General features: G+C 58.6%; 3 protein-coding genes across 21 annotated transcripts in view; all 3 read left to right on the top strand.

Moving 5' to 3' along the window:
• Window positions 1-7,787: 7,787 nt before the first annotated feature.
• Window positions 7,788-8,439, top strand: LOC103007437 (39S ribosomal protein L42, mitochondrial-like). Its single transcript, XM_057547128.1, has one exon. The coding sequence runs from the start codon at window positions 7,887-7,889 to the stop codon at window positions 8,313-8,315; it is 429 nt and encodes a 142-aa protein (XP_057403111.1). The 5' UTR covers window positions 7,788-7,886; the 3' UTR covers window positions 8,316-8,439.
• Window positions 8,440-16,624: 8,185 nt separating this feature from the next.
• On the top strand, window positions 16,625-55,994 carry SH3BP2 (SH3 domain binding protein 2). Of its 6 annotated transcripts, none has more exons than XM_057547372.1 (13): window positions 16,625-16,756; window positions 41,557-41,696; window positions 42,872-42,974; window positions 44,467-44,584; window positions 44,940-45,010; window positions 45,878-45,966; window positions 46,226-46,294; window positions 48,059-48,710; window positions 50,069-50,192; window positions 50,355-50,410; window positions 50,818-50,899; window positions 51,570-51,629; window positions 51,985-55,992. In XM_057547372.1, exons 2-13 carry the CDS (start codon window positions 41,561-41,563, stop codon window positions 52,120-52,122), a joined length of 1,698 nt encoding a protein of 565 aa, XP_057403355.1. In that variant the 5' UTR covers window positions 16,625-16,756; window positions 41,557-41,560; the 3' UTR covers window positions 52,123-55,992. The 6 variants fall into 6 exon arrangements, with proteins under 6 accessions (XP_057403355.1, XP_057403357.1, XP_007172349.2 ...); XM_057547374.1 differs by lacking the exon at window positions 16,625-16,756 and adding an exon at window positions 18,989-19,075 and having other exon boundaries at window positions 51,985-55,993; XM_007172287.3 differs by lacking the exon at window positions 16,625-16,756 and adding an exon at window positions 34,920-35,212 and having other exon boundaries at window positions 51,985-55,994.
• An 8,041-nt stretch (window positions 55,995-64,035) lies between these two features.
• ADD1 (adducin 1) overlaps window positions 64,036-68,343 on the top strand; it is a 76,986-nt gene continuing 72,678 nt past the window's right edge. For 12 of the 14 annotated variants that reach the window (XM_057546362.1, XM_057546360.1, XM_057546359.1 and 9 more), the window contains exon 1: window positions 64,036-64,166. The gene's annotated coding sequence lies outside the window, so the exon portion shown is untranslated. Of the gene's footprint in view, window positions 64,167-64,276; window positions 64,626-64,815; window positions 64,842-68,343 lie in introns of those variants that run through there. The other 2 variants (XM_057546355.1, XM_057546356.1) reach the window with 2 other exon arrangements.

The raw sequence follows: 68,343 nt of genomic DNA, 5'->3' as shown, positions 1-68,343 counted from the left end.
TTCGCGCATCGGAAAGTGGCGGCAGACCGTGGGGTGGGCGCGTGGCTCACGCTGGGATCGGGGGCGCAGAAGGAGGGGTGGCGCGCCCAGGGGGTGGGCCTCACAGAACTGACTGTGCTGGGTCAGCTCCCAGAAGAGAGGCCCTCCCAGGCCCAGCGTCCCCGCCCCCATCCACCCGCTCACCATCCCCACAGCACCCCAGGGCTCCCCAGGTCCCGCTCAGCAGGGAGACTGCACTAGAGGCAGGCGGGGTCCCCGCCGCACCCACCCTTTCACGTCCCTCCCCCCTCCTCTGACCCCCGCCAGGACTCCCAGGTCTACCCCTACCAGTCTTCCCGGCTTTTGTCCAGAGAGGTCGGGACAGGCAGGTGACCTGTCACTGGACACCAAAAGGGAGGAGGGAGCCGCACAGGATCTGGGGAAGGAAACTTCTAGGCAAGGGGACGGCCAGGGCAAGGCCTTGGCGGCCAGTGCTGGGCCTGATCAAGGGCCGGCCGGCGGGGAGCAAGCGGGAGGGGCGTGGGAGGGACCAGACAGGGCGGGCATTAGGCCTGGGTCTTCCCCAAAGCCCTCCACAAGCTGTGTGCACACAGGGGTCCGTCGTCTCACTCCCGCTCTCCCGCCCCCGGCTCCAGAGGGAAGCTTCTTCTCCTTGTCCTGCTGACGGAACCAGGACAGCAGGGGAAGGACACGGAGGTCGCCCCAGTGCTGTGTCTGAGCAGCTTGCAGTGACCGTCTCATTTGCCCCTGAGAGGCCAGCAAGAGAGAGGAAATGCCGGCCGCTTAAGAGTCTAGGCCCCTGAAGCTGAGCTGGGTGAGGCACCATCAGTGGCGTGAGCCAGAGGCGGCCTCTTGCTTCTGTCCCCTCAGCCCCCTCTGTGCACGTGACCTCTCTGACCTCACCCCCTCTCCCCGTCAGTGGGTATGGGCGGTGGGCGGTGGAGACTCAGCAGGGAGAGCCGGAGCCCTGAGAGCACAGGACCCTCATGGTGGGTACAGGCCCTGGGAGGGCCCTCCGGCCACCTGACCTCTGGCCACACTGCCCAGGGGCCCGCCAACGGCCCACCTGGAGGAACGACCCCTGACCAGGTGCCCACAGTCGTTTCTTGACTGAATGATCAGAATGCAAATTCTGAGGGATTCCTATTCGGTTCCGGTGGGCGCAGGTGCCTCAGGGCAGCCGGGCTCCTGGGCAGAGCTCAGGGGCATCTGACACCAAGGAAGGGGCCGGGCGCAGCGGAGGAGACCCGGGGCCGCGCTCCTCTGGGCCGCCTCCTTCCTGAGACCACGCTCCAGGGCCCCAGGATGCCTGGGGCGGCACCCTCAGCCCCGGGGGCGGGAAGGGGCCCTCCCGCGAGTGTCCACAAGGGGGTGATGTGGCCCAGCACTTCCAGGGACCGGCGGACTGGGGCCCCGAGCCTTAGACAGAACCAGAGTGCGTGTGAACACCCCTCCCCAACGCCTGAGCACTGGGGCCCGCACCCCAACTCCTGGCTGCGGCTGGGCACTCGGAATCCGCCCCTGCTGGCCCCGAACCTCTCCTCATGCCACTCAACAATCTTGTTCATCTCCAAGCTCACCTCAGAGGTAGAGACACCAACCTGCTCTCCCTGGTGGGCCCAGGTACACTAGGGGGAGAATTTGACCTCGGTCCTGTTGCTCTAAAGTGTGGTTCAGAACTTACGGTTACCGGGGAGAGGGCGGGGGAGGGCTGTTTAGGAAGTTTTGGATTGACATGTACACACAGCTTTATTTATTTATTTTTAAACTTTTTATTTTATATTGGGGTATAGTCGATTACCAATGTTGTGATAGTTTCAGGTGCACAGAAAAGCGACTCAGCCTTACATATACACATATCCATTCTCCCCCAAACTCCCCTCCCATCCGGGCTGCCACGTAACATTGAGCGGAGTTCCCTGTGCTATCCAATAGGTCCTTGTTGGTTATCCATCTTAAATATAGCACACACTACCAACAAGGACCTACTGGATAGCGCAGGGAACTCTGTTCAATATTATGTAACAACCTAAATGGGAAAAGAATTTGAAAGAGGATAGATACATGTATATGTATAACTGAACCACTTTGCTGTACACCTGAAACTAACACAACATTGTTAGTCAACTACGCTCCAATATAAAATAAAAAGGTTAAAAGATATATATTAAAAAAATAAAGTGTGGTTCAATCCAGAAGCTTCCATGGCTCTAAAGCGGTGTCCAGACCTTATTAAGAAACATGCCCTGGGGGCTTCCCTGGTGGCGCAGTGGTTAAGAATCTGCCTGCTAGGACTTCCCTGGTGGTACAGTGGTTAAGAATCCGCCTGCCAATGCAGGAGACATGGGTTCGATCCCTGGTCCGGGAAGATCCCACATGAAACTAAGCCCGTGCACCACAACTACTGAGCCTGCGCTCTACAGTCTGCGAGCCACAACTACTGAAGCCTGTGCGCCACAACTACTGAAGCCTGTGCGCCTAGAGCCCGTGCTCCGCAATAAGAGAAGCCACCACAATGAGAAGCCCGCGCACCGCAACAAAGAGTAGCCCCCACTCTCAGCAACTAGAGAAAGCCAGCGCACAGCAACGAAGACCCAACACAGCCAAAAATTAAGTAAATGAATAAATTAATTAATTAAAATTTTTAAAAAAGAAAGAAACAGGCCCTGGCACACCGCCCCCCTCCCCTGCTCCTCCCTCCAGGATGGTGTCTAGGAGGATTGGGAGGGGAACCCACGGGTCCCAAGGCCTTGGGGAAGGCGGCCCCTGCCGTGGCGCAGACCCTGGGTGAGCTGGTTGGTGTTGACTGCTCTCCATGGTGATGACACTTGTCCTCCCGATTGCAGGCTTCCTCTGCCCATGCCCTCCCTCTATGGGAGGGGTCCATATGGTCATTCAGAGCCTGCGCTTCACTACTAGACCACCCTCTGGGGGCCGGGACGTGGAATTCCCTGGGCAAATGGCCCTGGGCAGGCCTCTTCCCCAGCTCTGTCACACTGACGGTGGATTACCGCTGGTTGTATGGCCCTGGTGAGCTGTAGACAGAGCTCAGCAGGGAGCTGGGGTGGACACTTTGGGGGTGTAGAGCGGGGAGCCTGAAGGTCGCAGAACAGGGCCCACTCTCCTGCTCTGTTGGAGGTTCATGCAAAGAACTCACGGAGCCCAAGACTGTGAACCCAGACCTGGCCTTCCAGGGTGCTGCAAGCTGGATTTGCCGTTGAGCAAGGAGACAGTATGTCTAGTTCATGGTTTAGAGCTTGACGTGTAGCTCTGAAATATTTAAACACGTGGACTGTGGATCTCCCCGGGCAGCCTGGCGGGACACGCCTCTGACACTTCCCTCCCCTCAGCTGTCCTCTCTCCTCCCACAATCCGTGGCCTTTTGCTTTCCTGACGCTCTGCTACTGAGAGCATCCCGGCCACACCACGGGAGAAGTCTTCGTTCTGGCCTGGCTCAGCTGTGGCTGCACTAAAGGGGGCGAGAAAGGAGCGTGAACAGTTACTCCCCAGGCCTTGGCAGGCCCGGGGCTGCTGTCTCGCGGCACGCCCTGGGTTTGCAGCACTTGCTCCCTCCTCAGCAGGCTAAGAGGGATGGTGGTGCTGGAACAGAGGTTGGCGGTAACGTGAAGTAGGACCTTTGAGCAAGGACTTGCAGGACGCGAAGGAGCGAGGAATGCAGCTTCTGGGGGAAGAGCGTTCCAGGCAGAGGGAACAGCTGTGGAGAAGCCGGGGACTCAGCCTGCTGTTGCTGGCCTTCCGGATGCAGGAAGAGCCGAAGGATGTGGCAATCCTTAGGAGCTGGGAAAGGCAAGAGCCTCCGGAAGGAATGCAGCCCTGCAGACACCTTGATTTCAACCCGTGCCAGACTTCTGCCTTCCAGAACTGTAAGATAATAAATTTGTGTTGTTTTAAGCCACTGAGTCTGACGTAATTATTACAGCAGCCAGAGGAAACATATAAAGACCAGGGCGGGGTGAGAGGGAAATTGGAGGAGGACCTGGGGTCATGGGCCTGAGCAAGGAGGAGGGTAGCGCTGCCCTCGCCTGGGGCGGGGGAGTGGGGCGGGGGCAGGGGGGGTGCGTAGCCACCTTGCCAGCTCTCACTTGCAAAATGAATGAATGTTTAGGCGCTCAGTAAATATGTATGCCATGCATGGTTGAATAATGATTTGATGAGGCTGACCTGGGACCCCCAGTCTCAAGGGGTAGCTGGGAGAGGGGGGACGGGAGAGGATCTTGCCAGCCTCTGGAGCTCAAGCAAGTTCTAGTGGCCCCTGCAGGATTGGGGCTCCCTCCGTTTTTGTCCTGTCTAGCCAGCATGATAGGCATCCCTGGGCTGGGTCCCAGGGTAACCCCAGCTCTGCGGGAGCAGCCCAGTGAAGGTGTGGCCTGCCCCCTCCTGCTGCCTTCCCCCGCAGCCAGCCTCTAGCCCGGTCCTGCAGGCCCCGCCCTGCCCAGCACATGCACTATATCCCTGAGAGCCCTCCTGGGATCATCACTTTTCTCTATCTTGCTCCATTTTCCAGACACGTTTAGTGCTGGGACATCTTCCCGGACCCTCTAGCCCTGGAGAGAGGATTCAGGAAGGTTCTAAGCCTTCCTATGGGAGCAGAGGGGCCTGCACAGCCCCACCTTGGGCCAAGAAGCCAACTCTTGGGACCCTCAGTCTGCCCTTCCAGCCCTGGGCAGTAGGAGTCTTCTAAGGGGGTCAGCAAGGCAGGGCTCTCCCAGTCAGGGTCCCCAGGGCCAGGAGAAGAAGTGAGGACCCCAGCGGGGGCACTTGCAGGCTGGGCACCTTTGGCAGCCTCCAGCGGTGGGTGGGTACGGGACGTGGCAACTGAGGATGGGCAGGGCAGGAAACCAGCGCAGCCCTGGAGCGGGGAGCCTTGACAAATCTCTCCCCTCTCTGGCCTCATCGTTTGCATCTGTTCAATGGAGAGAAGCTGTGTGCAGCCTGCTTTTATGATTTATTAAACACACTTGTATCGAGGGCCTACAATGTGGCTAGTGGCCCCTGCTCCCAAAAGAGGCCATCCCATCCGGATGAGAGTAATGTGCCTATAAACTGGAGGTGACCTCACCTGCGAGGGTGATGGCTGCCAGAGCTCCCAGCGCCATGGTCCCTGGGCTACATGGTGATGGTGGCTCTTAGGGTTGTTTTTTTTTTTTTTTAACAAAGCTTCTTTTATTTCTTTTAATTAATTTATTTAATTTGTTTATTTTTGGCTGCGTTGGGTCTTTGTTGCTGCGCACTGGCTTTTTCTAGTTGCAGCGAGCGGGGACTACTCTTGGTTGCGGTGCGTGGGCTTCTCATTGCGGTGGCTTCTCTTGTTGCGGAGCACGGGCTTTAGGTGTGCGGGCTTCAGTAGTTGTGGCACGTGGACTCAATAGTTGTGGCTCGCGGGCTCTAGAGCGCAGGCTCAGTAGTTGTGGCACACGGGCTTAGTTGCTCCACAGCACGTGGGATCTTCCCGGACCAGGGCTCGAACCTGTGTCCCCTGCATTGACAGGCGGATTCTTAACCACTGCGCCACCAGGGAAGCCCGGCTCTTAGGTCTTTGTTGCCTCTGTTCCTTGTTGGAGCCATTTTCCTCCTCCCAGGAGCCACCCACCCACACAGGGGAATGTCTGTATTTCATTCCCAGACAGAGCCTCTTTCTTGGCTATCAGCAAGGGTATTGGCTGATATTTGAGGTGTCAACTGATAACCAAGCTGTTACCTGTCAACTCTGGGGTTGAGTGACAGCAAAGTGTTACCTTTGAGTTAAGATGTTTGACGTTAAAGCTTAATGCTGATTGGAGTTATCGATAACAAAGAGATTTTTGAAGACAGAGTCTGACGAGGGCAGGCAAACCCAGGGAGGGAAGCTCTTAGGCTGGCGAGTCAGGTCACAGCAGGTTGGGCTCCCTCGTGCTTGCTGAGGCTCCCAGGGAAGCTCCTCCCTGGGTGTAAAGTTCCTTCTGGCGGGAACAGCCCAGGAAAATACCGTCCTGATGAGCACATGGCGAGCTGGGGCTCAGAGGGAGAGCCTAACTCTAGCCTTGGTGACCCCAGGGTAGAGGCAGGGCTCCCCATGTCCCCGTGACCCCAGCGCCTCACACTCCCCTGGAAAAGGCTCAGAATTGATGGCCCTGGGAGCCTCTATAAGTGTGAGTGAAACGGACCCAAAATGAGCAGGGCTGGTTGGAAACAGGGCAGAGAGCCAGATCCTCCCACAGCCCTCATCCACAGCCAGGCCTCTGGACCTCCCCCACCCCCAGGCCACGCACTGAAGGCTTCTTCCCTGGGTGGGCCAACAGAGGGTCTCTGGACTGACGGACATCAGTGCACATTTACATAACGCTGAGACACCAGCTGTGTCCCAGCCACCCACCCTCAGTGTCCAGAACCCTGGAAACCAGGTCTCGCCTCGAGACAGGATGTCAGAGGGGTTTTCTTGGGGGAACCTGATCATCCAGGAGATCCTACCAGGTCACCGCTTGATAAAGCTCACAGTCAACGGACCCAACCCTCCAGCCTGAGCAGCCAGCCAGTTTGAGCAGACGTCTGAGGGACCCCTGTAACATGGAAGATTGGGATAAAACAAACAAGGAAAACGGGAACTGGGAGGAAACAGAGACGGCTGGGAGAAGACGACTTAGAAAAACTGTCGTTAATATCCCCAGGAAGAAAAGAGAAAATGTTGTACTCATGAAACAAAAACCGGGTGCTATAAAGAAGGAACGTTACAGAATATAAAGAGCTCTTGGAAATTAAAAATGCAATCATGGAGGGCTTCCCTGGTGGCACAGTGGTTAAGAATCTGCCTGCCAGTGCAGGGGACATAGATTTGAGCCCTGGTCCAGGAAGGTCCCACATGCCGCAGAGCAACTAAGCCCGTGCGCCACAACTACTGAGCCTGTGCTCTAGAGCCTGCGAGCCACAACTACTGAGCCCACGCACCACAACTACTGAAGCCCACGTGCCTAGGGCCCGTGCTCCGCAACAAGAAAAGCCACTGTAATGAGAAGCCCGTGCACCGCAACGAAGAGTAGGCCCCGCTCATCGCAACTAGAGAAAAGCCCATGCGCAGCAAGGAAGACCCATCACGGCCAAAAAAAAAAATACAATCATGGAAATTGAAAACTCAGCAGAAGCATTGGAAGATGAGGTTAAGGAAGTCTTGCAGAAAATAGAGCAAAAAGCTGGGGGAAAAAAGTTGAAAATAAGAGAAAAACAGGAGAGGGAAGTATTAGAGAACTGGTCTAGGAGATCTGACGTCTATACAATAGGAGTTCTAGAAAGAGAACTGGAGGGAAGAAAACAATCAAAGAAACAGTGGAAAAGATTTCACAGAAATTTGGGACTCCACTGGCAGTCCAGTGGTCAGACTCCATGCTTTCACCACCGAGGGCCTGGAATTGATCCCTGGTCGGGGAACTAAGATCCCACAAGCCATGTGGCCAAAAAAAAAAAAAAAAAAAGATTTCACAGAAATTAAACCTGAGTTTCCAGATTGAAAGGAGCCACTGAATGCTCAGATCCAAACATGAAAATAGATGCACAGTAAAGGCACAGCAAAGGGGAATTTCAGAACACTGGACACAAAGAGAAAAGAAAAGACCGTACAAGCGTCCAGAGAGAAATGACAGGTGACATACAAATGACTAAGATCAGAATGGCTTCAGACTTCTCACAGCTGGAAGGCGATGGATAAACCCTCTCAATCCTGAAGCTAAATGCTTTCTAAGCTAGAATGCTATACTCAGCCAAACTATTCATTAAGAGTGAGGGTAGGTTGAGGTAAGATGGCGGGCTCGCGGTGAGTCGCAGTCAAGAAGCAGATTTTAAAAGCAGTTTCTCTTCAAATCATCTTTCATACCACCTGATAAGCATCTTGATTCACCATGGCATTGGCAGCAGTAAAATGGGCGATACCAAGCAGAACTATCTTGAAATATTTATTTCCAATTCAAAATGGAGCCTTATATTGTGTTTGTCATAAAACTACGTATTCTTCTCTTCCAGATGACTATAATTGCAAAGTAGAGCTTGCTTTGACATCTGATGGCAGGACAGTAGTATGCTATCACCCTTCTGTGGACATTCCATATGAACACACAAAACCTATCCCTCGGCCAGATCCTGTGCAGAATAATGAAGAAACACATGATCTAGTGCAGAAAACCAGATTAGAAGAAAAAGGTGAACACTTAGAGCAAGGACCCATGATAGAACAACTTAGTAAAATGTTCTTTACTACTAAGCACCGTTGGTATCCTCGTGGACAGTATCATAGACGTCGTAGGAAACTGAATCCTCCAAAAGACAGATGATATTGAGGTCTTCAGGAATCAAAGAGAAATGTTATCCTGCGTCTCATTTGCCATTTGAGAAAATACAATTGGGTATATTCACTAATATGTTATATAGTAAAATAATAAAATGTCTTCTCATAAAAAAAAAAAAAAAAGAAAAGAGTGAGGGTAGAAGAAAGATATTTTCAGAACGATAAGGTCTCAAAAAGTTTACGTCCCTGCACCCTTTCTCAGGAAGCCACTTGGCGTGTTCCACCAAACAGGGGGAGGAAAGCAAGAAAGAGGAAGTCGTGGGAAGCAGGAAGCAGGGGATCCTGCCGCAGAGCGAAGGATGAAGGGGACTTCAGGGTTCTGGTGAGGTGGTCCCAGACTGCAGGCTGTGCCCCAGCTGAGAAAGCAGAGTCTATTTCCAGGTGACAGAATACCTGATACACCAGGATGCCCCTGGGGAGATTTGAACTTTTGGCAGAATTTGGAGTTGAATTAGTATTGAGAATTAAGCAAAATAAAAAAGATGACATTAACTCCAGGGAAACGAGAAGTTGAGCAAGAAAGGAACAGTTATCATGATACATTATGTGGCTCAGACATGAACAGTGTTTATGTAGTATCATGAAGATGTCAACCATGGCCGTTGATCTGAACAAAATGAAGGTATGATGATTTTGGAGGTCAGGAAGTCGCAATGTAAGTGTGTGGTCTGGGGATACAGAGGTGAAACCAAAAGAGTGAGTTAAAAGTTGCATTGGAAAATGAGGGTTGGGAGGCGGCTGTGTTTTGTAAGAAGGCTTGTAAAACTCACTCTTTAAATTGCATGCATGTATAACTCTGATAATGAGTAGAAACTAAATTTAAAACACACACCCTTGGGACTGCCCTGGCGGTCCAGTGGTTAGGGCTCCGTGCTTCCACTGCTGGGGACCCAGGTTCGATAACTATCCTGCAAGCTGCATGGCAAAAAAAAAACAAAAAACAAAAAACATACACACACACTCTAATGAGTTACGTGCTCAATTTTACCTTGTTGGTAAATCAGCAGGACGTGAACTTGTGCTTCAGTGTGGACTCATTTTTGGGCAGCCCTGGAAAGAGTGAATACAGATTCTCCTTATAATAGGTGAATACATGAATGTATATCCATGCTGCTTTTACCTGCTGTTGGCTATTGAGGTGCCACGTGAGAGTTTTATCTTCAAAAAGCAAAAAATGCTATCTCATTTTTCCCATTTGTATTTATTTAATCACTAGTGAGGTAGAACCTGTTTAAACGTGTCTTACTGGTCACATATAGCTCTTTTTTATGAATTGCTACTTGTGCCCATTTTCAACTCAAGGTAGAAACTTGTAAAAAACTTATAAAAATGCTTTGTATATTTACCCCTGGTTAATGCATGCACTTTGCACATATTCCTTCCCAGTTTATAGTTTTCCTTTCAATTTTGTTTGTGACGTTTTTGACATTCACCTATGTGGGGTCACTTTTATGCTGCCATATCTACTGGTTCTTTCCTTTATACACTCAAATGCTAGTGATTTTATCTTTGGTACCTAGAAATCCTGCCTCATCTCCATAGTATAGAATCGTCTACATTTTCTTTTAATACATTTTTGGGTTTTTTTCCCTTCGTATTTTAAGTCTTTGGTCTGGCTGATATTTACGTTGGCATAAGACGTGAGGTAGGTCTCTTTCTCTACCTAATGATCAGCCAGGCATTCCAACACTATTTACAAATGAGATAAGCAGGCTCTGAATTTTTTGAAACATGAAACAGAAAAAAAAAAAAAAGGCAACCTTGTGCTTCTGAGTGGTTCTGGGGAGCTGTACACAGGCTCTGCAGACAGATTTGCTGGGCTAAAGCCCCACTCCCCCATAGGAGTCCCAGGGAAGGCCATGAGTACGCCCCCAAGACTGGGCCCAGTTCAGCCCCGCCTCACTCCCCTCCGGGCCTTCCTCACAGGCTGATCCCAGCTTCCCTGTGATGGAAACCTCTCTGCCCCCGGAGTCTTCATTGTCAGGCTGACTCTGCCCACTTCCCCTGACACCCTAGGGCTGCACCTCGTTCTCCCCACCAGGCTGGTCCCGGGCTGGGCACTGCTCACAAGTTCTCTGTGGGTGGACCCTGTTCATCCCACCGTCAGAGGACAGGAGGAGGGGGGCTGTGGGCAGGGTCTCAGAAGCAGGGCAGGCTGGACCGAGCCATCCTCAGCTACTGGGCTGGGTGCCGGCCCGGGTACTAAGCTGGGGCACAGGGGACCCCCAGCTCAGCCCGGGTGGGGATGGAAGCACAGGAGGGTATTGTGGTGTCAGGCTGCATTTCACAAGTTGGGCTGATGGGCCAGATGGTGGCATGTTTAATAGGGTAATGACCTAGGGCAGCAGCTGGGGGCCTTCAAGCGGCCTAGTGTGGTCTGAGGGACCCACAGGAGTGGGAATGGAGGCCAAAATCCGCTCTTGAGGATGGACGAGGGAAAGTGGGAAGGGAGTGGTCCCCTGGGGCCCTGGGCTGAGCCGCTGGCTGAAGGTCTGGGGACACCCACCCAGAACCAGAGAGGGGGCCAGCCAGGTGGTGGGTTCCGGGAGCCTGGGGGGCTCCTGCCCGGCAGCCTGGTCTCGCCTGGAGGGCAGGCCTTGGGGAGCTGAGTCTCTCCTGGGGGTCTGTGCTCCTGGGAGCCACCCAGGCTTACCACCTCTGGTCCAGGGGGCTTCACAGCTGCAGAGGCCACCTCACCCCCTCTCATCTCAGGCACCTCATCCCAGTGTCCAGCGCTGGCCAGGGAAGGGCCGGCTGCCCCTGACCCTGGGCTGGGGAGGTCATTGGGCCCCCCTGAGGGTGACGTCAGGCCTTTGCATCCTGCGGGCCACAGCTTCCCCTTCCCAAGCCCCACATGGGCTTCCCCCTCCCGACCCCAGCGCCTTCCTGGAAGTCACGTGGTCCACGGGGTGGGGGCCAGAGGCTGCCAGGACGCGAGGGTTTGGGAGGGAGGAGGGCAGAGAAGGCTCCTGTGTACAAAATACCCACCTCCCCACCATGAGGGCGGAAGCCGCCCGAAATAGAATGGGTTGCTTTCAAGTTCCAAACTGGGCTCCGGGGGCTGAGGGCAGGCCTGTTTGGATGTAAAAATAGAAACACGAGTGTCTGCGTGGGCCCCGCATCCTCCACCTACGGGGTTGGTGTTTTAAAATAGATCTTCCTAGTGGGGCCTGCCTGACACCCGGTATGTAGAAAATGTACCCAAACAAACCTCTCGGAGAGCAAAAACAGCAGCTGATCCGGGCTTGGGGGTGCTGACGGAGGCCCGCAGTCAGGGTGCCGCCCGTGGGGAAAGGGAGGGTGGGGGGCGCTGGCCGGCCCTTGAGCTGGCCTTACAGCCCCATGACTCCATTTTCCTCCTGCCCCGGGGCTTTGCAGAGGCTGTGCCCCTGCCAGGGAAGCCCTCCCAGGTCACCAGGGCCAGCTCAGGCCCGCTGGCCGACGGGCGGTAGGTGCTGACGCACGCACTCAGGCCAGGCCGGCACTGGGCAGGTGGGTGCAGGCCCTGCCCTCCCGGTGCTCACAGCGGGCAAGCCGGCTAGAAGCCCACGGGCTGGGCCACCACCCACTGAGGGCAGCCCCCGAGCAGGAAGAGCCCTGTGCTGGGACCCAGAGATGGCTGACAGGGCCCTGCGCCCAGGAGCCCAGCCGGACGTGGGGGGCGTGGTGAAGAAGTGCCGCGAGTTCTGTGCCGCGTGGTGGGCGATGCTGGGATGTAGGTGGGCGCCCGGGCAGAAGAGTTGGCGGACCAAGCGGCCTCCTGTGGCCGGGATGCTGAGCTGGCTCTCCAGGAGCGATGCAAGAGGGAGGAGGCCGCGGGGCAGAGGGGAAACCAGCGGCAGGAGCCGTGGCTCGGAGTCTGGACGACACACCCCGTCTCTAGCCCAGCGCACGGTCATCCTGTGAGCCACCCTCCGCTGCCCGCTCTCCGGCCCTGGCGCCCACTCGGCTGCCCTCCCCTTTGGTTCCAACAAAGGCAAAACACACCCACCTCCCGCCCAGGGCAAGGCGGTGCGAGAGAGCACCGGGGCCGGGCTGGGATGTGGGAACAGCCTGGAGCCCAAGGTGGACGGCCCCTGCCCAGCCTGTCCTCCCTGCCAGGGCACAAACTGGCAGCGAGTCCCCTGGAGCGGGTCCCAGCCCCGGGCCCTGGCCTCGCAGCCACCGCAGCAGCCAGAGCCCCTCCACCTCACTCCCCTCCCTCACCAGCTGGGCTGTGGAGCCAGAGCCCCTGCCCAGGGCAACTCCCAGTGGCCTCCCCTTGGAGGGGCTGGGGTGGGTGGGAACTCGTTTCCCGCCGTCCCCAGCCAAGCGGGCGAGCTGCCAGAGGGTACAGTGGTGCAGCCCTGGCCCCGGCCCTGCCCAGGAACGGGCTGCCAAGGTGTTCCGAGCCCCTCCCTCTCCCCCCACGCAGCCTGGTGAGCAGGTGCTGGGTACCACCAGGGGGCCACTCCCGGGGCTGGGATGGGCCAGAAGGTTGAAGCTTCCAGGGTCCTCTGGACACGGGAGCCAGTTGGGCAGCTCTGCCTAAACCTGCTGTTTCCTTCCGGCTGCCCCTTGTGGCCTTTGTCTACTCATTCACCAACCACTTACTGAGCATCTACTCCATGCCAGGAAAGCACCGAGGCCCCGGGGACGCAGCATGGTCCCAAATTTGGGAGATGACACTCCAGAGGGGGCCTGGCCATAACACATACAGAGATACAGGGGTTCAAAGGGGGCAGGGGAGGGAGGGAACACGAGGACCGTGGACAGCCTTAAGAGAAGTGAGGAGTGTCTAACAGCATGATACTGAAGCGGAGATGAGGGAAGTGAGGAGGTGGACCACGCAGGAATCTGGGGTAAGAGTGATCCTGGAGAGGGAACAGCGAGCAAGAAGGCCCAGAGGTGGGACGTGCCTGGCGTGGGAACCGGAGAGAGAACAGCGGGACTGCGCAGGCGTGTGCCCCCAGGGAGGACTCAGGGTCCAGAGTGGAGAAGTGACATGATCTGACCTCGTGATTAGATGCCTCTGGTGTGACCATAGACATGGCCAGGCCAGGCCAGGAGTGGGGAGCAGATGAGGGGAGATGGGGCAGGGAGGGGCCAAGAAGGGACAGGATTCGGGGTGTACTTTGCAGACAGAGCCACTAGGACTTCCAGACAGACCGGCTGGCCAGAATGGCTCCGAGGTTTCGGTGCCGAGGAGGGAAAGGCTGGGAAAATGAGGGGCTGACTTTCAGATGTGTTAAGCCTGTGATGTTTAGAGACACCCAGGGAGAGCCAGTGAGTAGGCCATGGATCGTGAGCCTGACGCGGGCAGCGCAGAGGCCGGCAGTGACTTTGGGCCTGGTCAGGGCTCACCAGGTGCCGCTTAAAGCCCGAGGCTTTTGGGGAGGCGATGACCCCTGGGCTGGCAGCAGATCGTGCCCTCCCCGCCCTGATCTTAGCAGGGTCCTGTCCCTAACCCCAGACTGCAGCTGCCTCTTCATGTTCTGGGCCCTGGTGCAGCCCACCAAATCAGCAGCCATGGCTACCGCTACCCAGCGGTGGGTGTGGTAGGCGTACAGGCCCTGCTCTTTGGTTGTCCCGAGAATATGGCTCAGCTGTCACCTGTGTGCCTTTAACTTGGACATGCTCTGCAGAGGCCCTCCACACCTCTCCCCTGGTCAGACAGGGGTCTCTGCCTCACCTCTGCTCACCTGCAGCGCGGGGCCTGCCTGCACACCCTCCCCAGAGGGGAGACCCTCCTTCTCACCCACACCAGGCCTGCCAGCTCCAGTGGGAACCCCCAGGGTGCCCAGCTCCTCTGGCCTCTGCCTCCTGCAGTTCCTGACTCGACAGCCTGCTCCGAGCTGCCCTGAGGTCCTAAGCAGGGTCCCCTTCCCCCACAGGGCTGGGGCTGCACTGGAACAACGTAACCTGAGCTGTCGGGTTCCCTCCAAAGTGGAGGCTGCACCCCGTTTGGAGGTGAGTTTGCATTCCTGGGTGATAATTCTCTGGGGCACCGGGTCTGTCCAAACTGTCTGCAGTGACCCTGATGGTGAGGCCTCTCCGTCCTGGTCTGCCCTGTCTCCTCGGAGCTTGGCGTCTGAAGCCGGCCCCTGCTTGCCCCGCCCTGTGGTCGTGCCCTGGCTGGAGGCACTGATGTCCCCCTCCCCAGTCACCCACCCCGGGACATGGTGACATGGTGGAGACTGCTCGTGCGTTCATCTGCTCCCTCCCATGAGCCACAGGGGCGGGGACTTCCCTGCATCCTCTCGGGGTATCCGGCACCTCCGTGCAGGGTCTGCTGAACCAGACATCAGGGAGCACGTGTCCAGCCCCGAGGTAGTGAGCACTCTGTCAGGGGCTCCAGCCCGGCTGAGCCAACACCAAGCCTCTTCCACGTGCAGCCCTGTTCCAAGAGCGAGGTGACCACGTGGGGTGCTAATGGTGGCTGAGCCCGGCCACCTCCATAATGGCCTCTGTGGGCTGGGAGGGGCAGGATTTCAGGATCTCTGGGGTCCAAGTCCAGCCCTGAGAGCCAGGCTGTGCTGTGAGTGAGGGGTGGCCCTGGGCCAGGCTGGGTGAGAGTTTGTCAACCCTGGGGTCTGAAGGGCTGGGGTGCTGGGCACTCTGCTTGCTCCCACCCTTCATCAAAATTCTCCTGCCACCTCTCCAGCAAATGGGCCTCCCCCCGCAGGTTTTACAGATGGGGAAACCGAGGCCCTGTTGGCTAAATACTTTCCCATAGCCTCGCCTGCCTCCAGCTGTCCCTCCTTGGCCTTGTCTTTCTTCTCCAGTGGTCCTGCCTTGGTCCGGGTCTTTTTCCCGTGGACATAGCCACTTGGCTCTGGCCTTTCCCACCTCCCCCCACTCTCAGTTAACTTCTCTGACCCTGAGTGTGCTGCTGCAGCCAGGTCTCCTCTTTCTGGGGCATGGGACCCGTTGTTGGGCAACTCTGGGACAACGGACAGTGACATGGCCCACGCTCTGTCCAGCTGCAACTCTGAGCACCCCGATAGCCTGGCTATGCCTCGTCTAGCCTCTCAGGGACCTCGGCCTCAGCATAACCCAAATCCAGCCCCTGGATGCTTCCCACCCTGCCTGGTTTGGAGTAGCTGGTCCAGCCCCTGCCATTGCTGCCCTGCTGGACTCTGGCCCTTCATGCCCAGTGCAGCACAGAGGGGCAGACCTTGGCCTCCCACCCGGACAAGGCTCAGCCTCTGCTGGGCTGGCCTTGTGCTCTCCCTCCCAGCCCCTTCAGGCCCCAGCCAGATCCTGTCCTTCCCCTGCTCACAGCTTCCTAGGCTCTGGGACCAGGGATCCCATCCCCTCCACCGCATCATGCCCCAAGCCATTGACCTCTGCCCTGGAAGGCTCCAGTCCCCTACAAGCTTGCTGGCCTTGCTCCCTCTCCCAAGAATACCTTCACTCTATCTCCACCACTTACCCCACCCCTTGGGGCTCCCCTCAGGAAGCCATTTCCTCCCAGAAAGCCCTTTCCCCTACAGGATCTGACAAGCCCCCTTTTCCCTAGGCCCCTGCCCCTTAAACAGGGTAATCTGGGTCTAAAGCTGGACTTGTGTCCCCCCTCCCCCCATGGCTGTGGGGAAGGGCCTTGGATGGGCGCCTCCCAGGAGGTAAAATTTAAAGTATCCTGTTTTCTGGGCCTCGCACTCTTGGAACCAGAACCCTGGGCCCTGGGAGTCCAGACCTGGTACAAGGGCTGTGTCCCGGTTTGGAAGTGGCTGAAAAGTGCCCTAGAGACCCTTCTGAAACAAGGGCGAGGTTCCAGAGGTTCGGTTCCCAGCGAGCCCTCTTCTGCCGGGGGCAGGGGAGGGGTCATCCCCTGCCCCTGCCCCTGGCCTCCTGACCTGAGTCAGACGCCGCCTCCTGCTTCAGGATCAGGATCAGTGGGTTGGGGGGCAGCGCCTTCTCCAGTGGGGCCACCAGGTGCCACTTGCATTTACGGCCCATCTATTGTGTGCCGTGCAGGGATGGCGTGTCCACACCCGCAGCCAACTCCCGCCTTCTCCCCGGGACCAGGAGTGGGGAAAGGTGGGGGTTCCCCGGACTCCGACGTCTTGACCCCCACCCCGCACCCAACCTCGAACTCCGAGGGCTGCGGGCTGCGTCTGGGACCTCCGCCTTGCAAAAGGAGTTGGTGGGATGGGTCCAGGGAGCCCGAGGAGGCGGGGCCAGGTTCTTTGGGAGGGGAGTCAAGGGGCGGGGTTGGATGGAAGAGGCGTGGCCCGGAGCCTAGGGCAGGGCCAGGTCGAAGGGGCGGGGCCGGGCGTACGGGGCGGGGCACGGGGCCGGGACGGGGCCAGACAGAAGGGGCGGGCACAGCTCCGGGCGGGACCTGGCTCCTGGCTACCCGCCGGGAGGGCGGGAGCCTGGCGGCCCAGCCGGGAGCCGCCGCCGGGACGCAGGACCTGCGGGCTGGGAGCAGAGCCTCGGCAGGTAAGGCACGGCAGCGGGCGCGGAGGGACGGGGTGCGATCGAGTCTCCCGGGCTGGCCGGAGTCCCCGGGGCCGGGGTCCTCTCCGTAGGGCGGGCGGGGGGCGGTCAGCTCCAGCGCGCGCCAGGCCTGGCGGCGCCACTGCCCGAGGAAGCGCGCGGGTTCGGGGGTGCGCGGGGTGCACCCTGGAGGCCTAGGGGCGGGGGCGAGGGCGTCGCGTCTGTCCCGTGTCCCCCTCGTCCCTCTGGCCTCCGCTTCCCCAGGCCCCTGGGGCTCGCAGACAGCCGCAGGCCCCCATTACACGACCCACACATCCCGGCCTCTGAAGGCCCGGGCGGGGAATTTGCTTCCACCTCCTCCCGGTAATCCAAACTTTCCTTACCTCAGCCCGCGCAACGAAGGGTGGAGAAAAGCTGCCTGTTGGAGCTGACTCACACTGAAGTGTGAGTGACTGATAGCCCAGTGACCCTGGGGCTGTCTGCGACTCTTATTCTGGGGGACAGTGAGTGTCAGAGAGTTGGGGGTCGGGGACAGACGTCCTTCCACATGTGGGCCGGCCCCTCCCAGCAGCCCGGCTCTTTCCTGCTGCTCTGGGCCTCCGCTTGCCCTGGTGAAGTAATGACCGTGCTCCCACTGGGGGTGTTGAGGGGGCCTGAGCCACACTGCAGAGTGCAAGCCTGGAGCTCACTCCCTCTGCCGCCCTGCTGGACCCTGAGCGCCTCACAGCCTCTCTCTGTGCCTCGGTTTGCCCATCTGTCAACTCTGATGACGTCTGTGCCTGCTGGTCAGGTGGCCATGCTGAGTAAAGGGCCCCTCTAAGTGACCCTGGCCTGGGGCAGGGTTCCGTGCGGGACCCCTGGGATTGCCGAGTCGAGGACACGCATGTGATCTTGCTGATGAGGCAGGTAACCAGACCCTAGCACAGAGGGGGCTCAGGAAATGTTACTTGCAGTGATGATGATGTGTAGAATTTTTTCACGACAGTTTGACAGCCAAGGGAGCATGGCAAGTCCTGGAGTCAGCGTAGATTTCCAGGTTTAGGTCTAGCCCGGCATTGACTTCAGTGTAACCCTGGGTCAGCCCTCTGCCCTCTCTGGCCCAGGCTCTGCGAGACCAGAGAAGGGGGCTGGGCTCCATTATCTCCTGGCTCTCCTCCCACTGTGTCCGATACCCAGGGCACCGGCGCAGAGGGCCCTCTGGGAGTCAGGGCTCCACTCCAGGTAGACCAGGAGGCCAGGATGGGGGCTCCAAGGTGAGAATTCTGTCAAATTCCCCTCCCTCCCCCACCGCCCCCCTCCCAGCCACCACTCCATTACTTGGCTCTGTGCCCCGTATTGGGGCACACCCTGGCCAGAGGGGGCAGGCAGAAGGACAGATAGGTAGATGGCCCAGGCGAGTCCCTGTTGGCCATCAGGAAAGAGGGGTGCTGACAGAGGGCCTGGCCTTTCTGGGGAGTCCCTCAGGCCTGCAGAGTCAGGGAGGAGCCCAACAAGGAGGCCAGCCTGGGAGAGATAGGAGGGTGGGTGGATCCAAACCTCCCTTGGCCCTTCCTGTTCACATGGACAGAGGAAAGTGAGATGCTGAGTCAGCCCCCACCATCCTTCCCCCAACATGGATGCCCGCAAGCTTGCAGGCCTACATGGGGGGAGCCTGAGAGAGCACAGAGAGACACACAGAGGGGCTGGGTCCTGGCTTTGAATCCGGCTGCCACCATTTACTAGCTGTGTGATCTTGGCCAGGGGGCTTCACACTGCTGAGCCTGTTTCCTCATCTGTAAAATGGGGGTAGTGAACCACTTTCTGCCTTATAGGTGGTTTTGAATGTCCAGGGGCTGGTGGTGGCACATGATTGGTGTTCAGTAACTGTGAGCCACTGGGGGTGCTTTCCCTGGCCCTCAGGGCTGGAGAGCAGGGATAGCTGGGCCACCTCTGCTTGGGAGTGGGGGTGGGGCTGGGCCTGGAGAGATCTGGGGCAAAGGGCAGGCTCCTAGGTCCCTGCCCGCTTGTGTCTCATGGCAAAGGCCAGAGTCTCAGGAGTGGCCAGGCTCAGGGAACCACCTGGGTCCTCCTGGTTTCTGTCCTTGAAGCTCTATCATGGGACACCAAGGCTCAGTGACTGGCAGGCCCCACTCTCCCCTCATTGGCTGGCTAATAGATGGCCTCAGTAAGGCCTGGGCATGCACGTATGTGGTTCTCTGATAACCCCAGGGAGCACAGTCAGCACTCGGCAGCCTGGCTGAGGGAGGTGGGCGGCAGGTGGCCACTGAACGCAGGGTTTGCAATCAGAAGGAGGGCTGTCTGAGCCATGCGACAACCATGAAGGTAGGAACAGACTGAGCCAGAGGCTGGCAGCGGGGAGGGTGGCAGACCAGTTTGACCAGAGTGGCCTGGTGTGCACCGGATGTGGTGAGAGTGTGGATGAGGGCATGGATGAAAGTGCACAGGGGCCTAGGCAGGGAGAGGGAGCTGTCAGGACGCTGAAATCCTACCCACAGGTAGGTGGCCTGTCTCCAAAAGGCCTCTGGATCTCTCCAGTGGCCCTGACCAGTCATCCAAGGGCTGGGGACAGTGCCACATGTGGGCCACTTAAGTCCCAGAGGCGGGGAGGGGGAGCATTCTGGGCTCTTTGTAGCCTCAGGCAGGCAAGCTCAGCAGCGCCCACCTCCTGGTCCTTGCCTGCTGGCCTCCGGGAAGGGTGTAGGCTCGGTCGCTGAGGCAGTGGCCTGGGGAGGTCGGTGGGGCCTGAGGGGTTGGCAGGGCACTCTCGTGGTGCCTCCTTACCACCCCTGGGCCTAGGCACCGGGGGGCAGCTAGGATGATGCCGAGAGAAATGGAGCTGCCTCTCAGCCACGGCCAGGAGACCTGAGCCTCCTTAGTGAATTACACTTCTCCACCCTCAAGTGATAGAAGCCCCTGGCTCTGGGCCACACTAAAGGATTTGGGCTCGGGGGCCAGGCTCCTGAGTTGCCCTTGAACTCCAGGCGCCATCCCAGTGAAGTGCAAAACAAGGCTGGGCCCTCATCAGGGAGGGGGCCTCACGGTGCTTGAGGTCCCCCCACTGCCCTGCTTCTCCCCGGGCGGCAGAACTTCTGAGGTTCCAGCTTTGGGGCCAGCTGCAGGTTAGCCCCTGCCCGTCCCCGTCCCAGGTCATGAACCACGCTGGAACTTGCTGGCAGGACTGGCGCTTCTTTCACCCGGTCCCCAGGTCCAGAGGCGACTGATCCTTGGCCCCCGTGGGCTAGCCACAGCGGGCTCCGGTGCTCCTTGCCTGCTGGTCTCCGGGAAGGGTGTGGGCTCGGTGTCCGAGGCAGTGGCCTGGGGTGGTCGGCGGGGCCTGAGGGGCTGGCAGGGCACCCTCCTGGTATCCGTACTCCTTCCCCTGCAGCTGTGCTGCGATTCCGAGAAGTGCCCTCTGCTTCCTTGCGAATCAGACGTTTATTGCATGCTGGCTGAGCCCAGGGTAGGGGCGGCCCACTGCCAACCACGTTCCAGGTCGCTGGTTGGGGTGTGGGGCGTCTGCCTGCTGGAACCTGCAGAGGCAGGGGAGGTCCGTGGGTCCCCAGGAGCTGCCAGGCTGACGGGTGAGCGCTCCAAGTTGGCTCCATGCCTGCTGGGAGGAGGGTGGGCTGCCCCACGGCTGGGGGCTGAGCCAGCCCAGGGAAGGCTTCCCGGGGGCTTCTTGGAGCCAGCACAGCTTCTCCCAGGAAGTAGTCGGGGGCCGCATTCGCAGCGCTGGGGCAGCCTGTCCCCTTCACGTCTCGGGGACTCTCTGGACTTCAGGTCCCTCCTTGTGAAATGGGGTTAAAAACAGTTATAACTCATGGTGTCCTCGGAAAAGTTAAATGAGGTGCTGCAGAGGAGCCCTCACTGTGGGATCTTGAGCCCTGTCCCAGGCTGGGGCCTCCCTGCCCTTGACCCTGCAGCTCCGTTTGGGGGATTTCCTCTAGCCTTGCCCAGGGGGATGTTGTAATCTGGCAACATTGTTCTGTGGCATTAGAGAGCTCATACCCCGGCTGCCCCTGTGGCCCCAGCCCTCACTGCTGGCTGCCCCCTGCAAGGGGATGTGAGGTCAGGGGTCGACCTAGGGGCCTGGAATACCAGGGTAGGCCTTGGCTTGACCCCAAAGCCTTGGGAGCCAGGGGCAGCACCCACAGTCCACTTAGGGCCCTGGCAGGGGGCCTGGGCCCGTGCCACCCCACACCGAGCTCTGCTCCTGCGGCAGTGGTGGGTGCCCTTCAGAAAGCTGCTGCCCCCAGACCTCTGCTCCTGTCGTTCATGCTGGGTGCCCTGTGTACCAGGCCCAGGGCCAGGCATGGACAGGTCGCAGCTCAGCCTGTCTGGCCCGCCCTGCCACTCTCTCCCTCGGAAGCAGTTTAATAAAAGGCATAAGTGTCTGTCCTGCTTGGTGCTCAGGGACCCTCCCTGGCCCCTGCCCCTGCTTCCCGGAGCTAAGTGCCTTCTACAAGCCCCAGCCCGTTCCCTGGTCACCTTGTCTACCTGTCTGCTTCTCCCTGCCCAACCGGGGACTCATGAAGGACAGGGACACAATTGAGTGCCCTTGCCCAGCGGTGCCCATGTGGGCCTGGCCCAGAAGAGGGACGACCCCCTGTAGAGCATCCCAGGAGCTCCCACAGACCTGAAGCCCGGCATGTTTACCTCCTGCTTCCACATCAGAGACACAGGTGCCCCGTTATCCTGGTAGGAGTCTGCCGCCCGGCTGGTGACGTTTCCAATCAGATCACAGTGGGTGGTTGTGCTCTGGCCTTGTGTGAACCCCTCCAAGTTTCTATCACGGCCCCCTGGCCGTGGGCTCCAGCGGCCGCAGCCCTTAACAGTCACCACTGCGGGCACCTGGTCTCAGGGGCCCCAGCAGTGGTTCAGACGGGGAGACAGGCGGGGAGTCTGGGGCGCTCCACCCTAAGTGGAAGCCGTTCCTTTCTCCGTGGCTGTTCCTTCCTAGAGACACACGTTGGGGCCAAGATTGGGGTCAGCCTGAGCTCCCCTGACCCACCGGCCACAGCGGAGACCTGGTCTTTGGGTCCCAGAGACCCAGTGCCCCAGATGGCGCCTGGCAAGATTAGATCTGCCACCAGCAGGAGAGTGGTGGGGAAGGAGCCAGAAAGGCGGGCCTGGGAGCCCTGCGTGGACAGGTGGGAGGGGGAGGGGGGCATGCCAGGAAACTCACCTTGTCTCCTGAGGAATGTCGTCCGTAACCCCAGCTGCTTCCTATCCTCCTATTTGAGGCCAGAAAAGGAAGACCCTTTCTCAAGGGGCATAGCAGCTGGCACAGAGCCGCTGGGTCCCCTGATGGCCAGGCAGACACAGTGCTGGGGGCCGGGCCCTGGCACGCAGGTCAGTGATCAGCTGGTGGGTTTGACCACGGTGGGCAGGGGACGGAGTGGCCGCGTCCCCTGCCCTTCAGCACAGGACGAGAGGCGGCTTCCCATTGCCATCACCGTCTGACCTGAAACCTCTAGGAGTGCAGGGTGGCCGTTGGATGCTGGGCGGGGTCCATGGTAGTGCCCGGCTGTGAGCTGGATGCACGAGAGGGCCTCAGAGCCCCCAGGGTCAGCGCCAGGCCACTACAGCCTCCCTGCTGAGCCACCCAGATCTTGGCGGGGCCGAGGGCACTTGGGGACAGAGCCTGAGCCTCCTGCAGGAGGTATCACCACCACGTACCCCCCAGCCCCCATCTCGGGAGCTTGTCGATGCTGTGCTGCAGCCCCACTGACCAGCCGGCCCCCACGAAGTCCTCCCCCAGGCCCCCCACCTCCTGACTTCTCTGGAATCTCACGCAGGGGGAAGGATATGCTGCTCCAGGGGACCCCACCCTGACACTTCGCTGCACCAGGGCTGGGGCCCCCAGTGCCGGCTCCTTGCCACACGGCGGAGCTGCTCAGGGGTGGGCCATGGGGGCAGGAGACTCTGGAATCACTTCCCTTCGGGGCCTCACCAGGACCCAGCCTAATCTGGTTCCAGACCTCGGGCTGCAGCTGCCAGAGGAGGCCGATGCCTGGTCCTTCTGCAGAGGAGGTGCCCCGGACCCGAGGGTGGGGTGAGGGGGAGCCCCAGGCTGCACGCAGGGCCCGGGTTCTGGCCCCGCCGGGCCTCAGCGCCAGTGGCCCTGGTGTCCACTTGCTATAAAATGGAGTGAGGCATGGAGCCCATGCCTCAGTTGCCCAGCCATCCTGGGGTTCCTGGGCACCAGCCTTGGAAGGTTTGCCACCTGGGACGGGAGCTCTCTGAGATCAGCCTTCCGTTCTCTCGAGAATGTGCCCAGGAGGGTGAAGTTCTGTGGTCAGTGGTGGCCGTGCCTGCTCTGGGGGCAGGAAGTCACTGGAGAAGGATGAGTGTTGAGAAAGAGACACCCCCCCCCCCACACACACACACAGGACCTAGGAGGCCCTGCCCCAAGCCCAAGGTTCCTGCCAGCCGGGCACCAACATGTATTTGTTCCAGAGTGCGGCCTTGGGAAGCAGGAGGGGACGGCCCCACCCCAGTGGCCTCCGAGGGGATGCACCTGCCGCCTGGAGGACCCGCAGGGGCCCCTCCCCACAGGCAGCCCCAGGCCCAGCCCTGCGGAGGCAGCAGGCACGTCCTCGCCCTGCAGGGGGCGGCCCCCAAGAATGGCGTAGGAGGTACCATTTGGGGTAGGGCCTCCTTGGGGTGGGGGCGGGAGGGGGCAGGAGGGGCCAGGCCGAGAGGTCGGGCATGGGAGGGGTTGTGTTTATACATTTATTTATTTATAAATTTATTTATTTATGTGTTTATTTTGGGCTGCGTTGGGTCTTCGCTGCTGTGTGCAGGCTTTCTCTAGTTGTGGCGAGCGGGGTCTACTCTTGGTTGCGGTGCGCGGGGCTCCTCATTGCAGTGGCTTCTCTTGCTGTGGAGCACGGGCTCTAGGTGCGCGGGCTTCAGTAGTTGTGAGACGTGGGCTCAGTAGTTGTGGCTCGCGGGCTCAGTAGTTGTGGCACACGGGCTCAGTAGTTGTGGCGTGTGGGCTTCAGTAGTTGTGGCTCAGGGGCTCTATAGCACAGGCTCAGTAGTTGTGGCACACGAGCTTAGTTGCTCCACGGCATGGGGGATCTTCCCGAACCAGGGCTCGAACCCGTGTCCCCTGCATTGGCAGGAGGATTCTTAACCACTGCGCCACCAAGGAAACCCCCATGGGAGGGTTTTGAGCAGGGGCTGGTTTGTGGTTTGAAAGCTTACTCTGGGGTCTTAAGACTGCCTCCTACCCCCCACCGCACATACCCGCACCGCAGCAGGGGCTGTAAGGAGCTTGGGCAAAAGCAGGTGAATCGGACCTGCAGGAGGGCTAGGTGTGCGGTGGGCGCAGGGGTTCAGCTGACCAGGGTGGAGTCAGTGACCCGCGCTGAGGGGCCACCAGGGCGGGGGGAAGGCAGACGTGGGGTAGCACCCGGCTCTGGTAGTACTGACTCTGCCCTCCGCCCCCCGCGCCCCCAGTCCTCATTGCTGGCTTTTCTGGCGACAGTGGTGTGACCCCATGGCTGTCTCCCTGGGGAGGGGAAGGGTGTCCTTATAGCACCACCGAGCCGTGCCCCTCCCCAGCCCGGTGGCAGGTCCCCAGCCAGGAGGAGGCCTTAGGGGCTGGCACTCGGGAGCTTGACCCCTGGCTCTGCTGCCCATCAGAAGCCACCTTGCCTCTGGGAGGCTTAGTTAGGCTGAGGGTTAGATGAGAGGGTTTGCCTTGTCCACAAGGGCCCCGTGGGCACTTTGCCTGTGGGATCTGGGGAAGCTTTCTAAGGCTGCTGTGCCAGTGGAAGGGGGTGGGCCTGGAGGAAGGGAGCAGGGGGCGGAGCCTGAGCAGAGGCCCTCTCCTCCAGCCCTGCACTGGGCTCTGAGGTCCCCTGAGGGCACCACTCCCCAGCCTGGCTGTGGGGCATCAGGGTGTCCCGGGGTGACCTAAGTTTGCAGGGTGGGGACAGCACGAGGCAGTCAGGGAAGGCGTGCGAGCCGTCCGCCGTGGCTGAGCACCAACGGGGTGACGGCCTTGAACCTCAGACTGAGCCCAGTTGCCTTTGAGAGTTGCCTCCCAGCTGTGGCTGGGACAGTGGCTCAGAGAGAGGGGCCGGGGCGCAGGATCCTGCAGGACCACCGGCCTTGGGAGGATGGCAGGATGGCTGGATGGAGACAGCCCTCCCCCACCCCCTCCTGTCCCCTGTCCTGTCTGTCAAGGCTGCCCAGGAGGGGCAGGAGAGCTGGGGCTGGGCCCCTTTCCCGCCATCCTGGGCCCACCGCCAGACCCTTCTTCTCGCTGGGCCTCCGAACAATGGGGCAGTGTGAGGGCGCCTGGGAACAGTCAGGCCAGCCAGGCCCCCTGTGGGCCCAGCTGAGGGGCTCGGAGGGGAGCCAGGGCCGTGAGTCATCCATCCAGCGCCTGGCCCGGGGCTCCCAGGCTGAGGAGGAACAGCTTCTCGGTTCCCCACACCACACCGCGGGGCCGGCCTGCTCCTCCTTCCCTCTTTTGCGCCTCTGTCCGTGCCTCTTCCTGCGGCCTCTGGCTCCCGCCCTTCTGGGTGTGCCTCCGTCCAGCCAGAGACCCAGGCCTGGGAGTGGCTGCGGCCTGCTCCCCCAGCGCCTGTCCACGGCAGCCCGGGGGAGGGGCTGCCCCGTCACAGGGCGCCCCCCCCGAGCCTGCGGGGAACCCCAGGAAGTAGCCAGTGAGAGGGCAAGACCCTCCTAAGGCCAACTTAAAATTGACCAAGGAATAAAAGGTGAGCAAAAGCAGAAACAAGGGCTTCCCTGGTGGCGCAGTGGTTAGGAATCTGCCTGCCAATGCAGGGGACATGGGTTCGAGCCCTGGTCTGGGAAGATCCCACATGCCGCGGAGCGACTAAGCCCGTGAGCCACAACTGCTGAACCTGCGCGTCTGGAGCCTGTGCTCTGCAACGGGAGAGGCCACGACAGTGAGAGGCCCGCGCACCGCGATGAGGAGTGGCCCCCACTTGCCGCAACTGGAGAAAGCCCTCGCACAGAAACGAAGACCCAACACAGCCAAAAATAATAAATAAATAAATAAATAAAAAAGCAGAAACAATGCAATAAAATAAAAAACTCAGAGAGTGAAGGTTAATCAACAGCGTCAAAGAAAAAAATGTTTGAAAACAGCCTAAAAATATTAACATTAGGGGGACTTCCCTGGTGGTTCAGTGGTTAAGACTCTGCACTTGCACCACAGGGGGCGCGGGGTTCGCTCCCTGGTCCGGGAACTAAGATCCTGCAGGCTGTGCGGCCAAAAAAAAAATTAACATTAGTGATAAAAGGATAAAAATAAATGGATTAAAACTGAAGAGACACCAAACCCTAAAATGCTGAAGTGAGAAGGAGGGAAGGGACCTTGTGGTATGGACTTGGCCTTGACGGGTTCCAGCCTGTGGCAGGGTGGGCAGGAGACCAAAACACCTCTGGACAATTGGTGAACCAGGTTCCTAGGTGAGTGAGTGGTCCAGGGACCCCCAGAGGTATATGGAGGAGCTGAGATGCAGGGCCACACCTCATGCCCCTGGGTCCTGATGCCCTTTGCCCTGACCCGGGAGCCCTGACTTGGTGAAATGCTGTAAGGTACTCAGGAACTTTCTGGTTCCTGTGGTCTGAGGGAGGCCACCATGGCACGAAAGATCCTAAAGAGATGAGTAAAGGAACAGATGTTACTAGTGTCAAGGTCAGTGCCCCTGGTGGCCTACCCTGGGATGCCCCAGCAGGTGGTTGCCAGTGTGGAGGGCTCGTACAGCTGCCCTGGCCTGGCACCGGCGGACAGCAAGTGTCCCTGCAGCGTGCCTGTCAGGGCCAGCCTCAGCTCCTGCAAGTAGCAGTGGGGCCAGGTCTCTCTGGATGCCTCCTCTCACCCCAACCCCAGGCCCTTTGCACAAGCTCTTTGCTACTCAAGACACTTTCCATGTGATCTTCTTGTTTGGTTATGGCGTGCGGATGCTGGCTGATGTGTCACCCCATCTGGGTGGAAGCATTGTCACAAGGATGTGAGTCAGAGGTGGCTGCCTCCCCAGCAGATCCGGGGGTGAAGGGTGCAGCGTTTGCTGACAGGTGGCGATGCCCTGATGGCCCCCCTCTGTCCCAGTACCGGTGGCAGTGGTGAACAGGGCTCAGGGTGGGGGCTTGTGGCTGGGACAGTCTCCTGACCAGCTCCCCCTGGGCTCTGGGGATACGTGTAAAACAGAAGCAGACTCTGAATTCACGAGGACAGGCTGGCATGTGCCCGCATCCCCAGCCGTGTGTCCCACCCCCGTGTGCCCCAGCCTCCTGGCCAGAGCCTGGAGCCCTCCTCTGGGCTGCTGGGTTCTCTGCCGGGTGGGAGCTGGCATCCTTCCTGAAAGTAGGCCCTGGGGCTCCTTCTCCTCCTCATGCCCCTCAGAGCCAGGCTTGGCAGGAAGTGCCAGGCTGCATGGTGTGGGTGAGGTGGCCCCGGCTCTGGGCCACATGGGTGGTGCTGGCTATGTGGCCACTGCTGCAGCCCACTCAGCCTCAGCTTCCTCATCGGGAGAGCAGGAGATGGGCAGTTGGGGACTGAGTGGGCCATGGGGGCTGACGGCTTGGCACTGGGCGGACATTCCCAGAGGGTGCCCCCTGCCCTGGCCCACTGACTTGGCCCTCCTGTCACAAGAGGTTGACCGTAGACAGGAAAGCGCCCCCAGCCTTCGTGACCCGCCTGCCTTGGCTTCAGCAAGTGCGGACGTGTCCCCACAGGATGTGACATGTACATGTGTCCCCAGCAGGGTCTGGCTGGTGGTAGCCTGTGCTCCTGAGGCCTGGGGCTGATGTCGGGGACCGGCCCCTCCACTGAGGGCCAGGCTCTGGAGTGCTGAGGAAGCCACAGTGACGTGACCCAAGGAGCATGCACGGTGGCCGCTGGGAAGAGGGTGGAGCGGGCTGGGTTTGGGGAAGTCCTGCCCTCTGCATGTTCCTCGTCTGCCGGGAGTGACCTCAGAGGAGATGGTCTGTCCCCTTCTGGGCCACCTGACAACGGGGCTCGGCAGATTCCAGCCCAGCCACACCCCCTTGGCCCCTGGAGGGTGGGCAGCAGTGCCGGGCAGCCTGGTCTGCCTGGGGCTCGGCCCCCCGGGCGCTCGGGGCCTGAGGGTGCGTTGTCCAGGCCCTACACCTGCTCTGCCGGTGCTGGTTGCTGGTCGCTTTGTGGGCAAGGACGGTGAGAACAGTGAGACTGGGAGAGGTCAAGTGCCCGGCCGAGGTCACTCCTGGGGTGTCCAGGCCTTGCTCAGTGGGTGGCAGAGCCCCCGCACTAGGCATTGTCATAGCAGCCAGAGGTCCCCCAGGGATGGAGCAGTGGGGGTCTTAGGGAGAGATGAACGGTTTCATTCAGTGACCGAGCTCTGTGATGGGACCCCATGCGGAGTCAGGAGTGTCCAGCTAACGAGGTGGGATCTGTTCATGCTGCAGGAGGTGCCCAGGCCAGCTTCATGCTGGGGACACTGCAGGGGACAGACATAAGGAGTGACTGTCATGTCACCCCCAATCGAGCTGTGTCAAAGGAGGGTCAGAGAGTCAACAGACAGGCTGAAAATGCCGCAGTCAGTGTGGCCCTGCACATGGGCGGAGCCTACGCAGGAGAAGGGCAGGGGCAGTGTGTGCAGGTAGTGGGTCTGGACGTGGGGCGGAGGAGGCAGGGGTGGGACCAAGCGGAAGGGAGATGTCGCTGCAGGCCGAGCACAGCACTGGGCAAAGGTGTCCGTCACCTTTGGGTGGAATTTTCAACCCTGGGAGCGTGGCTCAGATGGGGCCAGTGGTGAGCAAGGAGGCGGGGATACTCGGGGCTCCAGACCCACAGGGGCAGGATGGGAAGGTGTCGCCTGGCTTTGAGCAGGGGCGGTTGAGAGCGCTCTCCCTTCCTGATGTGACGGTGACGACGGCGTGGCCGACGGAATCCCTGGAGTCACCCCGCCCCCCAGCCGTGCCCGCTGGTCCTCGGGACAGCCCCGCACACGAGCTGTGGGCCGCAAGGTTAGGACTGAGCCCATCCTGTCCCCAAGGAAGCCTGTGCCGCCACCACCGCGCCGTCCTGCCTGCCAGGGTCCCGCGGTGGAGCAGCCCCGTCCTGGCGGGCGGGTCTGGGAACCTGCGGTGCCCGCGCCGGCTGTGATGCGCAGCTGTGAGCGTCCGCGGGCAGCCGAGGGGCCAGGAACGCGGGGGTGGACCCGGCCCACACGTCAGCACTCTGGAGAGCTTTTTCCTCAAGCAATTGAAAAGTGGAAACTTGTCGGTGTCATGATGAACTGAAGTGTGAATCCTGAAACGCCTCTGCTGGCTTGTGGTTTGAGACAAGAGAGTGACGATGCTAAACTTTGCTTCCCCCAGCCCGACCCCCACCCACCGTGGCCGTATCCAAGGTCAGGGACCCTGGGCCTGGAGCCCCTGCCCAGCCGTCCTCCCTCCCACCCACACGCTGCTCCTTCCTGGCCAGGCCCGAGCTCCCTCCTCCCCAGGGCTCTGCTGAGTGTGTCCCGCACCAGGTGTGGGGGGTGCAGCGGCCCCGACTCTCTGAGGGGCCCCGGCTCTGCTCCCCAGGCTAATCCAGCCCTCGACCCCGGCCCTTGAGAGATGTTGCCCAGTTTGGGAATGTTTGCTAGAGGCAGAGACACCGGGCCTGGAGAGGAGGGCCCCAACTTGCTATGGGGCGGGGTGGGGGACATCCAGGGATACGTGGGCTTTGCGAGTCCTCTACGGGGACAGAGCTCGAGGGCTGAGGGTCCCAGAGTAGAAACCCCATTTGGCCACCACCCTCAGAAGCCCAGGCTCCATGTGGGCAGCTGTGCACGTGGGCCTCTTTCTGCACTTCCCCTAATTCCCTTTGCCGCCGACACAGGAGTGGCTGGACTGCTTCTCGCCTCCACCCTGGGCAGCCCTGAGAAGCCCCTGGGGGCCTCCTAGACCCCAGCACACTGCTGTCTTTGGGGGATGCTGGCCTGTTCTCTGTTTTGCAATGAGCACACTCCAGTGCTCAGCCACCGCTGGCCGGCGGCTTACCTCACCAGGCAGGGGTCCTGGGGCCATGGGACTTTGCTACAGCCACTGGGCATCAGTTCTTGGTGGGGGTCAGATTAGTGCTTCACGCTGGCTCTGAGGTCCAGGCATGTGCTGGTATAGCCTCATCAGGGGTACGGCCGTGTGTGTAGATGTGACGCTGGACCCATCTGTCTACCCATCCATCGGGCTCTTGGCCCCTTCTGTGGGCCAGGCACTGGGCTCTGGGGATTCAGCGGGACCCAGGCCCACGGGGAGTGCTAGGGATACACACACATGTGACACCCTGGTGGGCAAGGCTGTGTCATTGGCTTGGAGATTGCAGAGGAGGGGTGAGGTTCTAGACGGTTCTGTTTTCAGAGGATGAGGGAGCATTTGTTGGAGAGGATATAGTTTCCAGGTGGAGAAGATTGCACGTGCTCAGAGTGGGGCACGGTGGTCCTGTGTGACAGGCCCGGAGTCGAGGGCTCAGGGCAGCAAGCAGGGGCCAGACCCCATACACTCAGCCAGGGAACCAGCCTGGCCTCTGCTTCGTGGTGGAAATGGCCGGACGGAGCCAAAGAAGGGCTGGCCAGGGGTGGGAACCAGGGTCAGGAGGTGGGCCCCGCAAGTCTGGAGGGTGTAGGCTGGGGGTGGCCTCCGACCCCGTGCACGGGAAGAGTGGGAGGTGGTGAGGCCGTGGTGGGGCTGTGGAAGCCCAGGGAGGCCCAGTCAGGTTTACCCTATCCAGCTGGATGCCCACGGGGGGCCTCACACAGGGGGGGGCCTCACCCTGCTGGCATGCCCAGGACTTCAAACTGACTGTGAGTTCATCCAGGGGAAGAACTTCGGCGAGTCCCCGTGTAAAATAGTTTCCCACGGCTGCCCTAACAAGGTACCACAAGCTGGGGGCCGAAAAAAGCAGAAATTTACTCTCACAGTCCTGGGGCCAGACTCCAAAATCAAGGTGTCAGCAGGGCCACGCTCCCACGGGAGGCTCCAGGGGAGAATCCTTCCTTCTTTGTCTTCCAGCTTCTAGTGGCCGCCTGCAGCCCTCGGCTTCCTTGGTTTATGGCCACGTCACTCCAATCTCTGCTTCTGTCTTCACATCACCTTCTCCTCTGTGTCTTTTCTCTCTCTCTCTCTGTTTTTATTTTTTAAAATTATTTATTTATTTATTTATTTATTTATGGCTGTGTTGGGTCTTCGTTTCTGTGCGAGGGCTTCCTCTAGTTGTGGCAAGCGGGGGCCACTCTTCATTGCGGTGCGCGGGCCTCTCACTATCGCGGCCTCTCTTGTTGCGGAGCACAGGCTCCAGACGCGCAGGCTCAGTAATTGTGGCTCACGGGCCCAGTTGCTCCGTGGCATGTGGGATCCTCCCAGACCAGGGCTCGAACCCGTGTCCCCTGCCTTGGCAGGCAGACTCTCAACCACTGCGCCACCGGGGAAGCCCTCTCTTTTTATTTTTAAGTTTAAGGCACACAGCATGATGGTTGATCTGCGTATATTGTGAGATGATTACCCCAATAGGTTCAGCTAACATCCATCTTCTTATACAGAAACAATAAAAAGAAAAGAAAAAAGGGAAAAAAATGTTTCCTTGTGATGAGAACTCTTAGGATTTACTTTCTTTACAACTTTCCTGCATATCATACAGCACTGTTGGCTACAGTCACCGTGTTGCAATTCCACCCCCAGGATTTATTTATTTCATAACTGGAAGTTTGTACCTTTTGACCACCTTCCTGCAATTCCTACTCCTTCCACTCTCCGCATCTGGTAACCACAAGTCTGATCTCTTTTTCTGAGTTTTTTTTCCCCCTTCTCTTTTGTCTGTTATAAGGATGCTTGTTGTTGGATTTAGGGCCCATCTGGCCAAACCGTGGTGAGATCCTTCATTACGTATGCAAAGATCCTTTTTCCAAATAAGGTCGTGATCATAGTTCCCAGGGACCAGGACTTGGACATGTGTCTCTGGGGGCCCCCATTCAGCCCACTACACTGGGTGCCCGTGACCAGGACCCTGCCCTCTATGCCACCCGCTCCCTCTGCCCAGCTGGATGGTACCCAGGACCAAATTCCCGGAATCCTTGCAGCCCTGCGCAGGAAGGCAGGTTACAGCACCTGTGCGGAGAGGAGTGAGGCTCAGAGAGGGGAAGGGCTCGTGGCCCTGGCCCGGGAGGGTGGGGACTAAGTAGGTGGGTCCCAGGCTGGCTGTGGGTGGCCCTGGGCCCTTTGTGAGGGACTGATGCAAAGCGTCTTATTTTGAGAGCTTGAGGTTTTCACGAGTGGAGGTGTCAGTCACCCTTCCCTGGGCCCAGGGCCCTCCCTGAGCCTAGCAGACCCTCCTTGGCATGAAGGTGACAGGTGGGCACCAGACTGGGCACGGGGCTCTGGGAGACTGCGGGAGACACCGGGCCGGGGTTCCCAGGGACGTGGTTCCAGTCGCCACACCTCTGTTCCCTGGCCATCGGCCCGGCCAGTGCCCTGCTCTTTGAACCCTAGTGTCCCCATGGTCACTGCAGGTGAGTGGGCTGTGAGCATCAGGGTGGGGCAAGCTCCATGGCCTGCTGCAGAGGTGGTGGGCATTTGCCTGGGCTTTTGCCTGGCTCCAGAGCAGGCTGAGGACCCCAGGAACCCAGAAGGCTCTCCCTTCCTCTTTTTCAGGCTGACTCTTGGCCCCTGCCCGGCCGCTGTCTAGTCCCACCCACCCTGCTAAGTGTGCTGCGTCTGGCATGGTGGGTGGTCCCCAAGCCTGGCACTTAGAGGCAGCCGCCCTGGGAGCTGGGGGAGGAGCTACAACTTGGGGAGGGTGGGATGGAAGACCAGAGCTGCCAAGGGCAAGGACCCCAACCCCACACATCTCGCTGCTTGGGGGCTGGTTATTCTCAGCACAGTGTGAAAGGTCGTGGAGCTCCCACTATTGAAGGAGGGGCCCTGAATGTCCTCTGTTTGAGGAATGTGAATCGCTGTGTTATTTGCTGCAGGGATGAAATGCTGCCTCGGGAGATGGGAGGGCACAGGGAGGAACAGAGGCCTGGAGGGGCGGGGCCTTCAGAGGTCACAAAGCAGCCCGGGAATCCTGACCTCAGACTCCCAGAGGGAATAGGGTTGGGGACGGGGCCGACGCAGGTCTGACTTCCACGGAGACCCCTGTCCCTCCGCTCGGGGCCGTGACTGCCCCTGCGGCATCGCAGTGCTGGGCCAGGGCTCCAGCGGGCGTGGCCCTCTGCCTGCTCCACCTCTGCTGCGGATAGTGCGTGGTGGCCCTTCTGGGGCAGGGGCGAGGGGAGGCTGTGGCTTCTGGACCCCAGGCCTCCTGATCCATCCTTCTGTCTCCCCAGTGAGGGATGGGATGTCCCAGGGAGAGCCGGCCGGCTCCCGGTTCCGGGCAGTTCTCATCTGCAGGCCTGCACCCATGCCCTCCCCCTCCCCCCCCCGCCGCCCCCCACCCTCCCCCGGCTCTGGCCACTTGCTGCCCGGACTTTGACTTCCTCAGGCCACCCCTGCCCCAGCAAACTCCTTCTCAGTCAAAGCTGGCCCCTCGTCTGGAGGCCTCCCTTGATCCAGTGCCTGCCGGGCACCTCCTCTGGACCTCACTCACAGCCCCTTGAAGCCCCTGCCCTGTCCCAGAACTGCTCCACTGGCTTGTCCTGGCCGCCCAAGCCCCAGGGGCTCCTAACCTGCTATTTTATCTCAACCCTCAGCACCGATGAAGAAACCAAGGCTCAGAGAGGCTAAGTCAGTAACTTGAGGCCCGCAGCTGGCAGAGGACAGAGGTGGGCGGGGTGCCCAGCTGAGTCTGACTGGGGGCCCTCTCCCCGCTAGGGGCAGGCTGTGAAGGGGAAGGGCAGGGGCCCCACTGAACCTCCCCATTGCCACCACCCGTCCATCTGTTGTGGTCAGCTTTCTGCTGAAGGCATGGCCTGCCCACGGCCACCGAGGGCACTGAGGCTGACACAGGCTGCGGAGGCCAGGGTCCCGCCCTGAGGACAGCTTGTACACAAAAGCCCCAGCTCCCCATCCTCCAGGAGACAGCAGGTAGTCTCACACCCCAGACCGGCCCCCGGGTGGTGCGGGGGCCTTGGCAGGGGTCTGGGGCTGTGCACACAGCGGGAGATGGAGACCCAGGGCCCGCCTCCCTCAGGCCCCGACACGCAGGGGTGCGGGCTGACTAGGCGCTGGCACAGCCGGCTGTGGGGCTATGCCCTGGGAAACCTGGCGGGCAGGACAAGGCCTTTGCAACGCCCGAGGACCCTGTAGTCTGCGGCCTCTGTCACCCTCAGATCCTGCCATGGCGTGGCCCCAAAGCACTCCTTCCTCCAGCTGGTCTTGTCCTCCCTGGGCGAGGTGTGACCTTGAGACCCAAGCTCAGCGGAGGAGAGGCAGGGGGCCTGGGGGCTCAGCACCAAGCAGCCTGGGCTTGACCGGGGAGGGGAAGGAAGGCCGGCTTGGCGGGGCAGAGCGGGCTCGGGAGGGACCCAGTCAGGGACTAGGGAGTGACTGGACTGTGCTTTACCACTCGGGTTGTAAGTGCTTTCTAGCCAGCCAGGTGTTCACGGAGGCAGCGGAGAGTGGCGATCACTGCTCTGTCACAGCAGCTCTGTCACAGAGGCTGTCCCTGGCGTGGGGGGATGGGGTGGGGCAGAAGGCTTGGGGGACGGAGGGAAGGTGACGGGCCGACGCCTGGGCCCAGGCTCGGAACCCATCCCTTGGTCCCTTGGTGTCAAAGGGCAGAGAGGTGGCCACCTTGAAACGCAGAAGGCTCTGGTGCCAGAGGCACAGCTGCTCTGTGTAGCCTCGGAAGGCAGAGCTGGGCAGTGGCGCCCGTGGTGGTGGTGGGAGCACGCCCGGGTAGTAGTGAGCTCCCCTTGCGGGGCGTAAGCACCGACTTCTTGTGTGGCTGTCTCTGGGGTCAGGGAGGCCGGGCCTGGCGCCCTGGGCTTCGGGGCTTCAGTGAATTGCTGGGAAGAAGTCAAACGTACAGAGGTGGCCCTGGGGGGGACCGGTGGGGCGCTGCCTCCCAAGGGGCACAGCTGGCCTCATCCCAGGGCCTGGCGAGCTGTGGTCTCTGGCCACAGTGGGCGTGGCCAAAAGCCAGCAGGCCACACGGCACTGACCGGGCACAGCGCTGGGCCTCAGGACCTCAAAGGTGGAAGGCAGGAAGTGCTGGCTAGCCGGGGCTGCCCAGGGGCCCAGCAACAGGAAGCCCTGGGCGGGGAGGAAGCCCTGGAGGCCACGGGGCCCAGATGCAGCAGGCGGCTGTCAGCAGGAGGCTCCGCGGGCGTAGCTGGCCCGGCACCCTGGACTGCGCCGGGCACCGCGCCTCGCCTGCCTGGGGGAGGCCGACTGAAGCCCCGCCCTGTGGCCCCTGAGCCACATGGCCTTCCTGGGCCCCAGGACACCTGCCCCCAAGCCGTCGCCAGGCAGGAAGACAGTCATGTGCTGGGTCAGTGCCACCAGGTCAGCGGGGCGGCCCTGGGGCTGGGGGCTCGGGAGGTGGTGCCGGCCCAGCACCTGTAGGGCCGCTCAGGGAGGCCCCGTGTGGAGTCAGAGACCCCCTCAACGGGGCCCGCGGTGGGGCGCACAGGACGCTGGCGCTGGGACCTCTAGAGGAGAGCCCTCAGCTGGACGGGGCAAGTGGGAGCCCAGAGAGGACAACCCCGCCCCCTGGTCATGTGCTGCCCTGCCTGGGTGGCCTTGGCGTTTGGGTCCTGGGTGCACACACCTTGTGCGTGTGCGTGTGTGAGTGTGATGGTGTGTCAGTGTGACCGTGCCTGCACCGCGGGGACACGGAGAGCTGTGTGAGCTCCCACTGCCTGCCTGCCCTGGGAGCGCCGTGCTGGGGGGCCTGGCAGGCAGCCGCAGAGCCTCAGGGTCTCAGGGACCCCAGCCCAGGTCGTGCCTCCCTCCCTCCCTCTGGCATGGCTGGTCACTGGCCTTCACTGGAGATTTTTGGTTTTCATTCTTTTATGGAGCAAGATTCTGGGAAGAGGAAGAGGGAGGAGAAACTGAAAGGAGAGACGGAACCAAGAGGCGCTGGGGCCCCGCCCCTCCAGCGCCACCTAGCGCCCGCTCTGTGCCGGGCAGGACAGGCTGAGCGCTCCACTGTTCACCGGCTGTATGACTTCTGAGTTACTCAGCTTCTCTGAGCCTCGGTGTCTTCATCAGTGACGTGGGGATGACACAGGTTCACACAGGGGGTGTTAGAATGGTGACATGGGGTGGTCCCCGAGAAGTACAGAGGCTGGTCCCCACGGTGAGTGCCCGGTGTGCTCCATGCGAGTTGACGACTTGCTGAGCTTGTTTATTAGTGTCCTAGTCTGTGAGATGGGGGTAAAGCAACGCCTGTACGGTTTAATGAGCTGTCGGGTCAGACTTGGTGCTGGACCAGAGCAGGGCTGCGGGGTAATGATGATGACTCTGACCTGTGCCCAAGCTGCCTGCCCAGGGCACTGGGGCCACCCATGAAAGGTCCTGCTAGCCCCTGGAGGCTGTGTGTGTGTGTGTGTGTGTGTGTGTGTGTGTGTGTGAATATAGACGTGAGTCAGTGTGTGTGTATAAGTACATTTGAGTGCAAGCAGGCATGTGTGAGAATGAGTGCATGTATAAGAATGAATGTGAGCGTGTACATGTGCGGATGAGTGTGTGCATACGTATGAGCGTGAGCCTGTGTGAGTGCATGTATGTACGTGTGCATATATGATTATATGCAGGTGGGTGTGTGAGAGTGTGTCTTCGGGTATGAGTGTGTAAGCGTGCATGTGTGCCTATGACGAGTGAGTGTGTGCACAGGTGTGAGTGCACTGGGGGACCTGGTCTCTTCTCCCTCGGGCCTGGGACCCCCCAGGCCCCCCTCGCCCTGCAGCTCCCACACATGGGCGGCCTGGTCACCACTGACGGAACCCCGACCCTGTGGTCCCACGAGGTGCCAGCTCCCACCACAGCCAAGGCCGCACCTGCAGGTGCGGGAGAGGAGAGCCAAGGGAACCCTGCCCTCCAGCTCCGCTCTGGTGCACAGGCTCACACCTGTACACACGCGTGTGCACACACACTGACGTGCACACACAGAACCTTCTGCCTCTGGGCCGTGTGGCTCACGCACACATCCTGTCTGGGTGCACCGTCTGTGACAGTGACCGCGTGTGCAGAGCCACAGCTAACGTGTGGGCCTGTGCAGGGGATGACCACACGCCCCGGAGGCTCACAGCCCCAAGGCTGGTGGAAGCCACAGAGCCTGCGCTTCCTGGAGCCCAACGGGGCTGTCTCTGTGGGAAAGAGCAGCTTTCCCTGGCCTGTTCTGCCCTCACCCCTGCAGCCTCGGGCCTTGGGTCACACAGACCAATCTCAGCTGAGAGAGAAGTGGGGGTGGGCACAGAGCAGAGACTGGGGAGTGTGCCAGGCACTGTGCTCCTGGGCAGGTCCCAACCCAGCTCCCCCAGTGGTGCAGGGCAGGGCCGGGCGGCCAGAGGATATCAGGCCATCAGGATGAGCTTCCCCTTCGATGGTCCATCTTCTGCAGAGGGGCGGGGGATATCAGTGTCTGTCCCTGAAGCAGGGACATTCCCAGGGGAGGTGAAGGTGGAGCACGACCAGGCCTGCTACAACCCACCCTCCCCACCCAAGGTCAGCCCGTGGACACCCAAGAGCCCTCCTCCTGCCCACAGAGGGACGGTGGCCAGGTGAGACTGAGCCCCTCACAGGCCTGCACCTGCCTGGCCACAAGCTGACCAGGGTGGGACCGCGGGCCGCCTGGGCTCCTTCCCCCTGCTCGCTCAGGTGTGGAGCCAGGACGAGGGGTGGGCCCCATCAGTCCTCAGCTCTGCCTCTGGCACCCCCTGCCCCACACAGATGCCAGGTCTCCTTACAGATGGGGGAGGAGGCGATGGAGCAGGGTGGGGCTCTGTTTCAGCTTCCTGTGCCTTCCAGGCAACCTGCAGTCCCCAGCACCCAGCGGGGTCAGCATTCCACACCTCCTTTGGGACTGCCTGGGTGCCCCCTGTGTGCTGGGCCTGAGCTGGTGGGACCATCTGAAAGAGGGGACACTTGAGTTAACTCTTTTTTTGTTGTTGTTAATATTTTTATTCATTGCAAGCGATTCCTGGTAGTTATTTATTTATTTTATTTATTTATTTTTGGCTGCGTTGGGTCTTCGTTGCTGCGTGCGGGCTTTCTTTAGTTGTGGCGAGTGGGGGCTACTCTTCATTGCGGTGCATGGGCTTCTCATTGTGGTGGCTTCTCTTGTTGCGGAGCATGGACTCTAGGCGCGTGGCTTCCATCGTTGTGGCTTGTGGGCTCTAGAGCGCAGGCTCAGTAGTTGTGGCACGTGGGCTCAGTAGTTGTGGCACGTGGGCTCAGTAGTTGTGGCGCACGGGCTTAGTTGCTCTGCGGCATGTGGGATCCTCCTGGACCAGGGCTCGAACCCGTGTCCCCTGCATTGGCAGGCGGATTCTTAACCACTGTGCCACCAGGGAAGCCCGAGTTAACTCTCTTTCATTTTTGGATTGTTCGTTGCTAGTGTAGAGAAATAGGACTGATTTTTGTGTATCGATCTGGTATCCTGCCACCTTGCTGAGCTTGTTTATCAGTTCTAATCATTCTTTCTTTAGTGGATCCCTTGGATTTTCTAATCATCTAATCTCTGAATAGTTTTACTTTTTCCTTCCCAACCTGCATAGCTTTTATTGCTTCTTCTTGCGTAATTGCCCGGGCTAGAATCTCTGGTACAATGTTGAATAGAAGTGGCAAGAGCTGATGTCCTTGCCTTGTCCCTGCTTGTAGGGGAACACTTTCAGTCACTCACCATTGTTTATGATGTTAGCTCTCGGTTCTTCATAGATGTCCTTTACCAGGTTGGGGAGGTTCCTCCCCTCCTAGTTGGTTGAGTGTTCTTATTATGAAGGATTGTCAAATGCTTTTTCTGCATCTATTGGCATGAGCATGTGGTTTTTGTTCTTTATTAGATTGATACAATGTATTACCTGCTTTGAATTTTGTTTTTTGGGTTTTTTGTTGTTGTTGTTGGTTTGGCTGTGCCGTGAGGCTTTCGAGATCTTAGTTCCCCCACCAGGGATTGAACCCAGGCCCTGGCAGTGAAAGCGCTGAGTCCTAACCACTGGACCACCAGGCAATTCCCTACATTTTTTGAATTTTGAATGTTAAATGAAGCTTGCATTCCTAGGATAAATCCCACGTGGTGTAGAATCCTTTTTATATGATGCTGGATTCAGTTTGCTAGTATTTTGATGAGGGACTTTACGCCGACATTCACAGGGATATTGGTCTGTAGTTTTCTTTTCTTGCGAGGTCTTTGGTTTTGGTATCAAGGTAACGCCGACCTCTTAGAATGAGTGCCTCGCTCTTCGGTTTTTGGAAGAGTTTGTGAAGGACTGGTGTTCGTTTGAACCAACTCTTGAGGGTGAGTTAGTTCAGTTGTAACAGCAGGCAGTGGGAACAGTGTGGACAGAGGCCTGAAGGGGGGAGCGCGGTGGATTTGAGTAACAGGAGCCACGGGCCTGGCTGGTGCAGGCACACACACGGGAGGTGGAGGGCTGGAGGGCAGCCCGTGAGAAAGGTCCACAGGGGCTGGATCCGGAAGGGCCAGCTGGACATGAGCAGGTCCTGGAGCTTTAGAACAGAGCAGTGATGGGCATGGCGTGCGTGCTGGAGCCTGTGGAGAGGGGAGGGTGATGGAGGAACGAGACTGGAGGCCAGGGAGGGAACTGAGGAGAGGAGGTGGGGTGGGGCTGCCCGGAGGTGGTGGCGAGGCGCACAGGCAGGGCGCTGCGAGGAGGCAGCCTAGAGGGCTGGGAACGCTGGGGGTGTGGCGTTGGCAGGGGCACCGGGAACAGGCACAGAGGCTGGTGCAGCCTCAGTGTAGGGAGGCTGCGGTAGAGGCGTGAGCGGCAGGGGCTGGCTGCAGCGGGAAGGGGCCAGAGCGCTGGCCTGAGGCAGAGGCCTGGAAGCCAGGGACCGCCCGCTGGGTGGGAGCAGGGCGGAAGCTGTTAGACCCACCCTCTGCTGCAGGTGGCCCATCTCGGTGGCAGCCTGTATGCAAGCGGAGGTAGAGAAGGCAGCCTGCTTGGGAGGCCAGCCTGTAGCCAGCCTAGGGGGGTCCTGGGAGAGGTGCCCGCATCCTTCCAGGCAGGTGGAGCTGCCAAGGACCGGAGCCCTGACCCCTGCGGGGAATCCCGCGTCAGACAGGCGACGCAGCCCGCCCAGAGGGGGCCACGGGGGAGGAACGAGGGGGGACCGGCAGCCCCGGCCGGGAACCTGAGTGCTCGCGCCCCGGGGGGCGGGGGGAGGGGAAACTCGCCAGCCAGCCCCGCTTCAACTCCAGCTCAGCCCCGGGAGGCGGGGCGGCCCGCACCACCCTTGACAGAGGTGCACCGGGCCGGGGCTCAGGGAGGAGGAGGCGGCACTTTCCCAGGGTCTCCGCCGCCAGGAGCCGGAGGGGCTGGGGCCCGGGTGTGGGGGCGGTCGGGGGCCCTCCAGGCGTCCGCCCCGCGCCCCCGTGCCCCGACCCTCGCAGCGGCCGGCGGGGAAACTGAGGCCCCGCGGGCTGATGGGCGGGGCGGTGCCTCACCTGCGAGGGGCGGAGCCGGCGGCCGGGCAGGGGGCGGGGCGGCATGGCGGGCGAGGGGCTGCGGCCGCGGGACGGGTGTCGGCGGGAGGAGGGCGCCGCGGGCGAGGCGGCGGCCCGGGCGCGCGGCCCAATGCCGTGTCGGTGCGCGCAGGGGAGGCGGGCGCGGGCCGACCCCCCGAAGCCGGCCGTGCCCGCCGCGTGGACGCTGTGAGGACCGAGCCGGACCGAGCCGGCGCTTCCGGCGGGAACAAAGGCGGGCGGGGGCCGGCTGCGGCGGGTCTGGGGGCTCCGGACGGGGCGGGGGCCTGTTCGTCTGCCAGCACCTCCCGGGGCGGGTGGGCGCGGGGCCCCCTCCTCCCTACGCCCGCGGGGCTCTGTCCGGTGCGGGCCGCCGGGCGGGCGCGGGGGTGGCGCGCTTTGTCGGAGGCTCCACTGTTGGTTGGGGCGCAGGCCAGAGGGGTGGCTTTGTGCGCAGGTGGAGCTGGAGGGGGCAGCCCGAGCGACCTGGGCAGGGGTCGAGGGGCAGGCGTCCGGGGAGGCGGGAGGCGGTAAACATCTGTTGGAGCCTGCCGGTTTGCTGAGAGCGGAGTGGTTTTCTTTGTGTGTGTGTGTGTTTGGGGATGGGGCAGGAGTTCCAGCAAGGCTGGGCCTCTGGGTCTGACCCGAACTGCTCCTCCAACTCCACTGGGGCCCCCGGACGGACCAGGCCCCGGGTGGGGTGGGGGCAGGCACTGGATAAAACAGTGCAGGGTGGGTGGGTGCTGTTCAGAGGGACCAGGGGTGCGGGAGGCCCCGAATGTGACTGGGCATTGAGGTGCGTCACAGAAGAGGGGAGTCTGAATCTGGGTATTGAAGGACGAGTAGGAGTTCTCCGTGTGAGGAGGGATAGCAGTCATTCCAGGCAGAGGCCGGAAGTGTGAAACTGAAAGAACCTGCCAGGTTTCTGGGAGAGCAGCTGGAACATGAGTAAGAGGCTGTTAAGCAGCAGGGCCTTACAGCCAGGCCTGGAATGTAGGGCCCTGCGGGCCTGGGTTAACCCTGAGGCAGGCAGCCTGCCCCTGGAGACCGTGCACTGGGTGGTCCCTGCCCAAACCATGCCCCAGGCTGACTGGTAGACAGCGTGGATCCCAGCCAACCCACCAAACGATTGTCCTGGCCCCGTTTGGCGAGGGTGCGGCCCCCACCCCTGGCTGAGACGTGTCCCCTTCCCTTTGTATTGTAGCTTCATGGCGGCCGAGGAGATGCACTGGCCCGTCCCCATGAAGGCCATTGGCGCCCAGAACTTGCTGACCATGCCTGGGGGTGTGGCCAAGGCTGGCTACCTGCACAAGAAGGGCGGCACCCAGCTGCAGCTGCTCAAATGTGAGTCCCCTGGGTGGTGGGGAGCACAATGGGAGGACGTGGGGGCAGGGCTGCGCCCCACTGGACCTCCTTGGCCAAGCGCCCTTCCTTTCTGAGCCTCTTCTTCCTTCCTTACCTGGTGGGCCCTCCAGAGTTTCCCTTCTCTCGCTGCAGGCACCCCCTCGGGGCCCTGAGGTTGGCCTCCCCAGCCCCCAGGACTGTGGAAGGGTCTGGGGTGGTGCAGCGGGTGGAGATAGGAGGGCATTTGGTGCACAGTGCTGACCAGCTGGCCAAGGGAGCTTCAACCTGTGGCCAGGGGCGGGAGCCCTTGTTGGCCTGGTAGGTCTGGCCCCGTGGTGGTGCCCTCGCCTTATCAGGTGGGTGTTCAGTGAGTCAGGCAGTCACTCCGTCTGCAATGAACCCACGTACCAGGCCAACAGCCATCTGGGTGCTGGACCTCCAGAGCTTCATGAGACCGGGGCTCTGGTGCCTAGGACAGCAGGCTGGGAGAGGGGGAGAGCCCCCAGGCCTGGGAGATGCCCAGGCTTCAGACACTGAAGCCCAGGAGCATCAGGGCCTTGCCCACCCCTCTGACCCGCCACGAGCATCCCATGCCTTTGCTCAAGCTGTGCCCTTTGCCAGGGACTCCCTGGCCCTGTGCTGCCTGGTTGAGGTGCCCCAGGCTGACGGGTTTGGTTTCTCTGTGGGCTCCGATTGGTCTGCTCTCCTCTTTGAACGGGGAGCCTCCAAGGAGGGGCTGTAAATGAGCCGCCTCCAGGCCTGGGAGGGGCTGCTCAGGGATGGGGCAATAGCCCCGGGGGTTCTCACCATAACTGGCTCCACACCAGTGGCTCTTGTTGGCAAGATCTCTGGGCTTCTTTGCCCCCAGCCTCGCTCCACCCAGCAAGGCGGCTCTGTGGCCTCCCTGGGCCTCTGGCCCTGGCTCTGCCCTTCCTCGAGCCACTTCAGTCCCTTGTCCCTGGGGCCTGTGGTAGCGCCACACGGCCCCCTGAATGTCCCCTGCCCTGGAGGGACCAGCATGCCCATCCCTCTGTCAGCATTTGGCCCCATGGTAGACTCCTGGGGAGGGGCAGGAGGCCTGGCCTGGAGTCGCCCAGGGCCTCCAGGTGTGGTCCCTGGAGTGGGGCCTGCCCAGAGGCTCAGCCCCTGCCCTCGCCCCGCCGCCCCGCTCGCAGGGCCTCTGCGCTTCGTCATCATCCACAAGCGCTGCATCTACTACTTCAAGAGCAGCACGTCCGCCTCCCCGCAGGGCGCCTTCTCGCTGAGTGGCTACAACCGGTAAGTGCCCCACTGACCCCCAGCCCCACGGCCAGCGGGTTCGCCCCGGTTCCCACCCAAGGCAAGTCCAGGCTTTCCTGAGATGGTTCACACCCCCAGCCCTTCGGATGGGTCCAGCCTCTGCGCTCCATCCTGGCCTCAGGCCGTTGCCGAGGGCCTGGGGACGAGGCTGGGGCTTCCTGCCGCTTTATCAGCCTCAAGGGTTGCAACAGCCTGCTCTCCAGAGTCCCCAGTGACTTCTGCATCCCTCCTTCCTCCCCACCTTTTCCCCCTCAACCATCTCCGTCTCCTTCTGGCCAAGAGCCCAGCCCACTACCCCAGGCCCTGCCCCAGGCCCCCCTGGCTCCCGGGGCCTCCCAGGCTGGGGCCAGTTCCCCGCTGTGGGCTGCCAATCTATCAGTTGGCCATGAGCCTGCCCTCAAGGAGCTCTCTGACTCATGGGCACTGGGCCTCCCCCCACCCCCACCCGGGGGGATGGGGCATGTTGGCACGTGTGGGCCCTCCCACGGCCTCAGGGGCCTGCACGGTGTTGGGGGAGGGGGTCAAATGTGATTCCTGGCTTTAGGTCTTGGTGTCACACCACCCAGGCCCTGCACACAATGGCATTAGTCTGTGCCTCCTGCCCCCCGGGAGGGCCCATACCTTCCTGCCTATGAGAACCTGAGTGTCCCGTGGTGTCAGTGGCAGGACTGGTGCCCTTGGGGAGTGACTCTAGGCCTGCACTCACATGCTGGCCACAAGCTCAGTAGGGAAACTTGCCCCAAGCACCCAGCCCAGTGCCCAACCCCCAGGTGGAGGCTGGGGGAGGCTCCAGGGCCCTGTGGCTGCCAGCGGGCACTGGTGGATCAGAGCTCTGGGGTCCCCTGGGGAGGGACATTTCCTTTCCCCAAACACACCACCCCTGGCCTGGTGGGAGTGCAGCCTTGCAGCAGGGGATGGTCCAGGCCCTCTGATGGGCCAGATGGACACACCTGCCCCAGGCGCCCAGCCTGACAGCGCCCCCCGTGGTAGACTTTGTGATCTCTACGCAAACCCCATGTCCTGGCTGCAGGAGTGGCCACAGTGAGTCACTTCCCTGAAATGTTCTCAGGCCAGCCACCTGGCAGCAGGGGCAGGGCTGAGGGTGACACGAGCCCCATGAGGGTCCCCAGGAGGTAGGCCAGGGGCCAGGCGGGGCCCGAGGCATCCAAGTAAAGTAGCATTGGTGGGCAGCGAGGGTGGCATGTCCTCGTCTCAGAGCCCTGCACGCGCTGCTCCCTGGAAGCCCTCCTGGACCCCTGTGCCCTCCGCTCACTGCCCACCCTTGCCCACACGCTTCCTTCTGCCTGACGCATCCAGGCCTTCAGCCAGCAGCTCAATGGGCCGACCATCCAGATCTTCCCGTGTCCCTCGGGGCGTGGTGCTGGGTGCCAAGTCCTGTCCAGGGGCGGGGCTGTGCTTGGGCCGTCCCTGCGGGCATGGGCCGCATGGTGACCACTGGCACTGCCCTCAGGGTGATGCGGGCAGCTGAGGAGACGACATCCAGCAACGTCTTCCCCTTCAAGATCGTCCACATCAGCAAGAAGCACCGCACGTGGTTCTTCTCTGCCTCCTCTGAGGATGAGCGCAAGGTGATGGGGGGCCGGGTTGGACCTGCCTTGTGGGGACGGGGAACTATCAGGGCCCCCGTCCAGGCCCTGAGGGGCCATGGCTGGGGCATGGGCAGCTGGGTGGGTGCCGCCCCCCAGTCTCCGGTCCTCACGCCCAGGGCCTGACGCCAGCCCCCTCACACTCAGAGCACGCTGTCTCAGGAGGAACCCTGGGTGGGCTGAAGGGGGGCCGCGGCCCCAGAAGGGCCAGCCAGGGTCGTCTTCCCCAACCTTGGTGGTCGACACAGACCAGCCAGTGTGGGCAGGGGAGGAGGGATGAGGGTGGGTTCCTCCCCTGGGCCGCATCATGCCCGCTGAGGGCCTGACTGACCCGCAGAGCTGGATGGCCTTGCTGCGCAGGGAGATTGGCCACTTCCATGAGAAGAAGGAGCTGCCTCCGGATGCCAGGTGGGCCTGGCGGTGTGATGGTGGCCGGGTGTCACTGGGGCCCTGGACTTGACACGTGTGCCTGCCTCCCGACCCCTGGGGGCTTGGCCCAGAATCCCTTCCTTGAAGGCTTTTCTGAAGGTGCCAGCTGGGCCACGTGTGTGCGGGGTGTGCACCTGTGTGTGTGCACCCGAGTGTGTAAGCATGTGTATGCGTGCACTCCATTGGTAGTTCCTGTCTGGGGATTACACGTGCTTTCACTTGCCCGCCCAGGAAGCCCGGCATTTCTAGCAGCTCAGGCCTTTGGGTTCCCAGTGCCCCTCACTAGGGAGTGAGACCAGAGTCAGTCCCCAGGGCAGTGGCCCAGCCTGTCGGGTGTTGGTGACCGCACGGTGAGGTGGCTCAACAAGCCGCAGGGGCTCTCTGGGCGGGAACTGCATCCATCCGGTCCTTTCAGAGATGAGGATAGGGAGGCCCAGGTAGGGCTGGGCACACCTAGGCTGTCCCGCAGGCCCCTGCCTGAGCCCCCAGGGCAGGAGCCGGTGGGGACGTGGGCCCAGCCTTGCGGCCTGGCACCGGCTGGGCGGTCAGGGGTGTACTTGTGGCGAGACCCACGGTGGGGCTGAGGAGGGAGACACCACAGCCTCCAGTCCCCTTGTCTGCCCTTGTTTTGTGTGTACATGGCTGTCTAGATCTTTCTGTGTCCGCACGTGTCCATGTGTGTTCTCGTGTTTATCTGTGTGTGTGTCTGCATCCGCGTGTCTGAGTGTCCACGTGCACGTGGCTGCGTCTGTGTCTGTACGTGTGTCTGTCTGTCTGCGTGTCCGAGAGTGTGAGTGCAGGAGACCCGCTGCCCGGTACTCACTGCCCCACCCGCCCTGCGCTCAGCGACCCCAGCTCGGACACAGACAGCTTCTACGGTGCGATCGAGCGGCCCGTGGACATCAGCCTCTCTCCGTACCCCACTGACAATGAAGGTGAGGCGCGTCCCCATCCTCTGCCCGCCGTCTCTCCACGCCTGACTGCTGCCCAGGAGGGGGACGTAGCTGGCTGGCCTCGCTGCTCCGTCCCTTCGGCTTCCCCAGGCAGCCTGGGTCTTGGGTTCCCATCCTGCCCACCTCATCCTGGCCCCAGGCCCCCCTGAGGGAGCGAGGTCCTGAGAGCCCCGCCTGGCCACCCCGGCCTGGGTGCCCCTGGCCTGGTGGCCCTGAGTCCGACCCTGCATCTGCCCCACAGACTACGAGCACGACGATGAGGACGACTCGTACATGGAGCCCGACTGCCCAGAGCCCGGGAAGCCCGAGGGTAGGCGGGGCGGCCGGTGGGCCTGGGCAGCGCTGGGAGTAGAGAACAGGACTGGGGCCTGGAGCAGAGGCCCCCCCCACCCCGGGCCGGGGGTGTCAGCCTGGGCACGGCTCTGGGTGGCCTGAGGCCCGACCGTCTCCACCTCGGGCCTCGGTTTTGCTCCTTCAGCCCAAGTATTGGGAGGAACAGAGCAGAAGAGGCTGGCTCTGCTCACCTGCCCTCTGACCTCCTCCAGTTAGCCTGGGAGGGGGAGGGGCGGTGCAGAGATGGGTGAGGGGGAGCCCCACGCGTGGGAGGCCGAGCCAGGGCTGGCCCTGGGGGCTGAGAACAGGGAGGGAGGATAGCTCTCCGTGAGCACCTGTGGCCAGATGGTCACTCAGCTGCCCCACCCTCCAGAGCGCTCGGCCCGGCAAGGGGGACAGGCTTGCACCAGGCATCCCAGGGAAGCGCAGGGACGGGTGGGGGAGGGCCATGCCTCTGTCCTGCCATCTGTCCCATCGCTCACTATTCCTTCCACCCCCAGTGCTCCTCCCCCAGCTTCTCTGGTTCTTGCTGATTTCATCATGGCCGGGGACTCCCTGTTCCTTGGCCTCCTCTCCAGCCACCTTGTCTTCTGCCCCCTCAACTCCTCGTGGCCTCCTCTTAGCTGTGCCTCCCTCACGTGCACCTGGGACCAGCCCTCTTCCCTCCCACTGGCTCCCTCCCTCTGGGGCCCCAGCTCCCACAGGCCTTCAGCCCACCAGGACCTGCAGGCCGGCACCGAGCCCACGTCAGACCCTTGTCCATCCTCTGGTCTTAGCGCCCTCGCTCGCCTGCTTCGCTCTCTCATCTCTCGGGCCTGTGACCGCAGCCCTGGTGAAGCCCTGCCTCCGTCTGCCCCAGCCCTGGCTGGAGAGAGCCCACGGAGGCCTTACTCTCATCCCCACCTTGGACCTCCAGGGGCCCAGTGCCCCTGCACACCTGCTTGCGCACTCCCAGCTCCTCTCCCAGAATGTCTCTCGTCAGGGTTCCCACCCCAGCGCCCGAGGGTGGCACTTGGCCCGGGGCCCCCTCCCTGCCCCCACCTGCCTCGCCAGCCCCAGACACCTCGTGCTCCGGGTCCCCTCCCGCCCAGCCCTGTGCTGCCCGGGGTGCCCACGCGCACGACCCCGGGGCCCAGGCCTGGCCCGCTCCTCTCCTGTCACTCCTGGGCCACAGCCAGTGTCATCAACAGGCTGTTGACTCCTGACATTTCCAGCCGGGGCCTTTCCTCTGAACTCTGGGCCTGGGCCCCTGGAGTCCACTCGACGTCCCCTAGATGTCTCGCGGCGCTGTCAACTTGTTAGGAGCAAACCCAACCCCCAGCTTCCCCCAGCCTGCTCCCGCCCTTCCTCCTCACCTCTGTTAGTGGGAATCCGAGCCGCCCCAGCTGAGGCCCAGTCCTGGGAGGCTTCCTTGCCCCTTCTCTTTCTCGCCCCGACCCACTCCCCCGGAAGCTGAAGGCTCCTGATGTGACACCCAGGCTTCAGGAAGTTTGCACAGGCTGCCGTATGGAGGACAGAGAGGGAGGGCCGGGCGGCCTGGGCTGGGCCAGGGTCCCAGAAGGAAGGGTGCATCGGGAGTGCTGGGCATCGGGGCTGTAGGGCGGGCGGCCAGGCTGTGGGGCTGGGGGCTGAGGGGTTGCACGCCTGCTTGGCCCTGGCCGTCCCTTGCCGGCAGAGGTGGTGCTGCTCCGGCCTCCAGCAGGGGACGCTCGCTCACCAGGTGGGTCTCCTTGCTCTGCAGATGCCCTGAGCCACCCACCGGCCTACCCCCCACCTCCGGTGCCCACGCCCAGGAAGCCCGTCTTCTCTGACGTGCCCCGGACCCCCTCCTTTCTCTCCAAGGGTCCAGGCCCTCTGCTGCCACCCGCACCCCCTAAGCGCAGCCTCCCCGATGCCGGCCCGGCCCCCGAGGACTCCAGGAGGGAGCTGCCGGGCCCGAGGCGGCTCGAGCCCGGCCCCAGGGTGCCCGCCCCCTCCCGGAGGGTGAGTGACCCCCCACTGGGCGGCCTGCCCGCCGTGCCCAGCCGGAAGCCACCTTGCTTCCATGAGGACACCAGCCCCGGCCCAGAGCCCCGGGTCCCTGGCCACGGCGCCAGCTCTCCCTCTAGCTCTGCCAGCGCAGCCGCTGCCACCTCCAGGAACTGTGACAAGCTCAGGTCCTTCCACCTGTCCCCTCGGGGGCCACCCACACCTGAGCCCCCTCCCGTGCCAGCCAACAAGCCCAAGCTCCTGAAGATGGCTGAAGGCGCCCCCCCGAGGGAGGCAGCCAAGCCCGGACTCTTCGTGCCTGCCGCGGCCCCCCGGCCTCCCGCACTGAAGCTGCCCACGCCCGAGGCCACAGCCCGGCCCGCGATCCTGCCCAGGACAGAAAAGCCGCCCCTCCCCCACCTCCAGTGAGTCTGTGCCGCACTGGTGCCACTGGGACCCCTCTCCAGCCTGTCTTCCCACCGGCGACCCAGCCCCCCTGCCTCTGGCACGCAGCCCGTGACGGGCGCCAGGCGGCCCTGGCCTGGGTGGGGGGGAGGAAGGCGCCTTGACGGTCCTGGGCTGCCTAGGCTGAACGGCCTCCCCTACACCTGACGCAGGGGTTCCCGGGGGGGTCCCGCCTGGCCCTTGAGGTCCAGCCCTGTGGGTGGTGAGCCTGGAGCCCGTGGCTGCCTTGGGGAGCAGTGAGCGAGGCGGGGCTTTGGGGACCCCGGCCTCCCAGAGCCCCTGCCGTGCAGTGAGGGCCCTCCAGGCGCTGCCAGCCTGCCCAGGGATGGGCACTGTGGGGAGGTGTGGGCCTGAGCCCTCCTGAGCCAGAAGTGCCCTTCCCGGCCCTGTCTGGGGCTCCAGATGCCACCCTGGCTCTGACGCCCCCGAGGCTGCCTTTGTGCCCTTCCCGACTGGGAAGCTGCCAGTTCCCAGAGGCCTGCTTGAAACACTTTCAGCTTTATTGCTGGGCAGTGCCGGGAGACCGGCGTGTCATCACACCCACAGCCCGTAGGGCCCTCAGCAGTGAAGGCTCTGGGAGCCCCACCGGGGAGCCTGGGCGGGTGCACTAGCACGGTTCTTCCTGAGCACCCTTGACCACGGCACCCTTCTCCCTAGGGCTCTGTTAGCACTGCCACCCGTGGGGAAGTGCCTGGGAGGACCCCTTAGCACACTCATGGTTCTGTTTCATGAGGGGCCGCAGAGTTGTAGGCTGGCTCACGTGTTCATGAGCTCTGGATCTGGACCTGAGTGCCACGGGGCTGCGTGTGCCCGGGCTGATCGTCCACAGCACAGCCTCACCCACAGCCTGGCAGCCCGTCCCAGGGTGGCCTCCTTTAACCCCCCCTGAAGCTCTGGAGGCTCGGACCGTGTGGCCACAGTGAGGGGCGTGTCCCTTCTGCTCGACCCATTCACATCCATCCCCCGTGGCTCTGGGAGGAGTGCGACTTGGCTGAGGTCACAGAGCTGGTCAGTGGCAGAGCTGGGCCCTTTGCCCACAGCGTCTGGAGCCCAGGACCCCCTTTGCCGGTGACCCCGGCTCAGGCTGCCAGGCATCAGGCGATTCCTGCCACCCCAGGGCGGTCAGCGTGGACCCCTCCAGAGCTCTGTGGTCCTGAGCCTTTGACAGCCACCAGGGCTGCAGGCGCCAGATCTCATGGGTCCTGAGGCTTGGTGTGGTCACTTGGAGGGCACGGGGAGCAGTGTTGGGAGGCGAGCAGAGGGGGCCTGTCCCACATCTGGCAGTGACATGGCCTTCCTCTCTTTGCTCCCCTTCCAGGCGATCACCCCCCGACGGGCAGAGTTTCAGGAGCTTCTCCTTTGAAAAACCCTGGAAACCCGTGCAGGCGGACACGCCGCAGGCGGACACTGGTGGGGAGGACTCGGACGAGGACTACGAGAAGGCAAGGCCGAGCGGAGCGCCCAGACCTCAGGCGGGGTGGGCGGCTGCGGGAGAGCTGGGGGCACGGAGCACGGCGCAGAGCCCCGGCTCCCGGCACAGGTGGGCAGCCAGCGGGGAAAGCCCCACCCAGGCCTTGCCGCTGACCACGTTGGCCTCCCTCCAGGTGCCGCTGCCCAGCTCAGTTTTCATCAACACCACGGAATCTTGCGAAGTGGAAAGGTCAGTGTGAAGCTCTTCTTTCTCCAAGGCCTTGTCTTGGCAGACCTGAGGTTCTCTGCCACCCCTGCTACACACACCTACACACACGCACGCACACACGCACCCTCACCCTCCGGTCTTCCTGCTTTTCGGTCCTCCTCTCCAGCCTCGGTGCTGGGCAGTTACTGGCACGAGAACACAGCTGAGTGCCACGAGAAACCCGGTGAAAGAACTGACTCCTCCCAGCTCAGCCCCTGCTCTGGCCTCGCCCTGGGCTCTGTGCGGCCGGCCCTCGTGGTCCCCAGTGCTCTCGGAACCTGAGCTGCAGAATCTGGGACGACAGAAAGCCACGTGGGGCTGGGGCTGGAGGGTCCTTGAGAGAGCTGTCCAAAGGGGGCTCACCTGTTCGCACGGCTGTGTTCTTCTAGGCTGTTCAAAGCCACGAGCCCCCAGGGAGAGCCCCTGGACGGCCTCTACTGCATCCGGAACTCCTCCACCAAGTCGGGGAAGGTAGGCACCCAGGGAGGATGGTCAGCCGTCACCCTGCTGTGCAGAGGCCCCCAGGATGGCTGCGTTGTGGGGTCTGCCACTCTCTACACACCCAGGCTGACAGGCGAGCGCAGGACTCTACAGTTTGTAGCTCATTTCCCCACGCAGCCTCTTACTTGGCTTCTCAACCGAGCTCCATCCTTGAGGTCTACAGCCCCCTCCTCCCCATCCATTCTCAGGAACTCAGCACCATCTGCAGTGATGCCCACTCCCCAGCACGGGCGTGAGGCACAGGACGCGCTGGGGGGCCCGGGGCTCTGACGGGGTAGGGGGTTCCCCTTCCTGCTCTTTGAAGGGGAGGCTGCTTGGGGCCGTGGGAACATTAGGATGTCTGCTGGCTCTGCCTGTGCCCTTCCAAGGGTGACTCGTGTGACCTCACTGAGCCTGTTTCCCCTTGAGTGTCGGAGATGGTCCTAGTGTGGACCAGGCACCTGCTGCTGTCATTCACGTCTCAGCAGACTCTCTGAGGGCAGGAGTCCCGGGGCAAGGGGCCGCCTATCCTGACCCTGCTGTCCATGGGCAGGGTGACCCTCCCCCAGGGACCCAGCCTCGACGCTGCTGCCCCCGCACCCCGAGTCGATGTCTTCCCTGAGGTGAGTGAGCCATCCTCTGCCCGCTCCTCTCCCCGCAGGTTCTGGTCGTGTGGGACGAAACCTCCAGCAAAGTGAGGAACTACCGCATCTTTGAGAAGGTGAGCGGGCTGCCTACCCGAGGGCGCTGGGCGGGAGGGGAGCCCTGGTCCGGGGCTTGGCTGGGGTCAGGGCAGAGTCTCCCTGGGAGAGCATAGGTAGTGGGTGGTCTGAGGCCAGCACCCCCAGACACCCCTCCTCCGCCCTCCCCTCTGTCCACGGCCCCACCTCCCCCCTCTCCTGGCTTCTCTGTGTCCTCCACTGACCCTAGAGGAGATGGGGTGATCAGCCCTCGGCCCTAGGCTTATTTACAGACCTGGCCGGCGTCCCCTGGGCAGAGCGTTACTGCCGACCGCCCTGTCTTGCAGGGAGGGCCGGCTGGCCGGCCCCTCTGACCCTGCCCCACTCCCCACCCAGGAGGCGAAGTCCTACCTGGAGGGCGAGGTCCTGTTTGTGAGCGTGGGCAGCCTGGTGGAACACTACCACACTCACGTGCTGCCAGGCCACCGGAGCCTGCTGCTGCGGCATCCCTACGGTTACGCCCGGCCCAGGTGACACCTGTACTGCACGCTGCGGGGCAGACACGGCCACGGGCCCACAGCCCTGGGCCACGCAGAAGGAGACGGGCCTGCACGGGAGGACGCACGGGAGCCAGCACCGTGCTCTGACCCGGGGCCTCCCCAGTGGACACCTCACAGAGATTGCCAGGCCAGGCCCCGCCCAGCAGGCTGGGTCCCCGGGGCTCGGCCAGGCCCTGGGCTCCAGAGACTTGTGTGGGGCTCTCCTGTCTCACCCTGCCCACCTCCCAGGAGCCCAGGACTGAGCCCAGCCTGGACTTGATTTACAGAAATTCTGGTACCCCCGGCACGCCTCCCCGGCACTGGGCTGGGAGCTGGGCAGGGCTGGGATATTTGGGGTGGGGGCAGGGGCTGGACCCCCCAGGAACGCTACAACGCAGGCTCCGTGAGGGGCTGGTGCCGCACAATAAAGCACAGATGACATTTGCCCCGGTGGCCAGGGCTGCACTGGGAAGAGGGCATGGCCGGCCTTACTGAGTACCCACACCAGCATCCAAGTGTTGACTGTAGCAGGTCAGCTCACGGGACCTCTAGGAGGTGGTCTTGTTTTCTAGGCCACAGGGCGCTAAATGACTTACCCTTGGGTCCACAGCTGGTAACAGAACAGGACCCAAAAAGTTGGACAGTCTGGGCCCAGAGCCTGTATCCAAAACGCCAGGTTCTGCTGCCAGAAGTCAGGTCCAGGGCAGTGAGGCTACAGAGTTAAAGGCTCCTCACATCAGTAATTGGGTCATTCGTTGGCTTAACCAGTGGTTACTGGGAGACAACTGGGCAGAAGGTACGCACAGCGCCCACCGTCCACGGCAGCGGGGTGTGCAGGGGCTGGGAGCTTGCAACCCAGCTGGGGGCTCCAGGAAGACTTCCTGGAGGAAGTTATGGCTACAGTGCTGCAGGAAGAGTAGGCCCTGTGTCGGCCAGGGGTGGGTGGGGACAGTGGCACCCAGATGCCCAAGTCCTCTGGTCCATGCCTGGTGCAGGCCCAGCACCCATCATCCCCATGCTTCCTGCCATGGAATTCCAGCAGGCTGCTCTGCCTGGCGTGGCCATCCAGGCTGGAATTTTTTTTTTTTTCCTCATAAAAACAGACTCAAGTGGGTGTCAGGGCTGGCAGGGAACCCAGGGTCATTTGCTCCTCGCTGCACTTTTTGCTGGGAACGAGGAATTTGCGATGTAAAAGTCAAGCCACAAGAGCCCATGTGCCCACTAGCCATTGATTAATGGTTCCAGAGGAAGGCCCTTTGGATGTCCCCTCCCCTGCCCTGGGCATGTCCTGGGGTGAGGTGGTGGTTCGCTGGAGGAGGAGAGAGGAGTCCAGTCAGGTGGGAGGCTCCTGGAGGTGCAGCGGGGAAGACAGCAGCCGTCTCCTCCCGGGAACCAAGTGTCCAGCACCATCTCTACAGATGTTTCTTCTGCAGCCGCCCGGTGGAGGTGGGGGCGCCGGAGCCCCTGCTGCTCCTTCCGCAGCCGCTGTGGGAAGCCAGCAGTTCCTCTTTCCTGCGGTTGCACTCCACTGCCCCGAGCCCAGTGACGCACACCAGTCCCCGCTGTGGCTTGCAGTTTCCCTTCCTGGGAAATCAGAAGCAGCTTGCAGCAGTGTCCGGGGTCTGCTGTGCTGCTGATGGCTGTAGGACACAGGACACTAATGCTTTTAGCTGACATGCAGCCGCTTGGCAGCCAGCTCATACTTGAAGACCCCTGAGCTGGAAGGTTGGGGGGTTCTGGTGTCCAGAGCCAGGTGATGGGTCCTTCTGGCTGCCTGGACAGATGAGGCCTGTCTCTGCTAGAGGCCCAGCCCAGAGCCCAGCCCAGGGCCTGCCGGGACAGCTGCCCTCCTCTTTGTGAGTTCACACCCCAGGCCCAGGGCCTTGGTTGCTAGAGTGTGTGTGTGGAGGGTAGTGGATGGGGCCCCAGGCACCGTCCTCCAGCACGCAGGAGGGGCTGGAAGGGGTCCCACTCCCCCGAGACCTGCCATGAATGTTCTATTCCTCACGTAGGGCTGGAGGGTGGTTACCACTGGCTGAGCACTTACTGTACTCAAGGTGCTGAGCTGCACGCTTGACTTAGGTCTAATAGCAGCTGCCCTCCAGGCAAACTGTTTTACAGGTGAGAAAACCCAGGCTCAGAGAGGCCTGGATTCTAGACGCAGCCCTGTGATCTGTCCTTCACTGCTGAGCCCAGACCCTGGCCCCCGCCTAGCTCCCTGCCACCCGTGCGGCCTCGGACAGTCATTGCAGGGTGTCTGGTTAGCCTGCCTCCCGGGGTTCTGGGCATGCCTTCACCCAGCGAGGGGGCCACAGCTCCGCGGGGGACAAGACTGACCTGCCTCACTGCTCTGCCCTCCCAGCCCCAGTCTGTGGGTAAACTGACGGGGGCCCCACCCGAGGCGCTGTGCTGCTCCCTCACCTTACAGATAGGGAAACTGAGGCTCAGAGAGGCTTCGCTGACCTGCCCAGCCTGATGGTGAGTCCAGAGATGGTTCAATTCCTGTGCCAGGGAAGAGGGCCCTGGACACTTTGGGAAGCTTCTCCAAGCTGAGCACTGAACGTGGTTTTACTTTTCCTGCAGTTCATCAGGAGTGCAGTGAGCCTCTGTACCTTCTGTTCATAGAGATTTTTATTGTCAAAAGATGTTTTTAGAACCAGAAGAGACCTCACAAAACAAGCCAGAGTTGCTCCCAGTCCCAACCCCGATTCTGGGTCACATTGCATGGACACCCCCTGCTGGTCCGAGGGGGAGCTTCTGGCACCCCAGGCTGAGCACCAGGGGCCTGGGCCCAAGGGGCTTCTCGTCCAGCTGGGCTGCACTGGGCTGGCCTCTGGAGGGCATGGCATAGAGGACAGCAAGGCCACCCAGGGAATATCAGGCAGAGCTGGCACTTGAACCAAATCTGTGCGTCTCTAGAGGGGCAGTGAGGGGCAGGCCGCAGCCTGTCTCTGGCTGTGACTCAGCAGCGGGGAGCCCCTGGCTGGGCAGCCTGCACACACATCGGGCCCCCTGTCTGTGCCCCGGAGACAGTTGCTAGTGGCCATCCCGCATCAAGCCACCAGCACTCTCTCAGGAGGGAGAGTCGTGGGATGCAAAGCAGACCTGACCCATCTGCCTCCTTCAGACTTCCTTTGCTCCTCAGAAACGTCAGAGGCTGCCTGACAGTTGCCCCTGCATTGCCCTCCAGCTGCATCCCTGGTCACACTCCGAGCTACTCAGAGCTGAGGCACCTCCTTTTTCCTTTCATTTCCGGTGGAATGAAACATTCAGAAAAGTGAACAACACAAATGTACAGCGTAACAAATTGCTATGAAGTGAACCAGCCCCCATGTACCCTGCCGAGCTCAGCACCACCCCCTTCCTCTCTCACAAGTAACCCCTGCCCTCGCTTTGGGGAGGCTCACATTCCTGTTTTGCTATGAAACCTTCATCCATCACAGTGCTTTCCTGTTTTCGCACGCTATGTGAATGGAATCATACAGGTGCAAGCTTTGGCGTCTGGCTTCTGCTTGTTACGTCTTTGAGATTTGTCCAGTGTGATGTGCGTAGCTGTAGTTTGTTCAGATTCGTTGCTGAAAACTGTTCCATTGACACTGGTTCACAGATCCATTTTACTGTGGATGGATGTTTAGTTTGTTTGTAGTTTGGGACAATCACAGACAGTGCTACTAGGAACAGTCTTATCTGGGTTTGTGACGCATGTGTGCACAAGGGTCTCTAGGGTATGTACCCAGGAGTCTGACTCCTGAGTTCTAGGGCCTTTCACTGTTTTCCAAGAATTTTGCAGTAAAAGAGACTTCCCTTGGTTCCACATCCTTGCTAACACTTGGTATTGTCAGCCTTTTCTTCATCTTTGCCAATCTGGTGGGTGTTTAATTATGACTTTAATTTGCATTTAGCTAATTACTAATGAGCTTGGGCACATTTTCATGTATTTACTAACCATTTTGATTTTCTCTCCTGTGAAGTGTCTATTCAAATCTTTTGCTTATTTTCCTGTTGTTTTCTTATTAATCTATAAGAATTCTTTATATAGCCTCAATATTGTCAGCAACATGTATCATATATATCTCCTCCACTGAATAATTGTTTTTTGCACATAGCAAGAGATAAGGATTCACTTTCATTTTCCCCCCATAGAGTTACCCCACCTACCCCTGCATCATTTATTTATAACCTGTCCCTTCCCCAACCATCTGCAATGCCACTTGCCATATATCCATATATGTGTAGGTTTGTGGCTGGACTCTTTGTTCTGTTCCATTTGTCTGTCTGTTTCTATGCCAGTACCAAGCTCTCTTACTTACTGTTGCTTAATTATGTCTTTTTTTTTCTTTTCAAATTTAGTTTATTGGATGACACCACCCAAATAACACCATGCCAACTATTTTTTAAAATTTTTATTTATTTATTTATTTGGTTGTGCCGGGTCTTAGTTGTGGCATGTGGGCTCCTTAGTTGTGGCATGCGAACTCTCACTTGTGGCATGCCTGTGGGATCTAGTTCCCTGACCAGGGACGGAACTTGTGCCCCCTGCAGTGGAATTATGGAGTGCTAACCACTGGACCGCCAGGGAATTCCCTTCAGGTAACTTTTAACTTCATTGAGGTCCTCATTACTTGATATTTATTGTTGTATGTGTCTAGTTTTGTGTGTTTTTTTTTTAACTCCTACACAAGACAGTATTTCTTTTTTCTTTTTTTTTCTTGGAAAAGGAAGGTGTACTTTAATAGCATTTAAACTTTTTATGATGATAAAATATACATAATATAAATTAACCATTTTAAGCATGCAGTTCTGTGGCATTAAGTACATTCACGTTCTTGTGAACCACTACCACCATCCATCCCCATAACTCTTTTCATCCTGTAAAACTGAAACTCTGTCTATTAAATAGTAACTCCCCATTCCCTCTCCTCCAGCCCCTGGCAACCACCATTCCACTTTCCGTCTTATGAATTTGACTATTCTAGTTCCCTCATACAAGTGGAATCATCATTTGTCCTTTTGTGACTGGCTTATTTCACTTAGCATAATGTCTTTAAGATTCATCCATGCTGTAACATGTGTCAGAATTTCCTCTTTTTTATTTTTTTATTTTTATTTTTTAAGGATTTTCTTTTTAATTAATTTATTTATTTATTTTTGTCTGTATTGGGTCTTCGGTTCGTGCGAGGGCTTTCTCCAGTTGCGGCAAGCGGGGGCCACTCTTCATCGCGGTGCGGGGACCGCTCTTCATCGCGGTGCGCGGGCCTTTTTCCATCGCGGCCCCTCCCGTTGCGGGGCACAGGCTCCAGACGCGCAGGCTCAGCAATTGTGGCTCACGGGCCCAGCTGCTCCGTGGCATGTGGGATCTTCCCAGACCAGGGCTCGAACCCGTGTCCCCTGCATTAGCAGGCAGATTCTCAACCACTGCGCCACCAGGGAAGCCCTCTTTTTTAAAATAATTAATTATTTTTTGGCTGCATTGGGTCTTTGTTGCTGCGTGAGAGCTTTCTCTAGTTGGGGCGAGCAGGGGCTACTCTTCGTTGTGGTGCGCGGGCTTCTCGTTGCGGTGGCTTCTCTTATTGTGGAGCTCGGGCTCTAGGCATGTGGGCTTCAGTAGTTGTGAGACACGGGCTCAGTAGTTGTGGCTCGCGGGCTCTAGAGCACAGGCTCAGTAGTTGTGGTGCATGGGCTTAGTTGCTCTGCGGCATGTGGGATCTTCCCAGACCAGGGCTCAAACCCGTGTCCCCTGCACTGACAGGCGGATTCTTAACCACTGCGCCACCAAGGAAGCCCCAGAATTTCCTTTTTTTTTTATTTTTAAAGAGCTCCTGACTTATTTATTTATTTTTTGGTTGTGTTGGGTCTTCGTTTCTATGCGAGGGCCTTCTCTAGTTGTGGCAAGCGGGGGCCACTCTCCATCGCGGTGCACGGGCCTTTCACTGTCGCGGCCTCTCTTGTTGCGGGGCACAGGCTCCAGACGCACAGGCTCAGTAGTTGTGGCTCATGGGCCTAGCTGCTCCGCGGCATGTGGGATCCTCCCAGACCAGGGCTCGAACCCGTGTCCCCTACATTAGCAGGCAGATTCTCAACCACTGCACCACCAGGGAAGCCCTCCTTTTTAAGGAAAGAAATAATATTCCATTGTATGGATGGACCACATTTTGTTATCCATCCGTCAACGACACTTGAGTTGCTTCCATCTTTTGTTTATTGTTAATAACGCTGCTATGAACATGGATGTACAAATAAGTGTTGAGTCTCTTTTCAGTTCTTTTGGGTATATACCAGGAAGTGGAATTGCTACGTCATATGGTAATTCTTTAACTTTTTGAGGAACCACCATACCATTTTCCCCAGTGGCTGCACCATTTTATGTTCCCACCAGCAATGCACAAGGGTTCTAATTTCTCCACATCCTTGTCCACACTTATTTTCTTTTTCTTTTCTTTTTAAAAAATAATAGCAATCCTAATGGATGTTAAGTGGTATCTCATGGTGATTTTGATTTGCAGTTTAATGCTTAGTGATGTTGAGCATCTTTTCATGTGCTTATTGACCATCTGTATATCTTTGGACCAATGTCTATTCAAGTCCTTTGCCCATTTCTTTTCTTTTTTTTTTTAATGTTTATTTATTTGGCTGCGCCATATCTTCATTGCAGTGTACGAGATCTTTAGTTGTGGCATGCAGGATCTTTTAGTTGCAGCACGCTGGCTCTTAGTTGTGGCATGTGGGATCTAGTTCCCTGACCAGGGATTGAATCCTGGCCCCCTGCATTGGGAGCGAGGAGTCTTACCAACTGGACCACTGGGGAACTCCCCTTTGCCCATTTCTTAATTGGGTTGTTTGCTTTTTTGGTGTTGACTTGTAGACAGTATTTTGTTGTTGTTGTTTTTTAGATATTTATTTATTTATTTTTGGCTGCCCCGGGTCTTAGTTGCGGTGTGTGGGATCTTCCTTGTGGCGTGCGGGATCTTTAGTTGCAGCATGCAGGATCTAGTTCCCCGACCAAGGGTTGAACCTGTGCCCTCTGCATTGGGAGCGCGGAGTCTTAACAACTGGACCACCGGGGAAGTCCCGACAGTATTTCTTATATATAGTTTTCTTAGATTGGGTTCTTTAGAAGCAAAACCTGAAACAGGGATCTTGTGCAAGTGATTTATTGCTCTTGTGCAAGTAGTCTCAGGATAAGCTGAATGGGGGAATCAGGATAGTGCAAAGGAAAAAACACGGGAAGGAGGTGGTCTCAGCTGGAGACTAGCTTTAGCCTGGTCCTACAGGAAGCTTTGGAATGCGCCTTGTCCTACAGAGTTGGTTTTGCTTTGAGGGGACCAGACTTGTGTGCCCCTGGATCAGCGTTATTGGCCAGGGGTTGTCTGGGTAGGGAGATAATCTCCTGGGCAAGGGCAACACTCTGGCAAAAGGGGCTCTGTGGGCAATTAGTAGCTAACACTCACAGCACCTGGAGAGGGGACCACTTTTAGAACCAACCCGGAATGGGGATCTGGGCAGGGCACCAATGGCAGTTACCAAGTCCACCCCTTGAAGTGCTCAGATCCACTTGTTTCTCATATTAAGTTCAGTCCATTCAGACACAGACTCTTCAGTATTCTCACTGGTCCCAGTATCTGGGAGAACTTACGAGAGATGGGTAGAGGGATGAACTATGTGGCCCCCACTGCTGCAGTTGGACTCAAAACCACAAATGATACCCAACACCTCCCTTTTCCACCACCCTTTCTAGATTTCTCTTCTTGACGGCTAGGCTTTTGGCTCTTCGAGTCCCTGGGAGCCTGCACTTACCGGGCCATGTTGCCATGCTTGCCTGTTTATAAAGTCACTGGGTATGGGAGACCCAAGAGCTACCCTGCCCCTCGGAATGCCTGAGTGCCAGACACACTCCTGCCTGCCCCCATCATGAGGCTGGCAGCCCTACATACAACAACGAGGGTCAGTTACCCCTGCCAACGTGGCCACTTCTTTCTGTGCCTACTGATCTACTGACATAAGTTGTCCCACGTGACCAGGTGGCAGCCATAGCTTCAGCTTTACTATGTCCCGGGGTAGAAGTGTCCTCTTTGGTAATCCAAACCTCTAGGCTCAGTACTTAATGTGGCAGAGCAGGAAGTGCAAATTCCTCAAGGGGGTGACTGGGTAGTCCACCTGTTAGGGACCAAGCCTCGTAAAGTGGTTACTTCCTTTTTTTTTAAAGATTTTTTTTTTTTGATGTGGACCATTTTTAAAGTCTTTACTGAATTTGTTACAATATTGCTTCTGTTTTATGTTTTGTTTTTTTTTGGCTGCTAGGCATGTGGGATCTTATCTCCCTGATCAGTGATCGAACCCGCACCCCCTGCACTGGGAGGCGAAGTCTTAACCACTGGCCCGCCAGGGAAGTCCCAAGTGGTCACTTATTGGTACAGAGTATGTACCACTTCCTGGAGGACAGTGCTGCATCCTCCCAGGATGCCATCTCCAGGTTGGAGCCTCATTTGAGCCTCCATGTGCCTAGTCCATCTCTAGTAGATCAGCAACTTCTGGATGGTACAGCTTGTGGTAGAAATGGTGGGTCCCAGGTCATGTGCCCATTGCCATACCTCCTTTGCCATAAAGCAGATCCTTTAGTACGAGGCAGTTATGTGGGATTTCATGTCAGCAAACCAGATACTTTGTGAGCTCTTGATAGTGGTGCTGGCTTAAGTACTGCAGGCAGAAAAAGCAAATCCACACCCAGATACATGGCAATCTATCTTGGTGAGTATGAGTTATTGCTTTTTCTCGGGTAGAAGGGATCCAGTGTAATCAACTTGCCACCAAGTGGCCGGTTGGCTCCTCCAGGGGCCTCAGCCTTGGTTTCTGATGCTGACAGGTTAGACACTGGCAGTGGCAGTAGCTGGATCAGCCTTGGTTATGAGGAGCTTGTGCTGTTGGGCTCATGCATAGCCTCCACCCTGCCACCACGGCTACTTCATTGATGAGACAATTGTGGTGGCAGAGGACAGATCCTAGCTGATCCCCATTGGCTGAGCCATTCCATCTGCTTGGTGTTTAGAGCCTCTGTGGTGGACACTCACTGGTAGACATTAATATGCAATACAAAGATCTTCATCCTTTGTCCAATTCTCACAGGTCCATCCCAATGCTTCTTCCCCATACCTCTTGTCCCTGAACTTCCACATTTCTCCTTCCAGGCTCCTGACCAACCAGCTAAGTCATTTCTCACTGCCCATGAGTTCAGGCCATGTCTCCCTCCCACAGAGTGAGTGGTCAAGTTCACTACTGTAAGTTTTGCCTATTGGGATGATTTTCCTTTGCCATCTTCTTTCAGGGTGACCGCTGAATGGGGATACAGTGCAGCATTAGGCCATTTTCAGGCCACACCAACATATTTAGCCAACCTTCCTATGGACCAAGCACATACATTCTCCTCCTCTGTCATTGTGTCACAGGGAATCCCCTGAGACCACAGGTGAGAGCTGAGGGAGAGGTATCAGAGCTATAGGAGTAGGGGTCTGGACCACTTACCTCTGCACCTACATGAATCCAATCCTGGATCAAATGCTTTCAGATGATGATTTATCTACCTGGCTTTATGTCTTGGTGGTCTGACAGAACAAAGTGATGGGCAGTTCTGGCCTCAGATGTCCCATAGAAACACTGCATTTCTACCGGAGCTCAGTAGCAAGCCAGAAGTTACTATTTTTTGGCGGGGGGGGGGGGGAGGGGGAAGCCATGCTGCAAGTCATGTGGGATCTTATACCCCGACCAGGGATTGAACCCACACCCCCTGCAGTGGAAGCACGGAGTTTTAACCACTGGACCACTAGGGAAGTCCCCAGAAGTTACTTCTTGAGCTGCTTGGATCTGGGTGGGTTTGTAGTTTTCATGAAATTAAAAAAATTCAGCCATTATATCTTCAAACAGTATTTCTGTCCTCCCAACACTCACCTCTATTTTCAGGGACTCCAATTAACATCTATACTAGGCCTCTTGAAGTTGTCCTACAGCTCATTGGTGCTCTGTTCATTCTTTTCCAAGCTCTTTTCTCTCTGTTTCATTTAGTTTCTTTTTTCGTCTTCAAGTTCACTAAGGTTTTCTTCTGCTGGGTCTAATCTGTTGTGTTTGTTTTGTTTTGGTTTGGTTTTGGGTTTTTTTTCTGTTTTTTTTTTTTTTGGCTGTGTTGGGTCTTAGTTGCAGCACGCAGGACCTTTCCTTGCGGTGCGTGGTTTTCTCTCTGGTTGTGGCGCATGGTCTTCTCTCTGGTTGTGGTGCATGGTCTTCTCTCTAGTTGTGGCGCGCGGGCTTCTCTTTAGTTGTGGCATGCAGGTTTTCTCTCTCTAGTTGTGGCCTGTGGGCTCCAGGGCACGTGGGCTCTGTAGTTGTGGCGCGTGGGCTCCAGAGTGCATGGGCTCTACAGTTTGCGGCATGCAGGCTCTCTCTCTGAGGCACACGAGTTCAGCAGTTGTGGTGCACAGGCTTAGTTGCCCCGCAGCCATGTGGGATCTTAGTTCCTCGACCAGGGATTGAACCCACACCCCCTGCAGTGGAAGCATGGAGTCTGCATTGGAAGGCGGATTCTTTACCACTGTACCACCAGGGAAATCCCTGGGTCTAACCTGCTGTTGATCTCACCCAGTGTATTCTTCATTTCTGACATTGTGTTTTTCACCTTTATTTGTTTGACTTGGGTCTTTTTTGTATCTTCTATGTCTCTACTTAACATGCTCAGTCGTCTTCTCCCTTTAGCAAGCCCCCACGGACACCTCTTCCGGGCCAGGCCTTGTTGCTGGGTGCAAGGGAAACAGAAGTGATAGATGTAGAATTGTGGAGTCTTGTCAGAAAAGTCTTCTGAGAAAAGCCAGTGTCCAGGAGATCAAAGGTCACTGTCTATTAGCCATAGACAGTATCCCCGACCCTCTGTGGACAAGGCCAAAGGGGACCCTGCTGGGAGGGAAGGCCTGGATTCCACACTACTTTTCCACTGCTCAGCTCTGGGCCTCAACTTTCTATGGGTATAAAGGGAGCTAGCCCATATGTCTTCCGGGTCTTTGGGGGACTCGGATGAGACAAGGAGGGGCAGTTTGGGGGCAGGTGCTGATGTGATCTCTAGTCTTGCCTCCAGGTCACTGGCAGGTGGCCTCGTCTCACCAATGCCCTGGTTCTGCAGAGGTGACTGTGCTCTTTCAAGCAGCATCAGCAGGCCAGGCTCCAGGCATCAGGCAGCGGCCGCGTCGATGGAGCCTTATCGGGATCCACAGGCCCAGCTGTCCTGGCCCTGCCCTGGCTGCCAGCCCAGCCCCAAACTTTGCCCGTGGTCCCGGGCACCCTGGCAAGGGCTTCTGGATGCAGACCAGCACAGGGCTGGGCACAGGGGGCAGGGTCCGTCCGCTGGAGGAGTGGGCGAGGCGGGCAGGGAGAGGCCCCCAGCCTCAGGCTGAGCAGGGCCTGGAAACTACCCTTTGGTAAGCCCTCCTGCGCATCGCACGAATCTGGCCCGCAGGAGACCTCCACGAGCCTGACCAGCAACAATGAATGAGTGACGGAGCGGCTCTGGGTGAGCGGACGCCGCTGGCACGACGGCCCGGCCTGCTTCAGCGACGAGGCATGTGGGGCTGCGACTGTCCGTCTCCACACTTTGGCACCTGCTTCGTCCGAAGGGGGAGGGCGCGGCCCCCGAAGTCCGTGACCCCCGAAGTCCGTCCCCGGAAAGGCGGTGGCCAGAGGCGGCAACCCCTCCCACCCAGGGCCCGCCCCACCTCTCCCGCCCGCTCTCAGCCAATAGCAGCACGCGTTGCTGGGAGGTGCAGCAAGGGCTGGGCCTATGGGGGTGGTGCGTTGTTAGGCTGCGGCGCAGCAGGCCGCACCCAGCTCGGGCTTCTGGGGCTGTGCGGAGGGCTGAGGGGGCGGGAGGCCGGGCGAGAGGCCGGGCGGGCGGGTGGGGGTTGCCGGCCGGGCAAGCGCGGCGGACAGGGGGCGGAGCCGGAGCGGACGGGCGGCGGCCGCGCTCAGACCTGGTAGCCCGCGCGCTGCCCGCGATTCGACCCTGAGGTGAGGCCCGTGCGCAGGACAGCGGCAGGCCCGGGGCTCCAAGCCGGGCGGCGGGGCCCGTGGCGGAGGCGCGGAGGGTGGAGGCGGCCCCGGGGGCCGTCCTGGGCGGGCGGGGGGGGTGTCCCCGCCGTTCGGCCGTCGGCCTTGATTGGCGCAGAGGGGCCGACGCCCTGCAGACCCGTCGTCGCACGGGCTGGTCTGTGGGAACGCCTGGGCAGCTCGTCGGTGGACTGGGTGGTGGGCTTCGGGCGTCCGAGTGGGAAAGGAGGATCTGGGCCGGACGTCGGGTCAGCGCGGTGCTCGCGGCCGCCGGGTCCGTGGCCCGCAGGGCTGAGGGCTCCAGGGTTCGAGCACAGACCTAGACAGACGCGGGCATCCGGATTCTGCCCGTCTGCTCTCGTTTTTTTGAAAAAACGACAGCTTCTGCCCAAAGAGAAAAGCCACATCTGCCTACGGATGGTAATAGGGTTGTCCTGCAACTTTATTAGAGAAGGAGCTGTTGGTCATCTCGCCCTCTCCTTCCTTCCTTTCTTTTTCGTTTCTTTTGGTGGGGCGGGGGGGGGGGCGGTCAGAGGGTCTCTGCCTTTAGCAATTACTTTTATTTTTGCTCTTGTAATTCATGGCTCAAGATATTTTACAGGTCTTTGTGTTCACTTCATGCAGTCTTACCTTAAAGTAAGTATTATGGTTAACCTGCAACGGCTGGTGGTGTGACCATATGATTTTATGCCTAAATGACATAAAGCAATTTGTCATATTCCCAAGAACCAAAAACATAGCTGAGAGCGGTGTGCAGTGCTGATAAGTTGTTACAGAAAGGTTTTTTTGCGGGTGAAAAATTGGTTAAATCTTAACGGGGATAGGAAGTAGGCTGTCTTCTTTGCTGAACACATCAGTAGAAGCCCCCAGTGAAAACGAGTCGGAGTCGGTGAGCTGGGGTTCAGCAGGCACCAAAGAGGGGAGGGCATCCCAGGCAAAGAGGGTGACTTGTACGCGGGTGGGATTGTAATAACTGCAGTCTTTAGTTAATGGGCAAGTGCCAGCCCACGTGTAAATTACTTTTTAAGATCCAGAATCTTAGTATTCTGACTGTGGGTTAAACTAGAATAGTAAAGTTGTTTTTTTTTTTTTTAGCATCTTTATTGGAGTATAATTGCTTTACAATGGTGTGTTAGTTTCTGCTGTATAACAAAGTGAATCAGCTATATGTGTACATATATCCCCATAGCTCCTCCCTCTTGCGTCTCCCTCCCACCCTCCGTATCCCACCCCTCTAGGTGGTCACAAAGCTGATCTCCCTGTGCTATGCGGCTGCTTCCCACTAGCTATCTTACATTTGTAGTGTATATATGTACGTGCCACTCTCTTACTTTGTCCCAGCTTACCCTTCCCCCTCCCCGTGTCCTCAAGTCCATTCCCTAGTAGGTCTGCGTCTTTATGCCCGTCTTGCCCCTAGGTTCTTCATGACCGTTCTTTTTTTTAGATTCCATATATATGTGTTAGCATACGGTATTTGTTTTTCTCTTTCTGACTTACTTCACTCTGTATGACAGACTCTAGGTCCATCCACCTCACTACAAATAACTCAATTTCGTTTCTTTTTATGGCTGAGTAATATTCCATAGTAAAGTTGTTTTTTAAGGAAGTGGATGGTTTTGGCAGTCCCAACTGCTTTTCAGAGTTTTGACGTGGGTTACAGCAGGACAAATGGTATGATTTGTTTTACTGCTTGTGTGGTTTTAGTTACAGAGGCTCACTGAATGACAGGAATCTAAATTCTACCCAGTCTCCAAAAGGTGGGATAGTTTCCTTTCTAAAATATAATTTATACAGCTCACCGTTTCTCCTTTAACTCTTTGATGGTATCCGATATTGGTAAGGTTTTGTTTGGTATTCAGTTTTTTGTTATTGATTTTACTATAAAAACTGATTCTTTAGATTGGTTTTTAGTTTTTAGTTAGTTCTTTCAAGTAGTCCTTGTATTGAATCAGAAAATACTGAAATGCTTTAAAAGATACTTTAAAAAAATTAAAACAAATTAAATATCCAGCCAATGTTAAAATTTTATTGATCGTCATAATTTTTTAACAGTTTGACAATAAATATATAAAATACATTTTTATTATGTGAAACTTAGAGTTTAACTGGACTTGTTTATTTACTTATTTTGAATTTTTGAGTTTTATTGTATTTATTTTTTTATACAGCAGGGTCTTACTAGTTATCTATTTTATACATATTAGTGTATACATGTCAATCCCAATCTCCCAATTCATCACACCAGCCCCACCACTTTCCCCCCTTGGTGTCCATACGTTTGTTCTCTACTTCTGTGTCTCTATTTCTGCCCTGCAAACCGGTTCATCTGTACTATTTTTCTAGGTTCCACATACATGCGTTAATATACGATATTTGTTTTTCTGTTTCTGACTTACTTCACTCTGTATGACAGTCTCTGGATCCATCCATGTCTCTACAAATGACCCAATTTTGTTCCTTTTTATGGCTGAGTATGTGGACTTGTTTATTTATTTTTACATGTTTAATTCTTCCCACACATGTAGAGAGACTAGTATAGTAAACGTCTCTTTACCCTCATCCAGCTTCAGCAGTTATTAACTCATGGCCAGTTTTGCTTTATCTGTACCCCCAAACCCAGATGTCATATCATTTTAGCCGTTAAGTATTTCTGTATGTATATCTATATACATCTTTTAAAAAAGATAAATACAGATACCACTATCACAGAATTCCTTATTACCTTCAAATATCCAACTAGTGTTGAAATTTTTTGATTATAACAGTTTGAATCAGGATCCAAATGCTATTCATACATTGTGGCTTATTTTAATCTATAGGCTCCTCCATCTTTTGTTATCTCTTGTAATTTATTTGTTGCTGAAATTGGTGGTTTGTCCTGTGGAATTACACACAGTCTGGATTTTATTCTTCTGTAGTTTACACAGAATTTGCTGTAAATGTAATCTAATTTAGTTAGAGCTGAAGGAGTAGTCAGATTCAGGTTTGATTTATTTTTGGCAAGAAGACTTCATAGGTTAGTAGGCAGATAAGGATTAGTAGTCTTTTTTTTTAAATTGAATATAGTTGATTTACAGTGTTTCAGGTGTACATCAAAGTGATTCACATATACTTTTCAGATTCTTTTCCAATGTAGGTTATTACAAGATACTGAATATAGATCCCTGTGCTATCCAGTAGGCACTTGTTTATCTACTTTATGCATAGTAGTGTGTGTCTGTTAATCCCAAATTCCTAATTTATCTTACCCTATCCCCCTTTCCCCTTCGGTAACCATAAGTTTGTTTTCTCAGTCTGTGAGTCTATTTCTGTTTTGTAAATAAGTTCATTTGTATCATTTTTTTAGATTTCACTAAAGTGATATCATATGCTATAATATGTGTGATATATCATATCATATGTCTTTCTCTGGCTTATTTCACTTAGTATGATAATCTCTAGGTACATCCATGTTGCTGCAAGTAGTCTTTCTTCTTGTTAGGAGCCCTTGATGCTCAATGTTTAGAGTCATTATTTCATTAGGCATTAAAAAATGTTGATATTTTAATTATATAACTTCATCATTGATTAGCTGAATATTTCTATAAAGAGTAATTTCCCCTCCTTCGTAATTTGGTTATCTTGAATTATAACTCTTTAAGGAAAGGCAAGATAAATGCTTAATTCTGCTCCATTTTTTATTAGTTTTCAAAATAATGAGTTGGTGTCCTCCAAAAATAGTCAGTGAATTGTGTATATGTATTTGTGTCCTTGTGAACTCATGGATTTAAATGTATTTGATATGGTTCAATTCATTGTAGATCCTTATTGAGGCTCAACTTGTTCCATCGTTGTCCAATAGGAATCTGTTCAAATCGGCTCGTAAATCCTTTAGACACAACTCTTAATAGTCTTTGATTGCTCTTCTTTCTGGTATGACAAACTGCACCAGGCTCACCTTGTACATTTTCTCTCCCAGCCCTGGAATCATCATTTCTCCAAGGGGCCTTGGTTTCTTTTAATGAAACAATAGTATTTAGTAATCACAGTCTGTGCCCTGGAGTTGTTCATTGCTACTAAGTTGATCATTGTTTCTAGGTCTTTTCAGTGCACACATCATGGATTACTGACACTTTCAGTTGTAAAGCAAGAGGACAGA

This window comes from Balaenoptera acutorostrata, chromosome 5 (assembly GCF_949987535.1).
Source record: "Balaenoptera acutorostrata chromosome 5, mBalAcu1.1, whole genome shotgun sequence".
NCBI classification, from domain to species: domain Eukaryota; kingdom Metazoa; phylum Chordata; class Mammalia; order Artiodactyla; family Balaenopteridae; genus Balaenoptera; species Balaenoptera acutorostrata.
This window is presented reverse-complemented; position numbering and strand designations above follow the sequence as displayed.

Coding starts and splice junctions, on each gene's coding strand:
- LOC103007437 (XM_057547128.1), top strand. CDS start 7,887: ATGGCATTGGCAGCAGTAAAATGGGCGATACCAAGCAGAACTATCTTG.
- SH3BP2 (XM_057547371.1), top strand. CDS start 40,378: ATGGCGGGCGAGGGGCTGCGGCCGCGGGACGGGTGTCGGCGGGAGGAG. Junction 44,585..44,939: donor CCTCTGAGGATGAGCGCAAG/GTGATGGGGGGC, acceptor ACTGACCCGCAG/AGCTGGATGGCCTTGCTGCG. Junction 48,711..50,068: donor CCGCCCCTCCCCCACCTCCA/GTGAGTCTGTGC, acceptor CTCCCCTTCCAG/GCGATCACCCCCCGACGGGC.